Source organism: Vicugna pacos, chromosome 17 (genome assembly GCF_048564905.1).
Source record: "Vicugna pacos chromosome 17, VicPac4, whole genome shotgun sequence".
Lineage (NCBI taxonomy): Eukaryota > Metazoa > Chordata > Mammalia > Artiodactyla > Camelidae > Vicugna > Vicugna pacos.
In genome coordinates, this window is record NC_133003.1 from 2,155,925 (window position 1) to 2,222,097 (window position 66,173).

Below are 66,173 nucleotides of genomic sequence, written 5' to 3' on the forward strand. Positions count from 1 at the left end.
TTGGTCTCTGGCATCTTCCCCTGCCCCCGCCTGCTCTGGATCTGTGACTGTTGGAAGTGGAGAGAGCTTTCAGTCTCGTGGAGGCGCTCGCTCGTGCTGTGAGAGAGGAAATCTTGAGCCTCGTGCCTCCCTTTCCGTGGGCCTCTTCAAGGCCAGACGTCTTCCCGGAGCTTTCCGGACAGCTCCCAACAGCAAGTGCCCACAGGATGTGTTTTGTGACTGAACTCGTGTAGACAGGTGGTCTGAGACCAATGTTGGCTCTGGTGCCAGCAGCAGCCTCTGGGGACGCCTCCCTGTGTGGCCCAGCCCTCGGCCCTCCCTCGCCTCCGCACGTTCACCGGCCCCGCCCTTCTCACCTTGGGGCTGTGCCTCGGTGGGCTCCTGGTCCTCCACCTGACTCCCAGGGAGCTGCTCCAGGTCAGAGCCGGGTCTGCTGAGCTGCCTGTCAGCCGCGGGCAGGACCCTGGCGTGACGCCTGGGCGGTTTCTGGGGAGGAGGCCGTCGCGGTGGCGGGGACCCCTCCGTGTGCAGACTCACCCGGAGCTGGTGCTGGCCCTGAGAAGCGTGCAGCGGCCCCTCGCTCGGGGAGGAGGCGTGGGTGTCCTGATCCAGCGGCTCCTGCAGTGTCCGGCTCTGCAATGACAGTGAGTGGCAGCGGGCCGGGCCCGGAGGTCTCAGAGCCCTGCCCGGCCAGGACCACTCCCGCTTCTGCCCGCTCGACCCTCTGCTGCCAGATCAGACTGGGACCTTGGTCAGCTGAGACGGCCACCCGGGAGGGAAGAGACACAGCCAGAGGGCACGGGCTTCGACTCGGGCGGCAGGGCCCTGCCCGGCTGGCCACAGCCCAGCCCGCCAGCTGGGACCCGGGGTGCGGACGTGACAGGCCCCCCCAGGCCTCTGACCTGCTCGTGCTTGAGGCAGGCCCCCCCACCCCAGCCCAACATGACTGCCCACCTCCACCAGCAAAGGGAAGGGGATGTGGGGCTCTACCCGGGTGGGGTCTGAGTGGTGGCCCGGCCTGGGCGGGCCTGCCCCGGGCCTCCCTGGGTTACCTTTGGGTCCCTGTGGCCAAAAGGCCAGAGGCGCCTGGGGTGAGAGCCGAGCCAGCGCCGGCACCGCTGGCCCAGGCCCTCGCTGCGGGCCTTCCGGGGGCCGCGGCCTCGGGGTGTTGGGACGCAGCAGAACATGTGTGACTGAGTTGAAGTGAGTTGACCAACCGGGTGAGCTGAGTAGGGGCTTCTCGACAGAGTGGGTGCCCGGTGACCTGGGTTCTAAGTTGTGTTGGGTTCGGTTGCCAGGGAAGTGAGGTCACTTCCTGGGGTCCCCTTCCCCAAGCTTCCTCATTCCGCAGAGCTCCCCAAGGGCCTCTCTGGGCTGCTGACTGCTCAGCTCCCAGCCCGTGCCGTGTCCGCACACAGTGACACCCACTCGGCCCCCCTGCCCAGGACCCTGCGGAGGCCTGGATGCAGCCAGGGCGCCAGCTCTGAGGAGGCAGCTGGGTTCGGACCCGGCCCGCCGTCGCCCGCAGTGCTGTCACCCTGGACGAGCCGCCTGCCTCTCAGGGTCTCCCCAGTCCCCCGTCGGCACAGTGGGGATCATCCTGGCCCCTCCTTCCCGGGGAAGCCATCGTGTCTCCAGAGGCACAAACACCTACCGCACCTGTCAGCCCCGCGGGCTGGCATCCCAGGGAGCTCGTGCGCAGACTCAGCAAAGGGAGGGCCCCACAGAGGGCTGGCGGAGCGCAGAGCACACCCCACACAGGCTGGGTAGGGTCTGCCCTGAGGTCCGGAGAAAGTCACTCCCCTTGCCACCTGCTTCCCAGCTCCCTGTCGGGGCGGGGGGGAGGGGAGAAACTGAACATAACTGTGATTTCGTTCTTGCTGACATACTACCCCCTGGGTCACTGTGTCATGTTTAGATTCAGGCCCAGTGTGTCATCTCGGCCCCTGGGGTTGGCTGCCCCACAATGCTCTCAGCTTAATGCCTTCTGGTCACGTGTCCTCGTGTGAGCCCCCACCACACCCTCCCCTGCAGGGTGGATGGACATTGGGACCTGCTTGTGACATGCAGAGTGACGTGTGAAAATGGGCGTGACTTCCGCTCGTTCCCAGCTCCGGTGTTCCTTCTCCCCCTGTGTGTCTCTCAGCGCCTGTCTTGTCTCTCTCTCTCTCTCTCTCTCTGTTTCTCTCTCCCTCTGCCTGTCTGTGTTTCAGTCTCTCTGTCTCTTTTCCTGGATGCATGTGCGTGTCCATTTACCTGCGTATCTGTGTATTTATGTGTTTGTATCGTTAGGGCCCAGGGCAGGTCACTTGTGAAAATGCCTTGATGACATAGTGATTCTTTTCATGGTGCTGAAGTACAAACCTCTTTGCAAGTTGTGCGAACACTTTGGTGGGGTCAGCTCTAAGGATCGGCACTGCCGGGGAAGTGCTGCTGCGCCTGTGGCCCTTTGATGCGTCCTGCTCACTGTTTCCCTGAAGAGGAGTGTGTGTTGTCTCGTCCCTCCGGGGGATCTGCTGAGGCCTCTGCCTCCTCACGTTGTGACCAGGGCTGGCTGTCACCAGGCTAAAGACCTGCCAGCGTCATGGTGACCAGTGCTGTCTCCACAGTGTGTCCGTCTGCCTGTGTCCTCCCCCGAGAGTTCGAGCACGTGTAACGCACACTGGCCACCTGCTGTGCCTCTCGTTGGAACTGCCCGTGTGTGTTGTGTTTGTTTAGAGCACTGGGTTTCGAGGGGTTTTTGGACCCCGGGGATGTGTAGCCTTTCTCCAACCTTGGGACCTTGCGGGTCGTGGAGTGTCTTTCCGGGTATATTTCTGGGCTTTTGCTGGTTTCTTGATTTGCGTGCTTTTGTTTCTGCCCCAGGAAGAGCTAAGCATCTCCCTTGTGTCTTGTGTCTGTGGTGTCACAGGGGGAAGAGCAGTGCCTCCCCCGAGGTTATGCACAGAGGTACCGAAAGGGCTTCGTTATGCACATGACCTCTTCACCTGGATTTCCCTTTCAAATAATCAAAATGCGATTTCAAGTGGAAACAAAGGAAAACATCACCAGCCCCCGCTTAAGCCACGTGGCCAGGCACGCAAAGCCAGCTTTCCTGTGGCTTCATTGACAGGGAACACCCAGGAGAGGTAAAGACACCCAGAGGGGAAGAGGACTCGGGGCTGTCAGGGGCTGGGGGGTGAGGGGGTGGGGGGCAGTGCGTGCTGTGGATTCAAGTTTTTACTTTGAAGAAAGGAATGGTGTGAGCCTGCATGGTAGTGATGGTCGCACGGCATCGTGAAGGCACCCAGTGCTCCTGAATTGCACAATTTCAGAGGGACCAAGTCTATATTTTATTAAAAGAAACTTAAAACGGCAAAATAAAGGATGCCATAACCGATATGAAAGAAACAGAGGAAAGTGAAGACAAAGCAAGCACAAATCACTTCAGGGGAATGGAAGTCAAGGTCGGGTGCGGGAGGGGATTCATGGTGGGATTGTGAAGAAGAAGGTGTGGGTGGGCGCAGAGGGGCTCAGCCCCAGGGGCTGGTGACGCCTGAACTGGCTCTCCGTGGCCCAGCGTTCCAGCTGCAGGTGCAGCATCTTCAGGACCTTTGGAAGCAGCAGGAGCTGCGGGAGCTTCAGGAGCAGCAGGAGCTGCGGGATCGTCAGGAGCAGCAGGAGCGGCAGGATCTTCAGGAGCAGCGTTAGCTGCTGGAGCTGCAGAAGCTGCAGGAGCAGCAGGAGGGAGCTCGGGGTCTCCCGCTGGATCCTGATGGTCCTGGTTTTGGTCTCTGGCATCTTCCCCTGCCCCCGCCTGCTCTGGATCTGTGACTGTTGGAAGTGGAGAGAGCTTTCAGTCTCGTGGAGGCGCTCGCTCGTGCTGTGAGAGAGGAAATCTTGAGCCTCGTGCCTCCCTTTCCGTGGGCCTCTTCAAGGCCAGACGTCTTCCCGGAGCTTTCCGGACAGCTCCCAACAGCAAGTGCCCACAGGATGTGTTTTGTGACTGAACTCGTGTAGACAGGTGGTCTGAGACCAATGTTGGCTCTGGTGCCAGCAGCAGCCTCTGGGGACGCCTCCCTGTGTGGCCCAGCCCTCGGCCCTCCCTCGCCTCCGCACGTTCACCGGCCCCGCCCTTCTCACCTTGGGGCTGTGCCTCGGTGGGCTCCTGGTCCTCCACCTGACTCCCAGGGAGCTGCTCCAGGTCAGAGCCGGGTCTGCTGAGCTGCCTGTCAGCCGCGGGCAGGACCCTGGCGTGACGCCTGGGCGGTTTCTGGGGAGGAGGCCGTCGCGGTGGCGGGGACCCCTCCGTGTGCAGACTCACCCGGAGCTGGTGCTGGCCCTGAGAAGCGTGCAGCGGCCCCTCGCTCGGGGAGGAGGCGTGGGTGTCCTGATCCAGCGGCTCCTGCAGTGTCCGGCTCTGCAATGACAGTGAGTGGCAGCGGGCCGGGCCCGGAGGTCTCAGAGCCCTGCCCGGCCAGGACCACTCCCGCTTCTGCCCGCTCGACCCTCTGCTGCCAGATCAGACTGGGACCTTGGTCAGCTGAGACGGCCACCCGGGAGGGAAGAGACACAGCCAGAGGGCACGGGCTTCGACTCGGGCGGCAGGGCCCTGCCCGGCTGGCCACAGCCCAGCCCGCCAGCTGGGACCCGGGGTGCGGACGTGACAGGCCCCCCCAGGCCTCTGACCTGCTCGTGCTTGAGGCAGGCCCCCCCACCCCAGCCCAACATGACTGCCCACCTCCACCAGCAAAGGGAAGGGGATGTGGGGCTCTACCCGGGTGGGGTCTGAGTGGTGGCCCGGCCTGGGCGGGCCTGCCCCGGGCCTCCCTGGGTTACCTTTGGGTCCCTGTGGCCAAAAGGCCAGAGGCGCCTGGGGTGAGAGCCGAGCCAGCGCCGGCACCGCTGGCCCAGGCCCTCGCTGCGGGCCTTCCGGGGGCCGCGGCCTCGGGGTGTTGGGACGCAGCAGAACATGTGTGACTGAGTTGAAGTGAGTTGACCAACCGGGTGAGCTGAGTAGGGGCTTCTCGACAGAGTGGGTGCCCGGTGACCTGGGTTCTAAGTTGTGTTGGGTTCGGTTGCCAGGGAAGTGAGGTCACTTCCTGGGGTCCCCTTCCCCAAGCTTCCTCATTCCGCAGAGCTCCCCAAGGGCCTCTCTGGGCTGCTGACTGCTCAGCTCCCAGCCCGTGCCGTGTCCGCACACAGTGACACCCACTCGGCCCCCCTGCCCAGGACCCTGCGGAGGCCTGGATGCAGCCAGGGCGCCAGCTCTGAGGAGGCAGCTGGGTTCGGACCCGGCCCGCCGTCGCCCGCAGTGCTGTCACCCTGGACGAGCCGCCTGCCTCTCAGGGTCTCCCCAGTCCCCCGTCGGCACAGTGGGGATCATCCTGGCCCCTCCTTCCCGGGGAAGCCATCGTGTCTCCAGAGGCACAAACACCTACCGCACCTGTCAGCCCCGCGGGCTGGCATCCCAGGGAGCTCGTGCGCAGACTCAGCAAAGGGAGGGCCCCACAGAGGGCTGGCGGAGCGCAGAGCACACCCCACACAGGCTGGGTAGGGTCTGCCCTGAGGTCCGGAGAAAGTCACTCCCCTTGCCACCTGCTTCCCAGCTCCCTGTCGGGGTGGGGGGGAGGGGAGAAACTGAACATAACTGTGATTTCGTTTTTGCTGACATACTACCCCCTGGGTCACTGTGTCATGTTTAGATTCAGGCCCAGTGTGTCATCTCGGTCCCTGGGGTTGGCTGCCCCACAAGGCTGTCAGCTTTTATGCCTTCTGGTCACGTGTCCTCGTGTGAGCCCCCACCACACCCTCCCCTGCAGGGTGGATGGACATTGGGACCTGGTTGTGACATGCAGAGTGACGTGTGAAAATGGGCGTGACTTCCGCTCGTTCCCAGCTCCGGTGTTCCTTCTCCCCCTGTGTGTCTCTCAGCGCCTGTCTTGTCTCTCTCTCTCTCTCTCTCTGTTTCTCTCTCCCTCTGCCTGTCTGTGTTTCAGTCTCTCTGTCTCTTTTCCTGGATGTATGTGCGTGTCCATTTACCTGTGTATCTGTGTATTTATGTGTTTGTATCGTTAGGGCCCAGGGCAGGTCACTTGTGAAAATGCCTTGATGACATAGTGATTCTTTTCATGGTGCTGAAGTACAAACCTCTTTGCAAGTTGTGCGAGCACTTTGGTGGGGTCAGCTGTAAGGATCGGCACTGCCGGGGAAGGGCTGCTGCGCCTGTGGCCCTTTGATGCGTCCTGCTCACTGTTTCCCTGAAGAGGAGTGTGTGTTGTCTCGTCCCTCCGGGGAATCTACTGAGGCCTCTGCCTCCTCACGTTGTCACCAGGGCTGGCTGTCACCAGGCTAAAGACCTGCCAGCGTCATGGTGACCAGTGCTGTCTCCACAGTGTGTCCGTCTGCCTGTGTCCTCCACCGAGAGGTCGAGCACATGTAACGCACACTGGCCACCTGCTGTGCCTCTCGTTGGAACTGCCCGTGTGTGTTGTGTTTGTTTAGAGCACTGGGTTTCGAGGGGTTTTTGGACCCCGGGGATGTGTAGCCTTTCTCCAACCTTGGGACCTCGCGGGTCGTGGAGTGTCTTTTCGGGTATATTTCTGGGCTTTTGCTGGTTTCTTGATTTGCGTGCTTTTGTTTCTGCCCCAGGAAGAGCTAAGCATCTCCCTTGTGTCTTGTGTCTGTGGTGTCACAGGGGGAAGAGCAGTGCCTCCCCCGAGGTTATGCACAGAGGTACCGAAAGGGCTTCGTTATGCACATGACCTCTTTAGCCCACCTGGATTTCCCTTTCAAATAATCAAAATGCGATTTCAAGTGGAAACAAAGGAAAACATCACCAGCCCCCGCTTAAGCCACGTGGGCAGGCACGCAAAGCCAGCTTTCCTGTGGCTTCATTGACAGGGAACACCCAGGAGAGGTAAAGACACCCAGAGGGGAAGAGGACTCGGGGCTGTCAGGGGCTGGGGGGTGAGGGGGTGGGGGGCAGTGCGTGCTGTGGATCCAAGTTTTTACTTTGAAGAAAGGAATGGTGTGAGCCTGCATGGTAGTGATGGTCGCACGGCATCGTGAAGGCACCCAGTGCTCCTGAATTGCACAATTTCAGAGGGACCAAGTCTATATTGTATTAAAAGAAACTTAAAACGGCAAAATAAAGGATGCCATAACCGATATGAAAGAAACAGAGGAAAGTGAAGACAAAGCAAGCACAAATCACTTCAGGGGAATGGAAGTCAAGGTCGGGTGCGGGAGGGGATTCATGGTGGGAGTGTGAAGAAGAAGGTGTGGGTGGGCGCAGAGGGGCTCAGCCCCAGGGGCTGGTGACGCCTGAAGTGGCTCTCCGTGGCCCAGTGTTCCAGCTGCAGGTGCAGCATCTTCAGGACCTTTGGAAGCAGCAGGAGCTGCGGGAGCTTCAGGAGCAGCAGGAGCTGCGGGATCGTCAGGAGCAGCAGGAGCGGCAGGATCTTCAGGAGCAGCGTTAGCTGCTGGAGCTGCAGAAGCTGCAGGAGCAGCAGGAGGGAGCTCGGGGTCTCCCGCTGGATCCTGATGGTCCTGGTTTTGGTCTCTGGCATCTTCCCCTGCCCCCGCCTGCTCTGGATCTGTGACTGTTGGAAGTGGAGAGAGCTTTCAGTCTCGTGGAGGCGCTCGCTCGTGCTGTGAGAGAGGAAATCTTGAGCCTCGTGCCTCCCTTTCCGTGGGCCTCTTCAAGGCCAGACGTCTTCCCGGAGCTTTCCGGACAGCTCCCAACAGCAAGTGCCCACAGGATGTGTTTTGTGACTGAACTCGTGTAGACAGGTGGTCTGAGACCAATGTTGGCTCTGGTGCCAGCAGCAGCCTCTGGGGACGCCTCCCTGTGTGGCCCAGCCCTCGGCCCTCCCTCGCCTCCGCACGTTCACCGGCCCCGCCCTTCTCACCTTGGGGCTGTGCCTCGGTGGGCTCCTGGTCCTCCACCTGACTCCCAGGGAGCTGCTCCAGGTCAGAGCCGGGTCTGCTGAGCTGCCTGTCAGCCGCGGGCAGGACCCTGGCGTGACGCCTGGGCGGTTTCTGGGGAGGAGGCCGTCGCGGTGGCGGGGACCCCTCCGTGTGCAGACTCACCCGGAGCTGGTGCTGGCCCTGAGAAGCGTGCAGCGGCCCCTCGCTCGGGGAGGAGGCGTGGGTGTCCTGATCCAGCGGCTCCTGCAGTGTCCGGCTCTGCAATGACAGTGAGTGGCAGCGGGCCGGGCCCGGAGGTCTCAGAGCCCTGCCCGGCCAGGACCACTCCCGCTTCTGCCCGCTCGACCCTCTGCTGCCAGATCAGACTGGGACCTTGGTCAGCTGAGACGGGCACCCGGGAGGGAAGAGACACAGCCAGAGGGCACGGGCTTCGACTCGGGCGGCAGGGCCCTGCCCGGCTGGCCACAGCCCAGCCCGCCAGCTGGGACCCGGGGTGCGGACGTGACAGGCCCCCCCAGGCCTCTGACCTGCTCGTGCTTGAGGCAGGCCCCCCCACCCCAGCCCAACATGACTGCCCACCTCCACCAGCAAAGGGAAGGGGATGTGGGGCTCTACCCGGGTGGGGTCTGAGTGGTGGCCCGGCCTGGGCGGGCCTGCCCCGGGCCTCCCTGGGTTACCTTTGGGTCCCTGTGGCCAAAAGGCCAGAGGCGCCTGGGGTGAGAGCCGAGCCAGCGCCGGCACCGCTGGCCCAGGCCCTCGCTGCGGGCCTTCCGGGGGCCGCGGCCTCGGGGTGTTGGGACGCAGCAGAACATGTGTGACTGAGTTGAAGTGAGTTGACCAACCGGGTGAGCTGAGTAGGGGCTTCTCGACAGAGTGGGTGCCCGGTGACCTGGGTTCTAAGTTGTGTTGGGTTCGGTTGCCAGGGAAGTGAGGTCACTTCCTGGGGTCCCCTTCCCCAAGCTTCCTCATTCCGCAGAGCTCCCCAAGGGCCTCTCTGGGCTGCTGACTGCTCAGCTCCCAGCCCGTGCCGTGTCCGCACACAGTGACACCCACTCGGCCCCCCTGCCCAGGACCCTGCGGAGGCCTGGATGCAGCCAGGGCGCCAGCTCTGAGGAGGCAGCTGGGTTCGGACCCGGCCCGCCGTCGCCCGCAGTGCTGTCACCCTGGACGAGCCGCCTGCCTCTCAGGGTCTCCCCAGTCCCCCGTCGGCACAGTGGGGATCATCCTGGCCCCTCCTTCCCGGGGAAGCCATCGTGTCTCCAGAGGCACAAACACCTACCGCACCTGTCAGCCCCGCGGGCTGGCATCCCAGGGAGCTCGTGCGCAGACTCAGCAAAGGGAGGGCCCCACAGAGGGCTGGCGGAGCGCAGAGCACACCCCACACAGGCTGGGTAGGGTCTGCCCTGAGGTCCGGAGAAAGTCACTCCCCTTGCCACCTGCTTCCCAGCTCCCTGTCGGGGTGGGGGGGAGGGGAGAAACTGAACATAACTGTGATTTCGTTCTTGCTGACATACTACCCCCTGGGTCACTGTGTCATGTTTAGATTCAGGCCCAGTGTGTCATCTCGGCCCCTGGGGTTGGCTGCCCCACAATGCTCTCAGCTTAATGCCTTCTGGTCACGTGTCCTCGTGTGAGCCCCCACCACACCCTCCCCTGCAGGGTGGATGGACATTGGGACCTGCTTGTGACATGCAGAGTGACGTGTGAAAATGGGCGTGACTTCCGCTCGTTCCCAGCTCCGGTGTTCCTTCTCCCCCTGTGTGTCTCTCAGCGCCTGTCTTGTCTCTCTCTCTCTCTCTCTCTCTGTTTCTCTCTCCCTCTGCCTGTCTGTGTTTCAGTCTCTCTGTCTCTTTTCCTGGATGCATGTGCGTGTCCATTTACCTGCGTATCTGTGTATTTATGTGTTTGTATCGTTAGGGCCCAGGGCAGGTCACTTGTGAAAATGCCTTGATGACATAGTGATTCTTTTCATGGTGCTGAAGTACAAACCTCTTTGCAAGTTGTGCGAGCACTTTGGTGGGGTCAGCTGTAAGGATCGGCACTGCCGGGGAAGGGCTGCTGCGCCTGTGGCCCTTTGATGCGTCCTGCTCACTGTTTCCCTGAAGAGGAGTGTGTGTTGTCTCGTCCCTCCGGGGGATCTGCTGAGGCCTCTGCCTCCTCACGTTGTCACCAGGGCTGGCTGTCACCAGGCTAAAGACCTGCCAGCGTCATGGTGACCAGTGCTGTCTCCACAGTGTGTCCGTCTGCCTGTGTCCTCCCCCGAGAGTTCGAGCACGTGTAACGCACACTGGCCACCTGCTGTGCCTCTCGTTGGAACTGCCCGTGTGTGTTGTGTTTGTTTAGAGCACTGGGTTTCGAGGGGTTTTTGGACCCCGGGGATGTGTAGCCTTTCTCCAACCTTGGGACCTTGCGGGTCGTGGAGTGTCTTTCCGGGTATATTTCTGGGCTTTTGCTGGTTTCTTGATTTGCGTGCTTTTGTTTCTGCCCCAGGAAGAGCTAAGCATCTCCCTTGTGTCTTGTGTCTGTGGTGTCACAGGGGGAAGAGCAGTGCCTCCCCCGAGGTTATGCACAGAGGTACCGAAAGGGCTTCGTTATGCACATGACCTCTTCACCTGGATTTCCCTTTCAAATAATCAAAATGCGATTTCAAGTGGAAACAAAGGAAAACATCACCAGCCCCCGCTTAAGCCACGTGGGCAGGCACGCAAAGCCAGCTTTCCTGTGGCTTCATTGACAGGGAACACCCAGGAGAGGTAAAGACACCCAGAGGGGAAGAGGACTCGGGGCTGTCAGGGGCTGGGGGGTGAGGGGGTGGGGGGCAGTGCGTGCTGTGGATCCAAGTTTTTACTTTGAAGAAAGGAATGGTGTGAGCCTGCATGGTAGTGATGGTCGCACGGCATCGTGAAGGCACCCAGTGCTCCTGAATTGCACAATTTCAGAGGGACCAAGTCTATATTTTATTAAAAGAAACTTAAAACGGCAAAATAAAGGATGCCATAACCGATATGAAAGAAACAGAGGAAAGTGAAGACAAAGCAAGCACAAATCACTTCAGGGGAATGGAAGTCAAGGTCGGGTGCGGGAGGGGATTCATGGTGGGATTGTGAAGAAGAAGGTGTGGGTGGGCGCAGAGGGGCTCAGCCCCAGGGGCTGGTGACGCCTGAAGTGGCTCTCCGTGGCCCAGTGTTCCAGCTGCAGGTGCAGCATCTTCAGGACCTTTGGAAGCAGCAGGAGCTGCGGGAGCTTCAGGAGCAGCAGGAGCTGCGGGATCGTCAGGAGCAGCAGGAGCGGCAGGATCTTCAGGAGCAGCGTTAGCTGCTGGAGCTGCAGAAGCTGCAGGAGCAGCAGGAGGGAGCTCGGGGTCTCCCGCTGGATCCTGATGGTCCTGGTTTTGGTCTCTGGCATCTTCCCCTGCCCCCGCCTGCTCTGGATCTGTGACTGTTGGAAGTGGAGAGAGCTTTCAGTCTCGTGGAGGCGCTCGCTCGTGCTGTGAGAGAGGAAATCTTGAGCCTCGTGCCTCCCTTTCCGTGGGCCTCTTCAAGGCCAGACGTCTTCCCGGAGCTTTCCGGACAGCTCCCAACAGCAAGTGCCCACAGGATGTGTTTTGTGACTGAACTCGTGTAGACAGGTGGTCTGAGACCAATGTTGGCTCTGGTGCCAGCAGCAGCCTCTGGGGACGCCTCCCTGTGTGGCCCAGCCCTCGGCCCTCCCTCGCCTCCGCACGTTCACCGGCCCCGCCCTTCTCACCTTGGGGCTGTGCCTCGGTGGGCTCCTGGTCCTCCACCTGACTCCCAGGGAGCTGCTCCAGGTCAGAGCCGGGTCTGCTGAGCTGCCTGTCAGCCGCGGGCAGGACCCTGGCGTGACGCCTGGGCGGTTTCTGGGGAGGAGGCCGTCGCGGTGGCGGGGACCCCTCCGTGTGCAGACTCACCCGGAGCTGGTGCTGGCCCTGAGAAGCGTGCAGCGGCCCCTCGCTCGGGGAGGAGGCGTGGGTGTCCTGATCCAGCGGCTCCTGCAGTGTCCGGCTCTGCAATGACAGTGAGTGGCAGCGGGCCGGGCCCGGAGGTCTCAGAGCCCTGCCCGGCCAGGACCACTCCCGCTTCTGCCCGCTCGACCCTCTGCTGCCAGATCAGACTGGGACCTTGGTCAGCTGAGACGGCCACCCGGGAGGGAAGAGACACAGCCAGAGGGCACGGGCTTCGACTCGGGCGGCAGGGCCCTGCCCGGCTGGCCACAGCCCAGCCCGCCAGCTGGGACCCGGGGTGCGGACGTGACAGGCCCCCCCAGGCCTCTGACCTGCTCGTGCTTGAGGCAGGCCCCCCCACCCCAGCCCAACATGACTGCCCACCTCCACCAGCAAAGGGAAGGGGATGTGGGGCTCTACCCGGGTGGGGTCTGAGTGGTGGCCCGGCCTGGGCGGGCCTGCCCCGGGCCTCCCTGGGTTACCTTTGGGTCCCTGTGGCCAAAAGGCCAGAGGCGCCTGGGGTGAGAGCCGAGCCAGCGCCGGCACCGCTGGCCCAGGCCCTCGCTGCGGGCCTTCCGGGGGCCGCGGCCTCGGGGTGTTGGGACGCAGCAGAACATGTGTGACTGAGTTGAAGTGAGTTGACCAACCGGGTGAGCTGAGTAGGGGCTTCTCGACAGAGTGGGTGCCCGGTGACCTGGGTTCTAAGTTGTGTTGGGTTCGGTTGCCAGGGAAGTGAGGTCACTTCCTGGGGTCCCCTTCCCCAAGCTTCCTCATTCCGCAGAGCTCCCCAAGGGCCTCTCTGGGCTGCTGACTGCTCAGCTCCCAGCCCGTGCCGTGTCCGCACACAGTGACACCCACTCGGCCCCCCTGCCCAGGACCCTGCGGAGGCCTGGATGCAGCCAGGGCGCCAGCTCTGAGGAGGCAGCTGGGTTCGGACCCGGCCCGCCGTCGCCCGCAGTGCTGTCACCCTGGACGAGCCGCCTGCCTCTCAGGGTCTCCCCAGTCCCCCGTCGGCACAGTGGGGATCATCCTGGCCCCTCCTTCCCGGGGAAGCCATCGTGTCTCCAGAGGCACAAACACCTACCGCACCTGTCAGCCCCGCGGGCTGGCATCCCAGGGAGCTCGTGCGCAGACTCAGCAAAGGGAGGGCCCCACAGAGGGCTGGCGGAGCGCAGAGCACACCCCACACAGGCTGGGTAGGGTCTGCCCTGAGGTCCGGAGAAAGTCACTCCCCTTGCCACCTGCTTCCCAGCTCCCTGTCGGGGCGGGGGGGAGGGGAGAAACTGAACATAACTGTGATTTCGTTCTTGCTGACATACTACCCCCTGGGTCACTGTGTCATGTTTAGATTCAGGCCCAGTGTGTCATCTCGGCCCCTGGGGTTGGCTGCCCCACAATGCTCTCAGCTTAATGCCTTCTGGTCACGTGTCCTCGTGTGAGCCCCCACCACACCCTCCCCTGCAGGGTGGATGGACATTGGGACCTGCTTGTGACATGCAGAGTGACGTGTGAAAATGGGCGTGACTTCCGCTCGTTCCCAGCTCCGGTGTTCCTTCTCCCCCTGTGTGTCTCTCAGCGCCTGTCTTGTCTCTCTCTCTCTCTCTCTCTCTGTTTCTCTCTCCCTCTGCCTGTCTGTGTTTCAGTCTCTCTGTCTCTTTTCCTGGATGCATGTGCGTGTCCATTTACCTGCGTATCTGTGTATTTATGTGTTTGTATCGTTAGGGCCCAGGGCAGGTCACTTGTGAAAATGCCTTGATGACATAGTGATTCTTTTCATGGTGCTGAAGTACAAACCTCTTTGCAAGTTGTGCGAACACTTTGGTGGGGTCAGCTCTAAGGATCGGCACTGCCGGGGAAGTGCTGCTGCGCCTGTGGCCCTTTGATGCGTCCTGCTCACTGTTTCCCTGAAGAGGAGTGTGTGTTGTCTCGTCCCTCCGGGGGATCTGCTGAGGCCTCTGCCTCCTCACGTTGTGACCAGGGCTGGCTGTCACCAGGCTAAAGACCTGCCAGCGTCATGGTGACCAGTGCTGTCTCCACAGTGTGTCCGTCTGCCTGTGTCCTCCCCCGAGAGTTCGAGCACGTGTAACGCACACTGGCCACCTGCTGTGCCTCTCGTTGGAACTGCCCGTGTGTGTTGTGTTTGTTTAGAGCACTGGGTTTCGAGGGGTTTTTGGACCCCGGGGATGTGTAGCCTTTCTCCAACCTTGGGACCTTGCGGGTCGTGGAGTGTCTTTCCGGGTATATTTCTGGGCTTTTGCTGGTTTCTTGATTTGCGTGCTTTTGTTTCTGCCCCAGGAAGAGCTAAGCATCTCCCTTGTGTCTTGTGTCTGTGGTGTCACAGGGGGAAGAGCAGTGCCTCCCCCGAGGTTATGCACAGAGGTACCGAAAGGGCTTCGTTATGCACATGACCTCTTCACCTGGATTTCCCTTTCAAATAATCAAAATGCGATTTCAAGTGGAAACAAAGGAAAACATCACCAGCCCCCGCTTAAGCCACGTGGCCAGGCACGCAAAGCCAGCTTTCCTGTGGCTTCATTGACAGGGAACACCCAGGAGAGGTAAAGACACCCAGAGGGGAAGAGGACTCGGGGCTGTCAGGGGCTGGGGGGTGAGGGGGTGGGGGGCAGTGCGTGCTGTGGATTCAAGTTTTTACTTTGAAGAAAGGAATGGTGTGAGCCTGCATGGTAGTGATGGTCGCACGGCATCGTGAAGGCACCCAGTGCTCCTGAATTGCACAATTTCAGAGGGACCAAGTCTATATTTTATTAAAAGAAACTTAAAACGGCAAAATAAAGGATGCCATAACCGATATGAAAGAAACAGAGGAAAGTGAAGACAAAGCAAGCACAAATCACTTCAGGGGAATGGAAGTCAAGGTCGGGTGCGGGAGGGGATTCATGGTGGGATTGTGAAGAAGAAGGTGTGGGTGGGCGCAGAGGGGCTCAGCCCCAGGGGCTGGTGACGCCTGAACTGGCTCTCCGTGGCCCAGCGTTCCAGCTGCAGGTGCAGCATCTTCAGGACCTTTGGAAGCAGCAGGAGCTGCGGGAGCTTCAGGAGCAGCAGGAGCTGCGGGATCGTCAGGAGCAGCAGGAGCGGCAGGATCTTCAGGAGCAGCGTTAGCTGCTGGAGCTGCAGAAGCTGCAGGAGCAGCAGGAGGGAGCTCGGGGTCTCCCGCTGGATCCTGATGGTCCTGGTTTTGGTCTCTGGCATCTTCCCCTGCCCCCGCCTGCTCTGGATCTGTGACTGTTGGAAGTGGAGAGAGCTTTCAGTCTCGTGGAGGCGCTCGCTCGTGCTGTGAGAGAGGAAATCTTGAGCCTCGTGCCTCCCTTTCCGTGGGCCTCTTCAAGGCCAGACGTCTTCCCGGAGCTTTCCGGACAGCTCCCAACAGCAAGTGCCCACAGGATGTGTTTTGTGACTGAACTCGTGTAGACAGGTGGTCTGAGACCAATGTTGGCTCTGGTGCCAGCAGCAGCCTCTGGGGACGCCTCCCTGTGTGGCCCAGCCCTCGGCCCTCCCTCGCCTCCGCACGTTCACCGGCCCCGCCCTTCTCACCTTGGGGCTGTGCCTCGGTGGGCTCCTGGTCCTCCACCTGACTCCCAGGGAGCTGCTCCAGGTCAGAGCCGGGTCTGCTGAGCTGCCTGTCAGCCGCGGGCAGGACCCTGGCGTGACGCCTGGGCGGTTTCTGGGGAGGAGGCCGTCGCGGTGGCGGGGACCCCTCCGTGTGCAGACTCACCCGGAGCTGGTGCTGGCCCTGAGAAGCGTGCAGCGGCCCCTCGCTCGGGGAGGAGGCGTGGGTGTCCTGATCCAGCGGCTCCTGCAGTGTCCGGCTCTGCAATGACAGTGAGTGGCAGCGGGCCGGGCCCGGAGGTCTCAGAGCCCTGCCCGGCCAGGACCACTCCCGCTTCTGCCCGCTCGACCCTCTGCTGCCAGATCAGACTGGGACCTTGGTCAGCTGAGACGGGCACCCGGGAGGGAAGAGACACAGCCAGAGGGCACGGGCTTCGACTCGGGCGGCAGGGCCCTGCCCGGCTGGCCACAGCCCAGCCCGCCAGCTGGGACCCGGGGTGCGGACGTGACAGGCCCCCCCAGGCCTCTGACCTGCTCGTGCTTGAGGCAGGCCCCCCCACCCCAGCCCAACATGACTGCCCACCTCCACCAGCAAAGGGAAGGGGATGTGGGGCTCTACCCGGGTGGGGTCTGAGTGGTGGCCCGGCCTGGGCGGGCCTGCCCCGGGCCTCCCTGGGTTACCTTTGGGTCCCTGTGGCCAAAAGGCCAGAGGCGCCTGGGGTGAGAGCCGAGCCAGCGCCGGCACCGCTGGCCCAGGCCCTCGCTGCGGGCCTTCCGGGGGCCGCGGCCTCGGGGTGTTGGGACGCAGCAGAACATGTGTGACTGAGTTGAAGTGAGTTGACCAACCGGGTGAGCTGAGTAGGGGCTTCTCGACAGAGTGGGTGCCCGGTGACCTGGGTTCTAAGTTGTGTTGGGTTCGGTTGCCAGGGAAGTGAGGTCACTTCCTGGGGTCCCCTTCCCCAAGCTTCCTCATTCCGCAGAGCTCCCCAAGGGCCTCTCTGGGCTGCTGACTGCTCAGCTCCCAGCCCGTGCCGTGTCCGCACACAGTGACACCCACTCGGCCCCCCTGCCCAGGACCCTGCGGAGGCCTGGATGCAGCCAGGGCGCCAGCTCTGAGGAGGCAGCTGGGTTCGGACCCGGCCCGCCGTCGCCCGCAGTGCTGTCACCCTGGACGAGCCGCCTGCCTCTCAGGGTCTCCCCAGTCCCCCGTCGGCACAGTGGGGATCATCCTGGCCCCTCCTTCCCGGGGAAGCCATCGTGTCTCCAGAGGCACAAACACCTACCGCACCTGTCAGCCCCGCGGGCTGGCATCCCAGGGAGCTCGTGCGCAGACTCAGCAAAGGGAGGGCCCCACAGAGGGCTGGCGGAGCGCAGAGCACACCCCACACAGGCTGGGTAGGGTCTGCCCTGAGGTCCGGAGAAAGTCACTCCCCTTGCCACCTGCTTCCCAGCTCCCTGTCGGGGTGGGGGGGAGGGGAGAAACTGAACATAACTGTGATTTCGTTCTTGCTGACATACTACCCCCTGGGTCACTGTGTCATGTTTAGATTCAGGCCCAGTGTGTCATCTCGGCCCCTGGGGTTGGCTGCCCCACAATGCTCTCAGCTTAATGCCTTCTGGTCACGTGTCCTCGTGTGAGCCCCCACCACACCCTCCCCTGCAGGGTGGATGGACATTGGGACCTGCTTGTGACATGCAGAGTGACGTGTGAAAATGGGCGTGACTTCCGCTCGTTCCCAGCTCCGGTGTTCCTTCTCCCCCTGTGTGTCTCTCAGCGCCTGTCTTGTCTCTCTCTCTCTCTCTCTCTCTGTTTCTCTCTCCCTCTGCCTGTCTGTGTTTCAGTCTCTCTGTCTCTTTTCCTGGATGCATGTGCGTGTCCATTTACCTGCGTATCTGTGTATTTATGTGTTTGTATCGTTAGGGCCCAGGGCAGGTCACTTGTGAAAATGCCTTGATGACATAGTGATTCTTTTCATGGTGCTGAAGTACAAACCTCTTTGCAAGTTGTGCGAGCACTTTGGTGGGGTCAGCTGTAAGGATCGGCACTGCCGGGGAAGGGCTGCTGCGCCTGTGGCCCTTTGATGCGTCCTGCTCACTGTTTCCCTGAAGAGGAGTGTGTGTTGTCTCGTCCCTCCGGGGGATCTGCTGAGGCCTCTGCCTCCTCACGTTGTCACCAGGGCTGGCTGTCACCAGGCTAAAGACCTGCCAGCGTCATGGTGACCAGTGCTGTCTCCACAGTGTGTCCGTCTGCCTGTGTCCTCCCCCGAGAGTTCGAGCACGTGTAACGCACACTGGCCACCTGCTGTGCCTCTCGTTGGAACTGCCCGTGTGTGTTGTGTTTGTTTAGAGCACTGGGTTTCGAGGGGTTTTTGGACCCCGGGGATGTGTAGCCTTTCTCCAACCTTGGGACCTTGCGGGTCGTGGAGTGTCTTTCCGGGTATATTTCTGGGCTTTTGCTGGTTTCTTGATTTGCGTGCTTTTGTTTCTGCCCCAGGAAGAGCTAAGCATCTCCCTTGTGTCTTGTGTCTGTGGTGTCACAGGGGGAAGAGCAGTGCCTCCCCCGAGGTTATGCACAGAGGTACCGAAAGGGCTTCGTTATGCACATGACCTCTTCACCTGGATTTCCCTTTCAAATAATCAAAATGCGATTTCAAGTGGAAACAAAGGAAAACATCACCAGCCCCCGCTTAAGCCACGTGGGCAGGCACGCAAAGGCAGCTTTCCTGTGGCTTCATTGACAGGGAACACCCAGGAGAGGTAAAGACACCCAGAGGGGAAGAGGACTCGGGGCTGTCAGGGGCTGGGGGGTGAGGGGGTGGGGGGCAGTGCGTGCTGTGGATTCAAGTTTTTACTTTGAAGAAAGGAATGGTGTGAGCCTGCATGGTAGTGATGGTCGCACGGCATCGTGAAGGCACCCAGTGCTCCTGAATTGCACAATTTCAGAGGGACCAAGTCTATATTTTATTAAAAGAAACTTAAAACGGCAAAATAAAGGATGCCATAACCGATATGAAAGAAACAGAGGAAAGTGAAGACAAAGCAAGCACAAATCACTTCAGGGGAATGGAAGTCAAGGTCGGGTGCGGGAGGGGATTCATGGTGGGATTGTGAAGAAGAAGGTGTGGGTGGGCGCAGAGGGGCTCAGCCCCAGGGGCTGGTGACGCCTGAAGTGGCTCTCCGTGGCCCAGTGTTCCAGCTGCAGGTGCAGCATCTTCAGGACCTTTGGAAGCAGCAGGAGCTGCGGGAGCTTCAGGAGCAGCAGGAGCTGCGGGATCGTCAGGAGCAGCAGGAGCGGCAGGATCTTCAGGAGCAGCGTTAGCTGCTGGAGCTGCAGAAGCTGCAGGAGCAGCAGGAGGGAGCTCGGGGTCTCCCGCTGGATCCTGATGGTCCTGGTTTTGGTCTCTGGCATCTTCCCCTGCCCCCGCCTGCTCTGGATCTGTGACTGTTGGAAGTGGAGAGAGCTTTCAGTCTCGTGGAGGCGCTCGCTCGTGCTGTGAGAGAGGAAATCTTGAGCCTCGTGCCTCCCTTTCCGTGGGCCTCTTCAAGGCCAGACGTCTTCCCGGAGCTTTCCGGACAGCTCCCAACAGCAAGTGCCCACAGGATGTGTTTTGTGACTGAACTCGTGTAGACAGGTGGTCTGAGACCAATGTTGGCTCTGGTGCCAGCAGCAGCCTCTGGGGACGCCTCCCTGTGTGGCCCAGCCCTCGGCCCTCCCTCGCCTCCGCACGTTCACCGGCCCCGCCCTTCTCACCTTGGGGCTGTGCCTCGGTGGGCTCCTGGTCCTCCACCTGACTCCCAGGGAGCTGCTCCAGGTCAGAGCCGGGTCTGCTGAGCTGCCTGTCAGCCGCGGGCAGGACCCTGGCGTGACGCCTGGGCGGTTTCTGGGGAGGAGGCCGTCGCGGTGGCGGGGACCCCTCCGTGTGCAGACTCACCCGGAGCTGGTGCTGGCCCTGAGAAGCGTGCAGCGGCCCCTCGCTCGGGGAGGAGGCGTGGGTGTCCTGATCCAGCGGCTCCTGCAGTGTCCGGCTCTGCAATGACAGTGAGTGGCAGCGGGCCGGGCCCGGAGGTCTCAGAGCCCTGCCCGGCCAGGACCACTCCCGCTTCTGCCCGCTCGACCCTCTGCTGCCAGATCAGACTGGGACCTTGGTCAGCTGAGACGGCCACCCGGGAGGGAAGAGACACAGCCAGAGGGCACGGGCTTCGACTCGGGCGGCAGGGCCCTGCCCGGCTGGCCACAGCCCAGCCCGCCAGCTGGGACCCGGGGTGCGGACGTGACAGGCCCCCCCAGGCCTCTGACCTGCTCGTGCTTGAGGCAGGCCCCCCCACCCCAGCCCAACATGACTGCCCACCTCCACCAGCAAAGGGAAGGGGATGTGGGGCTCTACCCGGGTGGGGTCTGAGTGGTGGCCCGGCCTGGGCGGGCCTGCCCCGGGCCTCCCTGGGTTACCTTTGGGTCCCTGTGGCCAAAAGGCCAGAGGCGCCTGGGGTGAGAGCCGAGCCAGCGCCGGCACCGCTGGCCCAGGCCCTCGCTGCGGGCCTTCCGGGGGCCGCGGCCTCGGGGTGTTGGGACGCAGCAGAACATGTGTGACTGAGTTGAAGTGAGTTGACCAACCGGGTGAGCTGAGTAGGGGCTTCTCGACAGAGTGGGTGCCCGGTGACCTGGGTTCTAAGTTGTGTTGGGTTCGGTTGCCAGGGAAGTGAGGTCACTTCCTGGGGTCCCCTTCCCCAAGCTTCCTCATTCCGCAGAGCTCCCCAAGGGCCTCTCTGGGCTGCTGACTGCTCAGCTCCCAGCCCGTGCCGTGTCCGCACACAGTGACACCCACTCGGCCCCCCTGCCCAGGACCCTGCGGAGGCCTGGATGCAGCCAGGGCGCCAGCTCTGAGGAGGCAGCTGGGTTCGGACCCGGCCCGCCGTCGCCCGCAGTGCTGTCACCCTGGACGAGCCGCCTGCCTCTCAGGGTCTCCCCAGTCCCCCGTCGGCACAGTGGGGATCATCCTGGCCCCTCCTTCCCGGGGAAGCCATCGTGTCTCCAGAGGCACAAACACCTACCGCACCTGTCAGCCCCGCGGGCTGGCATCCCAGGGAGCTCGTGCGCAGACTCAGCAAAGGGAGGGCCCCACAGAGGGCTGGCGGAGCGCAGAGCACACCCCACACAGGCTGGGTAGGGTCTGCCCTGAGGTCCGGAGAAAGTCACTCCCCTTGCCACCTGCTTCCCAGCTCCCTGTCGGGGCGGGGGGGAGGGGAGAAACTGAACATAACTGTGATTTCGTTCTTGCTGACATACTACCCCCTGGGTCACTGTGTCATGTTTAGATTCAGGCCCAGTGTGTCATCTCGGCCCCTGGGGTTGGCTGCCCCACAATGCTCTCAGCTTAATGCCTTCTGGTCACGTGTCCTCGTGTGAGCCCCCACCACACCCTCCCCTGCAGGGTGGATGGACATTGGGACCTGCTTGTGACATGCAGAGTGACGTGTGAAAATGGGCGTGACTTCCGCTCGTTCCCAGCTCCGGTGTTCCTTCTCCCCCTGTGTGTCTCTCAGCGCCTGTCTTGTCTCTCTCTCTCTCTCTCTCTCTGTTTCTCTCTCCCTCTGCCTGTCTGTGTTTCAGTCTCTCTGTCTCTTTTCCTGGATGCATGTGCGTGTCCATTTACCTGCGTATCTGTGTATTTATGTGTTTGTATCGTTAGGGCCCAGGGCAGGTCACTTGTGAAAATGCCTTGATGACATAGTGATTCTTTTCATGGTGCTGAAGTACAAACCTCTTTGCAAGTTGTGCGAACACTTTGGTGGGGTCAGCTCTAAGGATCGGCACTGCCGGGGAAGTGCTGCTGCGCCTGTGGCCCTTTGATGCGTCCTGCTCACTGTTTCCCTGAAGAGGAGTGTGTGTTGTCTCGTCCCTCCGGGGGATCTGCTGAGGCCTCTGCCTCCTCACGTTGTGACCAGGGCTGGCTGTCACCAGGCTAAAGACCTGCCAGCGTCATGGTGACCAGTGCTGTCTCCACAGTGTGTCCGTCTGCCTGTGTCCTCCCCCGAGAGTTCGAGCACGTGTAACGCACACTGGCCACCTGCTGTGCCTCTCGTTGGAACTGCCCGTGTGTGTTGTGTTTGTTTAGAGCACTGGGTTTCGAGGGGTTTTTGGACCCCGGGGATGTGTAGCCTTTCTCCAACCTTGGGACCTTGCGGGTCGTGGAGTGTCTTTCCGGGTATATTTCTGGGCTTTTGCTGGTTTCTTGATTTGCGTGCTTTTGTTTCTGCCCCAGGAAGAGCTAAGCATCTCCCTTGTGTCTTGTGTCTGTGGTGTCACAGGGGGAAGAGCAGTGCCTCCCCCGAGGTTATGCACAGAGGTACCGAAAGGGCTTCGTTATGCACATGACCTCTTCACCTGGATTTCCCTTTCAAATAATCAAAATGCGATTTCAAGTGGAAACAAAGGAAAACATCACCAGCCCCCGCTTAAGCCACGTGGCCAGGCACGCAAAGCCAGCTTTCCTGTGGCTTCATTGACAGGGAACACCCAGGAGAGGTAAAGACACCCAGAGGGGAAGAGGACTCGGGGCTGTCAGGGGCTGGGGGGTGAGGGGGTGGGGGGCAGTGCGTGCTGTGGATTCAAGTTTTTACTTTGAAGAAAGGAATGGTGTGAGCCTGCATGGTAGTGATGGTCGCACGGCATCGTGAAGGCACCCAGTGCTCCTGAATTGCACAATTTCAGAGGGACCAAGTCTATATTTTATTAAAAGAAACTTAAAACGGCAAAATAAAGGATGCCATAACCGATATGAAAGAAACAGAGGAAAGTGAAGACAAAGCAAGCACAAATCACTTCAGGGGAATGGAAGTCAAGGTCGGGTGCGGGAGGGGATTCATGGTGGGATTGTGAAGAAGAAGGTGTGGGTGGGCGCAGAGGGGCTCAGCCCCAGGGGCTGGTGACGCCTGAACTGGCTCTCCGTGGCCCAGCGTTCCAGCTGCAGGTGCAGCATCTTCAGGACCTTTGGAAGCAGCAGGAGCTGCGGGAGCTTCAGGAGCAGCAGGAGCTGCGGGATCGTCAGGAGCAGCAGGAGCGGCAGGATCTTCAGGAGCAGCGTTAGCTGCTGGAGCTGCAGAAGCTGCAGGAGCAGCAGGAGGGAGCTCGGGGTCTCCCGCTGGATCCTGATGGTCCTGGTTTTGGTCTCTGGCATCTTCCCCTGCCCCCGCCTGCTCTGGATCTGTGACTGTTGGAAGTGGAGAGAGCTTTCAGTCTCGTGGAGGCGCTCGCTCGTGCTGTGAGAGAGGAAATCTTGAGCCTCGTGCCTCCCTTTCCGTGGGCCTCTTCAAGGCCAGACGTCTTCCCGGAGCTTTCCGGACAGCTCCCAACAGCAAGTGCCCACAGGATGTGTTTTGTGACTGAACTCGTGTAGACAGGTGGTCTGAGACCAATGTTGGCTCTGGTGCCAGCAGCAGCCTCTGGGGACGCCTCCCTGTGTGGCCCAGCCCTCGGCCCTCCCTCGCCTCCGCACGTTCACCGGCCCCGCCCTTCTCACCTTGGGGCTGTGCCTCGGTGGGCTCCTGGTCCTCCACCTGACTCCCAGGGAGCTGCTCCAGGTCAGAGCCGGGTCTGCTGAGCTGCCTGTCAGCCGCGGGCAGGACCCTGGCGTGACGCCTGGGCGGTTTCTGGGGAGGAGGCCGTCGCGGTGGCGGGGACCCCTCCGTGTGCAGACTCACCCGGAGCTGGTGCTGGCCCTGAGAAGCGTGCAGCGGCCCCTCGCTCGGGGAGGAGGCGTGGGTGTCCTGATCCAGCGGCTCCTGCAGTGTCCGGCTCTGCAATGACAGTGAGTGGCAGCGGGCCGGGCCCGGAGGTCTCAGAGCCCTGCCCGGCCAGGACCACTCCCGCTTCTGCCCGCTCGACCCTCTGCTGCCAGATCAGACTGGGACCTTGGTCAGCTGAGACGGCCACCCGGGAGGGAAGAGACACAGCCAGAGGGCACGGGCTTCGACTCGGGCGGCAGGGCCCTGCCCGGCTGGCCACAGCCCAGCCCGCCAGCTGGGACCCGGGGTGCGGACGTGACAGGCCCCCCCAGGCCTCTGACCTGCTCGTGCTTGAGGCAGGCCCCCCCACCCCAGCCCAACATGACTGCCCACCTCCACCAGCAAAGGGAAGGGGATGTGGGGCTCTACCCGGGTGGGGTCTGAGTGGTGGCCCGGCCTGGGCGGGCCTGCCCCGGGCCTCCCTGGGTTACCTTTGGGTCCCTGTGGCCAAAAGGCCAGAGGCGCCTGGGGTGAGAGCCGAGCCAGCGCCGGCACCGCTGGCCCAGGCCCTCGCTGCGGGCCTTCCGGGGGCCGCGGCCTCGGGGTGTTGGGACGCAGCAGAACATGTGTGACTGAGTTGAAGTGAGTTGACCAACCGGGTGAGCTGAGTAGGGGCTTCTCGACAGAGTGGGTGCCCGGTGACCTGGGTTCTAAGTTGTGTTGGGTTCGGTTGCCAGGGAAGTGAGGTCACTTCCTGGGGTCCCCTTCCCCAAGCTTCCTCATTCCGCAGAGCTCCCCAAGGGCCTCTCTGGGCTGCTGACTGCTCAGCTCCCAGCCCGTGCCGTGTCCGCACACAGTGACACCCACTCGGCCCCCCTGCCCAGGACCCTGCGGAGGCCTGGATGCAGCCAGGGCGCCAGCTCTGAGGAGGCAGCTGGGTTCGGACCCGGCCCGCCGTCGCCCGCAGTGCTGTCACCCTGGACGAGCCGCCTGCCTCTCAGGGTCTCCCCAGTCCCCCGTCGGCACAGTGGGGATCATCCTGGCCCCTCCTTCCCGGGGAAGCCATCGTGTCTCCAGAGGCACAAACACCTACCGCACCTGTCAGCCCCGCGGGCTGGCATCCCAGGGAGCTCGTGCGCAGACTCAGCACAGGGAGGGCCCCACAGAGGGCTGGCGGAGCGCAGAGCACACCCCACACAGGCTGGGTGGGGTCTGCCCTGAGGTCCGGAGAAAGCCACTCCCCTTGCCACCTGCTTCCCAGCTCCCTGTCGGGGTGGGGGGGAGGGGAGAAACTGAACATAACTGTGATTTCGTTCTTGCTGACATACTACCCCCTGGGTCACTGTGTGATGTTTAGATTCAGGCCCAGTGTGTCATCTCGGCCCCTGGGGTTGGCTGTCCCACAAGGCTCTCAGCTTTTATGCCTTCTGGTCACGTGTCCTCGTGTGAGCCCCCACCACACCCTCCCCCACAGGGTGGATGGACATTGGGACCTGGTTGTGACATGCAGAGTGACGTGTGAAAATGGGCGTGACTTCCGCTCGTTCCCAGCTCCGGTGTTCCTTCTCCCCCTGTGTGTCTCTCAGCGCCTGTCTTGTCTCTCTCTCTCTCTCTCTCTCTGTTTCTCTCTCCCTCTGCCTGTCTGTGTTTCAGTCTCTCTGTCTCTTTTCCTGGATGCATGTGCGTGTCCATTTACCTGCGTATCTGTGTATTTATGTGTTTGTATCGTTAGGGCCCAGGGCAGGTCACTTGTGAAAATGCCTTGATGACATAGTGATTCTTTTCATGGTGCTGAAGTACAAACCTCTTTGCAAGTTGTGCGAGCACTTTGGTGGGGTCAGCTGTAAGGATCGGCACTGCCGGGGAAGGGCTGCTGCGCCTGTGGCCCTTTGATGTGTCCTGCTCACTGTTTCCCTGAAGAGGAGTGTGTGTTGTCTCGTCCCTCCGGGGGATCTGCTGAGGCCTCTGCCTCCTCACGTTGTCACCAGGGCTGGCTGTCACCAGGCTAAAGACCTGCCAGCGTCATGGTGACCAGTGCTGTCTCCACAGTGTGTCCGTCTGCCTGTGTCCTCCCCCGAGAGTTCGAGCACGTGTAACGCACACTGGCCACCTGCTGTGCCTCTCGTTGGAACTGCCCGTGTGTGTTGTGTTTGTTTAGAGCACTGGGTTTCGAGGGGTTTTTGGACCCCGGGGATGTGTAGCCTTTCTCCAACCTTGGGACCTTGCGGGTCGTGGAGTGTCTTTCCGGGTATATTTCTGGGCTTTTGCTGGTTTCTTGATTTGCGTGCTTTTGTTTCTGCCCCAGGAAGAGCTAAGCATCTCCCTTGTGTCTTGTGTCTGTGGTGTCACAGGGGGAAGAGCAGTGCCTCCCCCGAGGTTATGCACAGAGGTACCGAAAGGGCTTCGTTATGCACATGACCTCTTCACCTGGATTTCCCTTTCAAATAATCAAAATGCGATTTCAAGTGGAAACAAAGGAAAACATCACCAGCCCCCGCTTAAGCCACGTGGGCAGGCACGCAAAGCCAGCTTTCCTGTGGCTTCATTGACAGGGAACACCCAGGAGAGGTAAAGACACCCAGAGGGGAAGAGGACTCGGGGCTGTCAGGGGCTGGGGGGTGAGGGGGTGGGGGGCAGTGCGTGCTGTGGATTCAAGTTTTTACTTTGAAGAAAGGAATGGTGTGAGCCTGCATGGTAGTGATGGTCGCACGGCATCGTGAAGGCACCCAGTGCTCCTGAATTGCACAATTTCAGAGGGACCAAGTCTATATTTTATTAAAAGAAACTTAAAACGGCAAAATAAAGGATGCCATAACCGATATGAAAGAAACAGAGGAAAGTGAAGACAAAGCAAGCACAAATCACTTCAGGGGAATGGAAGTCAAGGTCGGGTGCGGGAGGGGATTCATGGTGGGATTGTGAAGAAGAAGGTGTGGGTGGGCGCAGAGGGGCTCAGCCCCAGGGGCTGGTGACGCCTGAAGTGGCTCTCCGTGGCCCAGTGTTCCAGCTGCAGGTGCAGCATCTTCAGGACCTTTGGAAGCAGCAGGAGCTGCGGGAGCTTCAGGAGCAGCAGGAGCTGCGGGATCGTCAGGAGCAGCAGGAGCGGCAGGATCTTCAGGAGCAGCGTTAGCTGCTGGAGCTGCAGAAGCTGCAGGAGCAGCAGGAGGGAGCTCGGGGTCTCCCGCTGGATCCTGATGGTCCTGGTTTTGGTCTCTGGCATCTTCCCCTGCCCCCGCCTGCTCTGGATCTGTGACTGTTGGAAGTGGAGAGAGCTTTCAGTCTCGTGGAGGCGCTCGCTCGTGCTGTGAGAGAGGAAATCTTGAGCCTCGTGCCTCCCTTTCCGTGGGCCTCTTCAAGGCCAGACGTCTTCCCGGAGCTTTCCGGACAGCTCCCAACAGCAAGTGCCCACAGGATGTGTTTTGTGACTGAACTCGTGTAGACAGGTGGTCTGAGACCAATGTTGGCTCTGGTGCCAGCAGCAGCCTCTGGGGACGCCTCCCTGTGTGGCCCAGCCCTCGGCCCTCCCTCGCCTCCGCACGTTCACCGGCCCCGCCCTTCTCACCTTGGGGCTGTGCCTCGGTGGGCTCCTGGTCCTCCACCTGACTCCCAGGGAGCTGCTCCAGGTCAGAGCCGGGTCTGCTGAGCTGCCTGTCAGCCGCGGGCAGGACCCTGGCGTGACGCCTGGGCGGTTTCTGGGGAGGAGGCCGTCGCGGTGGCGGGGACCCCTCCGTGTGCAGACTCACCCGGAGCTGGTGCTGGCCCTGAGAAGCGTGCAGCGGCCCCTCGCTCGGGGAGGAGGCGTGGGTGTCCTGATCCAGCGGCTCCTGCAGTGTCCGGCTCTGCAATGACAGTGAGTGGCAGCGGGCCGGGCCCGGAGGTCTCAGAGCCCTGCCCGGCCAGGACCACTCCCGCTTCTGCCCGCTCGACCCTCTGCTGCCAGATCAGACTGGGACCTTGGTCAGCTGAGACGGCCACCCGGGAGGGAAGAGACACAGCCAGAGGGCACGGGCTTCGACTCGGGCGGCAGGGCCCTGCCCGGCTGGCCACAGCCCAGCCCGCCAGCTGGGACCCGGGGTGCGGACGTGACAGGCCCCCCCAGGCCTCTGACCTGCTCGTGCTTGAGGCAGGCCCCCCCACCCCAGCCCAACATGACTGCCCACCTCCACCAGCAAAGGGAAGGGGATGTGGGGCTCTACCCGGGTGGGGTCTGAGTGGTGGCCCGGCCTGGGCGGGCCTGCCCCGGGCCTCCCTGGGTTACCTTTGGGTCCCTGTGGCCAAAAGGCCAGAGGCGCCTGGGGTGAGAGCCGAGCCAGCGCCGGCACCGCTGGCCCAGGCCCTCGCTGCGGGCCTTCCGGGGGCCGCGGCCTCGGGGTGTTGGGACGCAGCAGAACATGTGTGACTGAGTTGAAGTGAGTTGACCAACCGGGTGAGCTGAGTAGGGGCTTCTCGACAGAGTGGGTGCCCGGTGACCTGGGTTCTAAGTTGTGTTGGGTTCGGTTGCCAGGGAAGTGAGGTCACTTCCTGGGGTCCCCTTCCCCAAGCTTCCTCATTCCGCAGAGCTCCCCAAGGGCCTCTCTGGGCTGCTGACTGCTCAGCTCCCAGCCCGTGCCGTGTCCGCACACAGTGACACCCACTCGGCCCCCCTGCCCAGGACCCTGCGGAGGCCTGGATGCAGCCAGGGCGCCAGCTCTGAGGAGGCAGCTGGGTTCGGACCCGGCCCGCCGTCGCCCGCAGTGCTGTCACCCTGGACGAGCCGCCTGCCTCTCAGGGTCTCCCCAGTCCCCCGTCGGCACAGTGGGGATCATCCTGGCCCCTCCTTCCCGGGGAAGCCATCGTGTCTCCAGAGGCACAAACACCTACCGCACCTGTCAGCCCCGCGGGCTGGCATCCCAGGGAGCTCGTGCGCAGACTCAGCAAAGGGAGGGCCCCACAGAGGGCTGGCGGAGCGCAGAGCACACCCCACACAGGCTGGGTAGGGTCTGCCCTGAGGTCCGGAGAAAGTCACTCCCCTTGCCACCTGCTTCCCAGCTCCCTGTCGGGGCGGGGGGGAGGGGAGAAACTGAACATAACTGTGATTTCGTTCTTGCTGACATACTACCCCCTGGGTCACTGTGTCATGTTTAGATTCAGGCCCAGTGTGTCATCTCGGCCCCTGGGGTTGGCTGCCCCACAATGCTCTCAGCTTAATGCCTTCTGGTCACGTGTCCTCGTGTGAGCCCCCACCACACCCTCCCCCGCAGGGTGGATGGACATTGGGACCTGCTTGTGACATGCAGAGTGACGTGTGAAAATGGGCGTGACTTCCGCTCGTTCCCAGCTCCGGTGTTCCTTCTCCCCCTGTGTGTCTCTCAGCGCCTGTCTTGTCTCTCTCTCTCTCTCTCTCTCTGTTTCTCTCTCCCTCTGCCTGTCTGTGTTTCAGTCTCTCTGTCTCTTTTCCTGGATGCATGTGCGTGTCCATTTACCTGCGTATCTGTGTATTTATGTGTTTGTATCGTTAGGGCCCAGGGCAGGTCACTTGTGAAAATGCCTTGATGACATAGTGATTCTTTTCATGGTGCTGAAGTACAAACCTCTTTGCAAGTTGTGCGAACACTTTGGTGGGGTCAGCTCTAAGGATCGGCACTGCCGGGGAAGTGCTGCTGCGCCTGTGGCCCTTTGATGCGTCCTGCTCACTGTTTCCCTGAAGAGGAGTGTGTGTTGTCTCGTCCCTCCGGGGGATCTGCTGAGGCCTCTGCCTCCTCACGTTGTGACCAGGGCTGGCTGTCACCAGGCTAAAGACCTGCCAGCGTCATGGTGACCAGTGCTGTCTCCACAGTGTGTCCGTCTGCCTGTGTCCTCCCCCGAGAGTTCGAGCACGTGTAACGCACACTGGCCACCTGCTGTGCCTCTCGTTGGAACTGCCCGTGTGTGTTGTGTTTGTTTAGAGCACTGGGTTTCGAGGGGTTTTTGGACCCCGGGGATGTGTAGCCTTTCTCCAACCTTGGGACCTTGCGGGTCGTGGAGTGTCTTTCCGGGTATATTTCTGGGCTTTTGCTGGTTTCTTGATTTGCGTGCTTTTGTTTCTGCCCCAGGAAGAGCTAAGCATCTCCCTTGTGTCTTGTGTCTGTGGTGTCACAGGGGGAAGAGCAGTGCCTCCCCCGAGGTTATGCACAGAGGTACCGAAAGGGCTTCGTTATGCACATGACCTCTTCACCTGGATTTCCCTTTCAAATAATCAAAATGCGATTTCAAGTGGAAACAAAGGAAAACATCACCAGCCCCCGCTTAAGCCACGTGGCCAGGCACGCAAAGCCAGCTTTCCTGTGGCTTCATTGACAGGGAACACCCAGGAGAGGTAAAGACACCCAGAGGGGAAGAGGACTCGGGGCTGTCAGGGGCTGGGGGGTGAGGGGGTGGGGGGCAGTGCGTGCTGTGGATTCAAGTTTTTACTTTGAAGAAAGGAATGGTGTGAGCCTGCATGGTAGTGATGGTCGCACGGCATCGTGAAGGCACCCAGTGCTCCTGAATTGCACAATTTCAGAGGGACCAAGTCTATATTTTATTAAAAGAAACTTAAAACGGCAAAATAAAGGATGCCATAACCGATATGAAAGAAACAGAGGAAAGTGAAGACAAAGCAAGCACAAATCACTTCAGGGGAATGGAAGTCAAGGTCGGGTGCGGGAGGGGATTCATGGTGGGATTGTGAAGAAGAAGGTGTGGGTGGGCGCAGAGGGGCTCAGCCCCAGGGGCTGGTGACGCCTGAACTGGCTCTCCGTGGCCCAGCGTTCCAGCTGCAGGTGCAGCATCTTCAGGACCTTTGGAAGCAGCAGGAGCTGCGGGAGCTTCAGGAGCAGCAGGAGCTGCGGGATCGTCAGGAGCAGCAGGAGCGGCAGGATCTTCAGGAGCAGCGTTAGCTGCTGGAGCTGCAGAAGCTGCAGGAGCAGCAGGAGGGAGCTCGGGGTCTCCCGCTGGATCCTGATGGTCCTGGTTTTGGTCTCTGGCATCTTCCCCTGCCCCCGCCTGCTCTGGATCTGTGACTGTTGGAAGTGGAGAGAGCTTTCAGTCTCGTGGAGGCGCTCGCTCGTGCTGTGAGAGAGGAAATCTTGAGCCTCGTGCCTCCCTTTCCGTGGGCCTCTTCAAGGCCAGACGTCTTCCCGGAGCTTTCCGGACAGCTCCCAACAGCAAGTGCCCACAGGATGTGTTTTGTGACTGAACTCGTGTAGACAGGTGGTCTGAGACCAATGTTGGCTCTGGTGCCAGCAGCAGCCTCTGGGGACGCCTCCCTGTGTGGCCCAGCCCTCGGCCCTCCCTCGCCTCCGCACGTTCACCGGCCCCGCCCTTCTCACCTTGGGGCTGTGCCTCGGTGGGCTCCTGGTCCTCCACCTGACTCCCAGGGAGCTGCTCCAGGTCAGAGCCGGGTCTGCTGAGCTGCCTGTCAGCCGCGGGCAGGACCCTGGCGTGACGCCTGGGCGGTTTCTGGGGAGGAGGCCGTCGCGGTGGCGGGGACCCCTCCGTGTGCAGACTCACCCGGAGCTGGTGCTGGCCCTGAGAAGCGTGCAGCGGCCCCTCGCTCGGGGAGGAGGCGTGGGTGTCCTGATCCAGCGGCTCCTGCAGTGTCCGGCTCTGCAATGACAGTGAGTGGCAGCGGGCCGGGCCCGGAGGTCTCAGAGCCCTGCCCGGCCAGGACCACTCCCGCTTCTGCCCGCTCGACCCTCTGCTGCCAGATCAGACTGGGACCTTGGTCAGCTGAGACGGCCACCCGGGAGGGAAGAGACACAGCCAGAGGGCACGGGCTTCGACTCGGGCGGCAGGGCCCTGCCCGGCTGGCCACAGCCCAGCCCGCCAGCTGGGACCCGGGGTGCGGACGTGACAGGCCCCCCCAGGCCTCTGACCTGCTCGTGCTTGAGGCAGGCCCCCCCACCCCAGCCCAACATGACTGCCCACCTCCACCAGCAAAGGGAAGGGGATGTGGGGCTCTACCCGGGTGGGGTCTGAGTGGTGGCCCGGCCTGGGCGGGCCTGCCCCGGGCCTCCCTGGGTTACCTTTGGGTCCCTGTGGCCAAAAGGCCAGAGGCGCCTGGGGTGAGAGCCGAGCCAGCGCCGGCACCGCTGGCCCAGGCCCTCGCTGCGGGCCTTCCGGGGGCCGCGGCCTCGGGGTGTTGGGACGCAGCAGAACATGTGTGACTGAGTTGAAGTGAGTTGACCAACCGGGTGAGCTGAGTAGGGGCTTCTCGACAGAGTGGGTGCCCGGTGACCTGGGTTCTAAGTTGTGTTGGGTTCGGTTGCCAGGGAAGTGAGGTCACTTCCTGGGGTCCCCTTCCCCAAGCTTCCTCATTCCGCAGAGCTCCCCAAGGGCCTCTCTGGGCTGCTGACTGCTCAGCTCCCAGCCCGTGCCGTGTCCGCACACAGTGACACCCACTCGGCCCCCCTGCCCAGGACCCTGCGGAGGCCTGGATGCAGCCAGGGCGCCAGCTCTGAGGAGGCAGCTGGGTTCGGACCCGGCCCGCCGTCGCCCGCAGTGCTGTCACCCTGGACGAGCCGCCTGCCTCTCAGGGTCTCCCCAGTCCCCCGTCGGCACAGTGGGGATCATCCTGGCCCCTCCTTCCCGGGGAAGCCATCGTGTCTCCAGAGGCACAAACACCTACCGCACCTGTCAGCCCCGCGGGCTGGCATCCCAGGGAGCTCGTGCGCAGACTCAGCACAGGGAGGGCCCCACAGAGGGCTGGCGGAGCGCAGAGCACACCCCACACAGGCTGGGTGGGGTCTGCCCTGAGGTCCGGAGAAAGCCACTCCCCTTGCCACCTGCTTCCCAGCTCCCTGTCGGGGTGGGGGGGAGGGGAGAAACTGAACATAACTGTGATTTCGTTCTTGCTGACATACTACCCCCTGGGTCACTGTGTGATGTTTAGATTCAGGCCCAGTGTGTCATCTCGGCCCCTGGGGTTGGCTGTCCCACAAGGCTCTCAGCTTTTATGCCTTCTGGTCACGTGTCCTCGTGTGAGCCCCCACCACACCCTCCCCCACAGGGTGGATGGACATTGGGACCTGGTTGTGACATGCAGAGTGACGTGTGAAAATGGGCGTGACTTCCGCTCGTTCCCAGCTCCGGTGTTCCTTCTCCCCCTGTGTGTCTCTCAGCGCCTGTCTTGTCTCTCTCTCTCTCTCTCTCTCTGTTTCTCTCTCCCTCTGCCTGTCTGTGTTTCAGTCTCTCTGTCTCTTTTCCTGGATGCATGTGCGTGTCCATTTACCTGCGTATCTGTGTATTTATGTGTTTGTATCGTTAGGGCCCAGGGCAGGTCACTTGTGAAAATGCCTTGATGACATAGTGATTCTTTTCATGGTGCTGAAGTACAAACCTCTTTGCAAGTTGTGCGAGCACTTTGGTGGGGTCAGCTGTAAGGATCGGCACTGCCGGGGAAGGGCTGCTGCGCCTGTGGCCCTTTGATGTGTCCTGCTCACTGTTTCCCTGAAGAGGAGTGTGTGTTGTCTCGTCCCTCCGGGGGATCTGCTGAGGCCTCTGCCTCCTCACGTTGTCACCAGGGCTGGCTGTCACCAGGCTAAAGACCTGCCAGCGTCATGGTGACCAGTGCTGTCTCCACAGTGTGTCCGTCTGCCTGTGTCCTCCCCCGAGAGTTCGAGCACGTGTAACGCACACTGGCCACCTGCTGTGCCTCTCGTTGGAACTGCCCGTGTGTGTTGTGTTTGTTTAGAGCACTGGGTTTCGAGGGGTTTTTGGACCCCGGGGATGTGTAGCCTTTCTCCAACCTTGGGACCTTGCGGGTCGTGGAGTGTCTTTCCGGGTATATTTCTGGGCTTTTGCTGGTTTCTTGATTTGCGTGCTTTTGTTTCTGCCCCAGGAAGAGCTAAGCATCTCCCTTGTGTCTTGTGTCTGTGGTGTCACAGGGGGAAGAGCAGTGCCTCCCCCGAGGTTATGCACAGAGGTACCGAAAGGGCTTCGTTATGCACATGACCTCTTCACCTGGATTTCCCTTTCAAATAATCAAAATGCGATTTCAAGTGGAAACAAAGGAAAACATCACCAGCCCCCGCTTAAGCCACGTGGGCAGGCACGCAAAGCCAGCTTTCCTGTGGCTTCATTGACAGGGAACACCCAGGAGAGGTAAAGACACCCAGAGGGGAAGAGGACTCGGGGCTGTCAGGGGCTGGGGGGTGAGGGGGTGGGGGGCAGTGCGTGCTGTGGATTCAAGTTTTTACTTTGAAGAAAGGAATGGTGTGAGCCTGCATGGTAGTGATGGTCGCACGGCATCGTGAAGGCACCCAGTGCTCCTGAATTGCACAATTTCAGAGGGACCAAGTCTATATTTTATTAAAAGAAACTTAAAACGGCAAAATAAAGGATGCCATAACCGATATGAAAGAAACAGAGGAAAGTGAAGACAAAGCAAGCACAAATCACTTCAGGGGAATGGAAGTCAAGGTCGGGTGCGGGAGGGGATTCATGGTGGGATTGTGAAGAAGAAGGTGTGGGTGGGCGCAGAGGGGCTCAGCCCCAGGGGCTGGTGACGCCTGAAGTGGCTCTCCGTGGCCCAGTGTTCCAGCTGCAGGTGCAGCATCTTCAGGACCTTTGGAAGCAGCAGGAGCTGCGGGAGCTTCAGGAGCAGCAGGAGCTGCGGGATCGTCAGGAGCAGCAGGAGCGGCAGGATCTTCAGGAGCAGCGTTAGCTGCTGGAGCTGCAGAAGCTGCAGGAGCAGCAGGAGGGAGCTCGGGGTCTCCCGCTGGATCCTGATGGTCCTGGTTTTGGTCTCTGGCATCTTCCCCTGCCCCCGCCTGCTCTGGATCTGTGACTGTTGGAAGTGGAGAGAGCTTTCAGTCTCGTGGAGGCGCTCGCTCGTGCTGTGAGAGAGGAAATCTTGAGCCTCGTGCCTCCCTTTCCGTGGGCCTCTTCAAGGCCAGACGTCTTCCCGGAGCTTTCCGGACAGCTCCCAACAGCAAGTGCCCACAGGATGTGTTTTGTGACTGAACTCGTGTAGACAGGTGGTCTGAGACCAATGTTGGCTCTGGTGCCAGCAGCAGCCTCTGGGGACGCCTCCCTGTGTGGCCCAGCCCTCGGCCCTCCCTCGCCTCCGCACGTTCACCGGCCCCGCCCTTCTCACCTTGGGGCTGTGCCTCGGTGGGCTCCTGGTCCTCCACCTGACTCCCAGGGAGCTGCTCCAGGTCAGAGCCGGGTCTGCTGAGCTGCCTGTCAGCCGCGGGCAGGACCCTGGCGTGACGCCTGGGCGGTTTCTGGGGAGGAGGCCGTCGCGGTGGCGGGGACCCCTCCGTGTGCAGACTCACCCGGAGCTGGTGCTGGCCCTGAGAAGCGTGCAGCGGCCCCTCGCTCGGGGAGGAGGCGTGGGTGTCCTGATCCAGCGGCTCCTGCAGTGTCCGGCTCTGCAATGACAGTGAGTGGCAGCGGGCCGGGCCCGGAGGTCTCAGAGCCCTGCCCGGCCAGGACCACTCCCGCTTCTGCCCGCTCGACCCTCTGCTGCCAGATCAGACTGGGACCTTGGTCAGCTGAGACGGCCACCCGGGAGGGAAGAGACACAGCCAGAGGGCACGGGCTTCGACTCGGGCGGCAGGGCCCTGCCCGGCTGGCCACAGCCCAGCCCGCCAGCTGGGACCCGGGGTGCGGACGTGACAGGCCCCCCCAGGCCTCTGACCTGCTCGTGCTTGAGGCAGGCCCCCCCACCCCAGCCCAACATGACTGCCCACCTCCACCAGCAAAGGGAAGGGGATGTGGGGCTCTACCCGGGTGGGGTCTGAGTGGTGGCCCGGCCTGGGCGGGCCTGCCCCGGGCCTCCCTGGGTTACCTTTGGGTCCCTGTGGCCAAAAGGCCAGAGGCGCCTGGGGTGAGAGCCGAGCCAGCGCCGGCACCGCTGGCCCAGGCCCTCGCTGCGGGCCTTCCGGGGGCCGCGGCCTCGGGGTGTTGGGACGCAGCAGAACATGTGTGACTGAGTTGAAGTGAGTTGACCAACCGGGTGAGCTGAGTAGGGGCTTCTCGACAGAGTGGGTGCCCGGTGACCTGGGTTCTAAGTTGTGTTGGGTTCGGTTGCCAGGGAAGTGAGGTCACTTCCTGGGGTCCCCTTCCCCAAGCTTCCTCATTCCGCAGAGCTCCCCAAGGGCCTCTCTGGGCTGCTGACTGCTCAGCTCCCAGCCCGTGCCGTGTCCGCACACAGTGACACCCACTCGGCCCCCCTGCCCAGGACCCTGCGGAGGCCTGGATGCAGCCAGGGCGCCAGCTCTGAGGAGGCAGCTGGGTTCGGACCCGGCCCGCCGTCGCCCGCAGTGCTGTCACCCTGGACGAGCCGCCTGCCTCTCAGGGTCTCCCCAGTCCCCCGTCGGCACAGTGGGGATCATCCTGGCCCCTCCTTCCCGGGGAAGCCATCGTGTCTCCAGAGGCACAAACACCTACCGCACCTGTCAGCCCCGCGGGCTGGCATCCCAGGGAGCTCGTGCGCAGACTCAGCACAGGGAGGGCCCCACAGAGGGCTGGCGGAGCGCAGAGCACACCCCACACAGGCTGGGTGGGGTCTGCCCTGAGGTCCGGAGAAAGCCACTCCCCTTGCCACCTGCTTCCCAGCTCCCTGTCGGGGTGGGGGGGAGGGGAGAAACTGAACATAACTGTGATTTCGTTCTTGCTGACATACTACCCCCTGGGTCACTGTGTGATGTTTAGATTCAGGCCCAGTGTGTCATCTCGGCCCCTGGGGTTGGCTGTCCCACAAGGCTCTCAGCTTTTATGCCTTCTGGTCACGTGTCCTCGTGTGAGCCCCCACCACACCCTCCCCCACAGGGTGGATGGACATTGGGACCTGGTTGTGACATGCAGAGTGACGTGTGAAAATGGGCGTGACTTCCGCTCGTTCCCAGCTCCGGTGTTCCTTCTCCCCCTGTGTGTCTCTCAGCGCCTGTCTTGTCTCTCTCTCTCTCTCTCTCTCTGTTTCTCTCTCCCTCTGCCTGTCTGTGTTTCAGTCTCTCTGTCTCTTTTCCTGGATGCATGTGCGTGTCCATTTACCTGCGTATCTGTGTATTTATGTGTTTGTATCGTTAGGGCCCAGGGCAGGTCACTTGTGAAAATGCCTTGATGACATAGTGATTCTTTTCATGGTGCTGAAGTACAAACCTCTTTGCAAGTTGTGCGAGCACTTTGGTGGGGTCAGCTGTAAGGATCGGCACTGCCGGGGAAGGGCTGCTGCGCCTGTGGCCCTTTGATGTGTCCTGCTCACTATTTCCCTGAAGAGGAGTGTGTGTTGTCTCGTCCCTCCGGGGGATCTGCTGAGGCCTCTGCCTCCTCACGTTGTGACCAGGGCTGGCTGTCACCAGGCTAAAGACCTGCCAGCGTCATGGTGACCAGTGCTGTCTCCACAGTGTGTCCGTCTGCCTGTGTCCTCCCCCGAGAGTTCGAGCACGTGTAACGCACACTGGCCACCTGCTGTGCCTCTCGTTGGAACTGCCCGTGTGTGTTGTGTTTGTTTAGAGCACTGGGTTTCGAGGGGTTTTTGGACCCCGGGGATGTGTAGCCTTTCTCCAACCTTGGGACCTTGCGGGTCGTGGAGTGTCTTTCCGGGTATATTTCTGGGCTTTTGCTGGTTTCTTGATTTGCGTGCTTTTGTTTCTGCCCCAGGAAGAGCTAAGCATCTCCCTTGTGTCTTGTGTCTGTGGTGTCACAGGGGGAAGAGCAGTGCCTCCCCCGAGGTTATGCACAGAGGTACCGAAAGGGCTTCGTTATGCACATGACCTCTTCACCTGGATTTCCCTTTCAAATAATCAAAATGCGATTTCAAGTGGAAACAAAGGAAAACATCACCAGCCCCCGCTTAAGCCACGTGGGCAGGCACGCAAAGGCAGCTTTCCTGTGGCTTCATTGACAGGGAACACCCAGGAGAGGTAAAGACACCCAGAGGGGAAGAGGACTCGGGGCTGTCAGGGGCTGGGGGGTGAGGGGGTGGGGGGCAGTGCGTGCTGTGGATTCAAGTTTTTACTTTGAAGAAAGGAATGGTGTGAGCCTGCATGGTAGTGATGGTCGCACGGCATCGTGAAGGCACCCAGTGCTCCTGAATTGCACAATTTCAGAGGGACCAAGTCTATATTTTATTAAAAGAAACTTAAAACGGCAAAATAAAGGATGCCATAACCGATATGAAAGAAACAGAGGAAAGTGAAGACAAAGCAAGCACAAATCACTTCAGGGGAATGGAAGTCAAGGTCGGGTGCGGGAGGGGATTCATGGTGGGATTGTGAAGAAGAAGGTGTGGGTGGGCGCAGAGGGGCTCAGCCCCAGGGGCTGGTGACGCCTGAAGTGGCTCTCCGTGGCCCAGTGTTCCAGCTGCAGGTGCAGCATCTTCAGGACCTTTGGAAGCAGCAGGAGCTGCGGGAGCTTCAGGAGCAGCAGGAGCTGCGGGATCGTCAGGAGCAGCAGGAGCGGCAGGATCTTCAGGAGCAGCGTTAGCTGCTGGAGCTGCAGAAGCTGCAGGAGCAGCAGGAGGGAGCTCGGGGTCTCCCGCTGGATCCTGATGGTCCTGGTTTTGGTCTCTGGCATCTTCCCCTGCCCCCGCCTGCTCTGGATCTGTGACTGTTGGAAGTGGAGAGAGCTTTCAGTCTCGTGGAGGCGCTCGCTCGTGCTGTGAGAGAGGAAATCTTGAGCCTCGTGCCTCCCTTTCCGTGGGCCTCTTCAAGGCCAGACGTCTTCCCGGAGCTTTCCGGACAGCTCCCAACAGCAAGTGCCCACAGGATGTGTTTTGTGACTGAACTCGTGTAGACAGGTGGTCTGAGACCAATGTTGGCTCTGGTGCCAGCAGCAGCCTCTGGGGACGCCTCCCTGTGTGGCCCAGCCCTCGGCCCTCCCTCGCCTCCGCACGTTCACCGGCCCCGCCCTTCTCACCTTGGGGCTGTGCCTCGGTGGGCTCCTGGTCCTCCACCTGACTCCCAGGGAGCTGCTCCAGGTCAGAGCCGGGTCTGCTGAGCTGCCTGTCAGCCGCGGGCAGGACCCTGGCGTGACGCCTGGGCGGTTTCTGGGGAGGAGGCCGTCGCGGTGGCGGGGACCCCTCCGTGTGCAGACTCACCCGGAGCTGGTGCTGGCCCTGAGAAGCGTGCAGCGGCCCCTCGCTCGGGGAGGAGGCGTGGGTGTCCTGATCCAGCGGCTCCTGCAGTGTCCGGCTCTGCAATGACAGTGAGTGGCAGCGGGCCGGGCCCGGAGGTCTCAGAGCCCTGCCCGGCCAGGACCACTCCCGCTTCTGCCCGCTCGACCCTCTGCTGCCAGATCAGACTGGGACCTTGGTCAGCTGAGACGGCCACCCGGGAGGGAAGAGACACAGCCAGAGGGCACGGGCTTCGACTCGGGCGGCAGGGCCCTGCCCGGCTGGCCACAGCCCAGCCCGCCAGCTGGGACCCGGGGTGCGGACGTGACAGGCCCCCCCAGGCCTCTGACCTGCTCGTGCTTGAGGCAGGCCCCCCCACCCCAGCCCAACATGACTGCCCACCTCCACCAGCAAAGGGAAGGGGATGTGGGGCTCTACCCGGGTGGGGTCTGAGTGGTGGCCCGGCCTGGGCGGGCCTGCCCCGGGCCTCCCTGGGTTACCTTTGGGTCCCTGTGGCCAAAAGGCCAGAGGCGCCTGGGGTGAGAGCCGAGCCAGCGCCGGCACCGCTGGCCCAGGCCCTCGCTGCGGGCCTTCCGGGGGCCGCGGCCTCGGGGTGTTGGGACGCAGCAGAACATGTGTGACTGAGTTGAAGTGAGTTGACCAACCGGGTGAGCTGAGTAGGGGCTTCTCGACAGAGTGGGTGCCCGGTGACCTGGGTTCTAAGTTGTGTTGGGTTCGGTTGCCAGGGAAGTGAGGTCACTTCCTGGGGTCCCCTTCCCCAAGCTTCCTCGTTCCGCAGAGCTCCCCAAGGGCCTCTCTGGGCTGCTGACTGCTCATCTCCCAGCCCGTGACGTGTCCGCACACAGTGACACCAACTCGGCCCCCCTGCCCAGGACCCTGCGGAGGCCTGGATGCAGCCAGGGCGCCAGCTCTGAGGAGGCAGCTGGGTTCGGACCCGGCCCGCCGTCGCCCGCAGTGCTGTCACCCTGGACGAGCCGCCTGCCTCTCAGGGTCTCCCCAGTCCCCCATCGGCACAGTGGGGATCATCCTGGCCCCTCCTTCCCGGGGAAGCCATCGTGTCTCCAGAGGCACAAACACCTACCGCACCTGTCAGCCCCGCTGGCTGGCATCCCATGGAGCTCGTGCGCAGACTCAGCAGAGGGAGGGCCCCACAGAGGGCTGGCGGAGCGCAGAGCACACCCCACACAGGCTGGGTGGAGTCTGCCCTGGGGTCCGGAGAAAGTCACTCCCCTTGCCACCTGCTTCCCAGTTCCCTGTCGGGGCGGGGGGGAGGGGAGAAACTGAACATAACTGTGATTTCGTTCTTGCTGACATACTACCCCCTGGGTCACTGTGTCATGTTTAGATTCAGGCCCAGTGTGTCATCTCGGCGCCTGGGGTTGGCTGCCCCACAGGCTCTCAGCTTTTATGCCTTCTGGTCACGTGTCCTCGTGTGAGCCCCCACCACATCCTCCCCCGCAGGGTGGATGGACATTGGGACCTGGTTGTGACATGCAGAGTGACGTGTGAAAATGGGCGTGACTTCCGCTCGTTCCCAGCTCCGGTGTTCCTTCTCCCCCTGTGTGTCTCTCAGCGCCTGTCTTGTCTCTCTCTCTCTCTCTCTCTCTCTCTCTGTTTCTCTCTCCCTCTGCCTGTCTGTGTTTCAGTCTCTCTGTCTCTTTTCCTGGATGCATGTGCGTGTCCATTTACCTGCGTATCTGTGTATTTATGTGTTTGTATCGTTAGGGCCCAGGGCAGGTCACTTGTGAAAATGCCTTGATGACATAGTGATTCTTTTCATGGTGCTGAAGTACAAACCTCTTTGCAAGTTGTGCGAGCACTTTGGTGGGGTCAGCTCTAAGGATCGGCACTGCCGGGGAAGGGCTGCTGCGCCTGTGGCCCTTTGATGCGTCCTGCTCACTGTTTCCCTGAAGAGGAGTGTGTGTTGTCTCGTCCCTCCGGGGGATCTGCTGAGGCCTCTGCCTCCTCACGTTGTGACCAGGGCTGGCTGTCACCAGGCTAAAGACCTGCCAGCGTCATGGTGACCAGTGCTGTCTCCACAGTGTGTCCGTCTGCCTGTGTCCTCCCCCGAGAGGTCGAGCACGTGTAACGCACACTGGCCACCTGCTGTGCCTCTCGTTGGAACTGCCCGTGTGTGTTGTGTTTGTTTAGAGCACTGGGTTTCGAGGGGTTTTTGGACCCCGGGGATGTGTAGCCTTTCTCCAACCTTGGGACCTTGCGGGTCGTGGAGTGTCTTTCCGGGTATATTTCTGGGCTTTTGCTGGTTTCTTGATTTGCGTGCTTTTGTTTCTGCCCCAGGAAGAGCTAAGCATCTCCCTTGTGTCTTGTGTCTGTGGTGTCACAGGGGGAAGAGCAGTGCCTCCCCCGAGGTTATGCACAGAGGTACCGAAAGGGCTTCGTTATGCACATGACCTCTTTAGCCCACCTGGATTTCCCTTTCAAATAATCAAAATGCGATTTCAAGTGGAAACAAAGGAAAACATCACCAGCCCCCGCTTAAGCCACGTGGGCAGGCACGAAAAGCCAGCTTTCCTGTGGCTTCATTGACAGGGGACACCCAGGAGAGGTAAAGACACCCAGAGGGGAAGAGGACTTGGGGCTGTCAGGGGCTGGGGGGTGAGGGGGTGGGGGGCAGTGCGTGCTGTCGATCCAAGTTTTTACTTTGAAGAAAGGAATGGTGTGAGTCTGCATGGTAGTGATGGTCGCACGGCATCGTGAAGGCACCCAGTGCTCCTGAATTGCACAATTTCAGAGGGACCAAGTCTATAGTTTATTAAAAGAAACTTAAAACGGCAAAATAAAGGATGCCATAACCGATATGAGAGAAACAGAAGAAAGTGAAGAAAAAGCAAGCACAAATCACTTCAGGGGAATGGAAGTCAAGGTCGGGTGCGGGAGGGGATTCATGGTGGGATTGTGAAGAAGAAGGTGCGGGTGGGCGCAGAGGGGCTCAGCCCCAGGGGCTGGTGACGCCTGAACTGGCTCTGCGTGGCCCAGCGTTCCAGCTGCAGGTGCAGCATCTTCAGGACCTTTGGAAGCAGCAGGAGCTGCGGGAGCTTCAGGAGCAGCAGGAGCTGCGGGATCGTCAGGAGCAGCAGGAGCGGCAGGATCTTCAGGAGCAGCGTTAGCTGCTGGAGCTGCAGAAGCTGCAGGAGCAGCAGGAGGGAGCTCGGGGTCTCCCGCTGGATCCTGATGGTCCTGGTTTTGGTCTCTGGCATCTTCCCCTGCCCCCGCCTGCTCTGGATCTGTGACTGTTGGAAGTGGAGAGAGCTTTCAGTCTCGTGGAGGCGCTCGCTCGTGCTGTGAGAGAGGAAATCTTGAGCCTCGTGCCTCCCTTTCCGTGGGCCTCTTCAAGGCCAGACATCTTCCCAGAGCTTTCCGGACAGCTCCCAACAGCAAGTGCCCACAGGATGTGTTTTGTGACTGAACTCGTGTAGACAGGTGGTCTGAGGCCAATGTTGGCTCTGGTGCCAGCAGCAGCCTCTGGGGACGCCTCCCTGTGTGGCCCAGCCCTCGGCCCTCCCTCGCCTCCGCACGTTCACCGGCCCCGCCCTTCTCACCTTGGGGCTGTGCCTCGGTGGGCTCCTGGTCCTCCACCTGACTCCCAGGGAGCTGCTCCAGGTCAGAGCCGGGTCTGCTGAGCTGCCTGTCAGCCGCGGGCAGGACCCTGGCGTGACGCCTGGGCGGTTTCTGGGGAGGAGGCCGTCGCGGTGGCGGGGACCCCTCCGTGTGCAGACTCACCCGGAGCTGGTGCTGGCCCTGAGAAGCGTGCAGCGGCCCCTCGCTCGGGGAGGAGGCGTGGGTGTCCTGATCCAGCGGCTCCTGCAGTGTCCGGCTCTGCAATGACAGTGAGTGGCAGCGGGCCGGGCCCGGAGGTCTCAGAGCCCTGCCCGGCCAGGACCACTCCCGCTTCTGCCCGCTCGACCCTCTGCTGCAAGATCAGACTGGGACCTCGGTCAGCTGAGACGGCCACCCGGGAGGGAAGAGACACAGCCAGAGGGCACGGGCTTCGACTCGGGCGGCAGGGCCCTGCCCGGCTGGCCACAGCCCAGCCCGCCAGATGGGACCCGGGGTGCGGACGTGACAGGCCCCCCCAGGCCTCTGACCTGCTCGTGCTTGAGGCAGGCCCCCCCACCCCAGCCCAACATGACTGCCCACCTCCACCAGCAAAGGGAAGGGGATGTGGGGCTCTACCCGGGTGGGGTCTGAGTGGTGGCCCGGCCTGGGCGGGCCTGCCCCGGGCCTCCCTGGGTTACCTTTGGGTCCCTGTGGCCAAAAGGCCAGAGGCGCCTGGGGTGAGAGCCGAGCCAGCGCCGGCACCGCTGGCCCAGGCCCTCGCTGCGGGCCTTCCGGGGGCCGCGGCCTCGGGGTGTTGGGACGCAGCAGAACATGTGTGACTGAGTTGAAGTGAGTTGACCAACCGGGTGAGCTGAGTAGGGGCTTCTCGACAGAGTGGGTGCCCGGTGACCTGGGTTCTAAGTTGTGTTGGGTTCGGTTGCCAGGGAAGTGAGGTCACTTCCTGGGGTCCCCTTCCCCAAGCTTCCTCATTCCGCAGAGCTCCCCAAGGGCCTCTCTGGGCTGCTGACTGCTCAGCTCCCAGCCCGTGCCGTGTCCGCACACAGTGACACCCACTCGGCGCCCCTACCCAGGACCCTGCGGAGGCCTGGATGCAGCCAGGGCGCCAGCTCTGAGGAGGCAGCTGGGTTCGGACCCGGCCCGCCGCCGTCCGCAGTGCTGTCACCCTGGACGAGCCGCCTGCCTCTCAGGGTCTCCCCAGTCCCCCGTCGGCACAGTGGGGATCATCCTGGCCCCTCTTTCCCGGGGAAGCCATCGTGTCTCCAGAGGCACAAACACCTACCGCACCTGTCAGCCCCGCGGGCTGGCATCCCAGGGAGCTCGTGCGCAGACTCAGCACAGGGAGGGCCCCACAGAGGGCTGGCGGAGCGCAGAGCACACCCCACACAGGCTGGGTGGGGTCTGCCCTGAGGTCCGGAGAAAGTCACTCCCCTTGCCACCTGCTTCCCAGCTCCCTGTCGGGGTGGGGGGGAGGGGAGAAACTGAACATAACTGTGATTTCGTTCTTGCTGACATACTACCCCCTGGGTCACTGTGTCATGTTTAGATTCAGGCCCAGTGTGTCATCTCGGCCCCTGGGGTTGGCTGTCCCACAAGGCTCTCAGCTTTTATGCCTTCTGGTCACGTGTCCTCGTGTGAGCCCCCACCACACCCTCCCCCGCAGGGTGGATGGACATTGGGACCTGGTTGTGACATGCAGAGTGACGTGTGAAAATGGGCGTGACTTCCGCTCGTTCCCAGCTCCGGTGTTCCTTCTCCCCCTGTGTGTCTCTCAGCGCCTGTCTTGTCTCTCTCTCTCTCTCTCTCTCTCTCTCTGTTTCTCTCTCCCTCTGCCTGTCTGTGTTTCAGTCTCTCTGTCTCTTTTCCTGGATGCATGTGCGTGTCCATTTACCTGCGTATCTGTGTATTTATGTGTTTGTATCGTTAGGGCCCAGGGCAGGTCACTTGTGAAAATGCCTTGATGACATAGTGATTCTTTTCATGGTGCTGAAGTACAAACCTCTTTGCAAGTTGTGCGAGCACTTTGGTGGGGTCAGCTCTAAGGATCGGCACTGCCGGGGAAGGGCTGCTGCGCCTGTGGCCCTTTGATGCGTCCTGCTCACTGTTTCCCTGAAGAGGAGTGTGTGTTGTCTCGTCCCTCCGGGGGATCTGCTGAGGCCTCTGCCTCCTCACGTTGTGACCAGGGCTGGCTGTCACCAGGCTAAAGACCTGCCAGCGTCATGGTGACCAGTGCTGTCTCCACAGTGTGTCCGTCTGCCTGTGTCCTCCCCCGAGAGTTCGAGCACGTGTAACGCACACTGGCCACCTGCTGTGCCTCTCGTTGGAACTGCCCGTGTGTGTTGTGTTTGTTTAGAGCACTGGGTTTCGAGGGGTTTTTGGACCCCGGGGATGTGTAGCCTTTCTCCAACCTTGGGACCTTGCGGGTCGTGGAGTGTCTTTCCGGGTATATTTCTGGGCTTTTGCTGGTTTCTTGATTTGCGTGCTTTTGTTTCTGCCCCAGGAAGAGCTAAGCATCTCCCTTGTGTCTTGTGTCTGTGGTGTCACAGGGGGAAGAGCAGTGCCTCCCCCGAGGTTATGCACAGAGGTACCGAAAGGGCTTCGTTATGCACATGAGCTCTTTAGCCCACCTGGATTTCCCTTTCAAATAATCAAAATGCGATTTCAAGTGGAAACAAAGGAAAACATCACCAGCCCCCGCTTAAGCCACGTGGGCAGGCACGCAAAGCCAGCTTTCCTGTGGCTTCATTGACAGGGAACACCCAGGAGAGGTAAAGACACCCAGAGGGGAAGAGGACTCGGGGCTGTCAGGGGCTGGGGGGTGAGGGGGTGGGGGGCAGTGCGTGCTGTGGATCCAAGTTTTTACTTTGAAGAAAGGAATGGTGTGAGCCTGCATGGTAGTGATGGTCGCACGGCATCGTGAAGGCACCCAGTGCTCCTGAATTGCACAATTTCAGAGGGACCAAGTCTATAGTTTATTAAAAGAAACTTAAAACGGCAAAATAAAGGATGCCATAACCGATATGAGAGAAACAGAAGAAAGTGAAGAAAAAGCAAGCACAAATCACTTCAGGGGAATGGAAGTCAAGGTCGGGTGCGGGAGGGGATTCATGGTGGGATTGTGAAGAAGAAGGTGCGGGTGGGCGCAGAGGGGCTCAGCCCCAGGGGCTGGTGACGCCTGAACTGGCTCTGCGTGGCCCAGCGTTCCAGCTGCAGGTGCAGCATCTTCAGGACCTTTGGAAGCAGCAGGAGCTGCGGGAGCTTCAGGAGCAGCAGGAGCTGCGGGATCGTCAGGAGCAGCAGGAGCGGCAGGATCTTCAGGAGCAGCGTTAGCTGCTGGAGCTGCAGAAGCTGCAGGAGCAGCAGGAGGGAGCTCGGGGTCTCCCGCTGGATCCTGATGGTCCTGGTTTTGGTCTCTGGCATCTTCCCCTGCCCCCGCCTGCTCTGGATCTGTGACTGTTGGAAGTGGAGAGAGCTTTCAGTCTCGTGGAGGCGCTCGCTCGTGCTGTGAGAGAGGAAATCTTGAGCCTCGTGCCTCCCTTTCCGTGGGCCTCTTCAAGGCCAGACATCTTCCCAGAGCTTTCCGGACAGCTCCCAACAGCAAGTGCCCACAGGATGTGTTTTGTGACTGAACTCGTGTAGACAGGTGGTCTGAGGCCAATGTTGGCTCTGGTGCCAGCAGCAGCCTCTGGGGACGCCTCCCTGTGTGGCCCAGCCCTCGGCCCTCCCTCGCCTCCGCACGTTCACCGGCCCCGCCCTTCTCACCTTGGGGCTGTGCCTCGGTGGGCTCCTGGTCCTCCACCTGACTCCCAGGGAGCTGCTCCAGGTCAGAGCCGGGTCTGCTGAGCTGCCTGTCAGCCGCGGGCAGGACCCTGGCGTGACGCCTGGGCGGTTTCTGGGGAGGAGGCCGTCGCGGTGGCGGGGACCCCTCCGTGTGCAGACTCACCCGGAGCTGGTGCTGGCCCTGAGAAGCGTGCAGCGGCCCCTCGCTCGGGGAGGAGGCGTGGGTGTCCTGATCCAGCGGCTCCTGCAGTGTCCGGCTCTGCAATGACAGTGAGTGGCAGCGGGCCGGGCCCGGAGGTCTCAGAGCCCTGCCCGGCCAGGACCACTCCCGCTTCTGCCCGCTCGACCCTCTGCTGCCAGATCAGACTGGGACCTCGGTCAGCTGAGACGGCCACCCGGGAGGGAAGAGACACAGCCAGAGGGCACGGGCTTCGACTCGGGCGGCAGGGCCCTGCCCGGCTGGCCACAGCCCAGCCCGCCAGCTGGGACCCGGGGTGCGGACGTGACAGGCCCCCCCAGGCCTCTGACCTGCTCGTGCTTGAGGCAGGCCCCCCCACCCCAGCCCAACATGACTGCCCACCTCCACCAGCAAAGGGAAGGGGATGTGGGGCTCTACCCGGGTGGGGTCTGAGTGGTGGCCCGGCCTGGGCGGGCCTGCCCCGGGCCTCCCTGGGTTACCTTTGGGTCCCTGTGGCCAAAAGGCCAGAGGCGCCTGGGGTGAGAGCCGAGCCAGCGCCGGCACCGCTGGCCCAGGCCCTCGCTGCGGGCCTTCCGGGGGCCGCGGCCTCGGGGTGTTGGGACGCAGCAGAACATGTGTGACTGAGTTGAAGTGAGTTGACCAACCGGGTGAGCTGAGTAGGGGCTTCTCGACAGAGTGGGTGCCCGGTGACCTGGGTTCTAAGTTGTGTTGGGTTCGGTTGCCAGGGAAGTGAGGTCACTTCCTGGGGTCCCCTTCCCCAAGCTTCCTCATTCCGCAGAGCTCCCCAAGGGCCTCTCTGGGCTGCTGACTGCTCAGCTCCCAGCCCGTGCCGTGTCCGCACACAGTGACACCCACTCGGCCCCCCTGCCCAGGACCCTGCGGAGGCCTGGATGCAGCCAGGGCGCCAGCTCTGAGGAGGCAGCTGGGTTCGGACCCGGCCCGCCGTCGCCCGCAGTGCTGTCACCCTGGACGAGCCGCCTGCCTCTCAGGGTCTCCCCAGTCCCCCGTCGGCACAGTGGGGATCATCCTGGCCCCTCCTTCCCGGGGAAGCCATCGTGTCTCCAGAGGCACAAACACCTACCGCACCTGTCAGCCCCGCGGGCTGGCATCCCAGGGAGCTCGTGCGCAGACTCAGCACAGGGAGGGCCCCACAGAGGGCTGGCGGAGCGCAGAGCACACCCCACACAGGCTGGGTGGGGTCTGCCCTGAGGTCCGGAGAAAGTCACTCCCCTTGCCACCTGCTTCCCAGCTCCCTGTCGGGGTGGGGGGGAGGGGAGAAACTGAACATAACTGTGATTTCGTTCTTGCTGACATACTACCCCCTGGGTCACTGTGTCATGTTTAGATTCAGGCCCAGTGTGTCATCTCGGCCCCTGGGGTTGGCTGTCCCACAAGGCTCTCAGCTTTTATGCCTTCTGGTCACGTGTCCTCGTGTGAGCCCCCACCACACCCTCCCCCGCAGGGTGGATGGACATTGGGACCTGGTTGTGACATGCAGAGTGACGTGTGAAAATGGGCGTGACTTCCGCTCGTTCCCAGCTCCGGTGTTCCTTCTCCCCCTGTGTGTCTCTCAGCGCCTGTCTTGTCTCTCTCTCTCTCTCTCTCTCTCTCTCTGTTTCTCTCTCCCTCTGCCTGTCTGTGTTTCAGTCTCTCTGTCTCTTTTCCTGGATGCATGTGCGTGTCCATTTACCTGCGTATCTGTGTATTTATGTGTTTGTATCGTTAGGGCCCAGGGCAGGTCACTTGTGAAAATGCCTTGATGACATAGTGATTCTTTTCATGGTGCTGAAGTACAAACCTCTTTGCAAGTTGTGCGAGCACTTTGGTGGGGTCAGCTCTAAGGATCGGCACTGCCGGGGAAGGGCTGCTGCGCCTGTGGCCCTTTGATGCGTCCTGCTCACTGTTTCCCTGAAGAGGAGTGTGTGTTGTCTCGTCCCTCCGGGGGATCTGCTGAGGCCTCTGCCTCCTCACGTTGTGACCAGGGCTGGCTGTCACCAGGCTAAAGACCTGCCAGCGTCATGGTGACCAGTGCTGTCTCCACAGTGTGTCCGTCTGCCTGTGTCCTCCCCCGAGAGTTCGAGCACGTGTAACGCACACTGGCCACCTGCTGTGCCTCTCGTTGGAACTGCCCGTGTGTGTTGTGTTTGTTTAGAGCACTGGGTTTCGAGGGGTTTTTGGACCCCGGGGATGTGTAGCCTTTCTCCAACCTTGGGACCTTGCGGGTCGTGGAGTGTCTTTCCGGGTATATTTCTGGGCTTTTGCTGGTTTCTTGATTTGCGTGCTTTTGTTTCTGCCCCAGGAAGAGCTAAGCATCTCCCTTGTGTCTTGTGTCTGTGGTGTCACAGGGGGAAGAGCAGTGCCTCCCCCGAGGTTATGCACAGAGGTACCGAAAGGGCTTCGTTATGCACATGACCTCTTTAGCCCACCTGGATTTCCCTTTCAAATAATCAAAATGCGATTTCAAGTGGAAACAAAGGAAAACATCACCAGCCCCCGCTTAAGCCACGTGGGCAGGCACGCAAAGCCAGCTTTCCTGTGGCTTCATTGACAGGGAACACCCAGGAGAGGTAAAGACACCCAGAGGGGAAGAGGACTCGGGGCTGTCAGGGGCTGGGGGGTGAGGGGGTGGGGGGCAGTGCGTGCTGTGGATCCAAGTTTTTACTTTGAAGAAAGGAATGGTGTGAGCCTGCATGGTAGTGATGGTCGCACGGCATCGTGAAGGCACCCAGTGCTCCTGAATTGCACAATTTCAGAGGGACAAAGTCTATAGTTTATTAAAAGAAACTTAAAAAGGCAAAATAAAGGATGCCATAACCGATATGAAAGAAACAGAGGAAAGTGAAGAAAAAGCAAGCACAAATCACTTCAGGGGAATGGAAGTCAAGGTCGGGTGTGGGAGGGGATTCATGGTGGGATTGTGAAGAAGAAGGTGCGGGTGTGCGCAGAGGTGGCTCAGCCCCAGGGGCTGGTGACTCCTGAACTGGCTGTCCGTGGCCCAGCGTTCCAGCTGCAGGTGCAGCATCTTCAGGACCTTTGGAAGCAGCAGGAGCTACGGGACCTTCAGGAGCCGCAGGAGGTGCGGGAGTTTAGTGATAGGTTTGGGGTTAGGGTAGGTGTTCGGGTCAGGGTTAGGCGTTTGGGTTAGAGTTAGGTGAGAAGGAGGAGAAAGGTTAGGGTTTGAGGGGACGAGGAGCAGGTGTAGGATAAGGTTTGAGTTATTTGGGTGAAATTAAGGTTTTTTTTTAGGGTTAGGGTTTGTGTTCTCGTTCTGGTTTGAGGTTCTGGTTAAGGCTAGGGTTAGGGTTAGCGGCTGGGTTAGGGTTAGGACTTGGGGTAAGGTTTAGGGTTAGGGGTTAGTGTTAGGACTAGGGCTAGGGCTAGAGTTGGGCTGTACATGGGGAAGCGGGAGCCAGACTAGGATGAGATGTCAGTTGGAAGATCCCAGTCCCTCCAGATGACAGCAGCCATGGGGTTGGAGGGGAAGGACACTACCCACATGAAGGAAGGAAGACCCCAGTCCTAGAGGCTCCCTGGTGTGCGGTGGGTCCTACCATCTGTGGTCCCATCACCGGGAGGGAGAAAGAACCACTGGGAGTCATACATAGCTATCAAAGGAATAAAACCGAACACAAAATTAGAATCAGCAGAATGCGGTAATCCAATAATAAAGGACAGTCAAATGTGCTTAAACATATTCAAGAAGTAATTCATGTTAGTTATAAATAATAAGTAGTTCATTTGTGTCTTTATTATTATTATTATTATTATTTAGATTCCTCATATAAATGATGTTACATGGCATTTTCTTTCTCTTTCTGGTCCAATTCACTTTGAATGACATTCTTCAGGTCCATCCATATTGCTGCAAAGGCATTATTTTATTCTTTTTCATGGATGAGTAGTATTCCATTGTATATATGTAGCAGAGCTTCTTTATCCAGGCATCTGTTGATGGACATTTGGGTTGTTTGCATGTCTTGGCTATTGTAAATATTGTTGCTGTGAACATTGGGGTGCAGGTGTCTTTTGAGTTACATTTTTATATATATTTATATAATGAAAGATCATAATATATGAATATCACTCATAAATGAATATTTTCCTAGTATCAATGTAAACATATCAGAAAAAATTAATTTGCATAAATGTATAAAATGCTGCACAAGAATACTATAAGCTGATTGTCCCTATATAAAATCAATATAGACAAATGTATTAAAAATACCCAATAGACAGGTCAAGATAAATAACACTGTGTGAATTTCAAAACACTGTGATGTTAGTATGACTTTGTTATAGTGGCAAAGGCACTCTTTCATATGAGAGTATTTTGAGTGAAAAACAATGCAGTTTTAGAAGTGAAATAAGTATATGGTATGAACAAACTTTATAAAATTCAATATAGATAAATAACCCAAACCTTTAAAACTATTACATGGTCAGTACGCAACAGTACCTAGTGTATAGATAATGCAAAAACATAGTCTCTTAAACTGTAATACTTTATTTAGCTCTAAAATACCCTATGATCCTAACATGTATATTAATTATGAATATCGAAATGTATTTTTGAGAATTTCTTTTTGGTGACACTTTTACAGCCTATATATTCTGGCAAGTAAAGATCAAGATCATTTTCTAATTTATGTAAGATGAAACATTTATATCTCAAAATTAGTGAAATCCTTATTTGAATAAAAGTTGCATTTAAATGTGAATTGCTGGATCATGTTAATCAGTCAATCAACCAATCAGTCTAGAATTTATCGAGCAAATGACCCTCAGTAATGATGCTTCAGACTTATGTTCCATTAAGCAGGACCAGGTGAGGAAGGCAATGAAAATGTCTTATTTACTTATTTACTTATTTACTTATTTATGTATTTATTTATTTTTATTTAACATTTTTTATTGCTATATTCATTTTACAAGGTGGTGTCAATTTCCCATGCAGAGCACAATTTTTCAGCTATACATGAACATACATATATTCATTGTCACATTTTTTTCACTGTGAGCTGCCACAAGAGCTTGTCTACATTTCCCCGTGCTGTACAATATAATCTTGCTTATTTATTCTGCATATGCCTGTCAGTATCTACAAATTTTAAACTCCCAGACTGTCCCTTCCCATCCCCCTCCCCCTTGGCAACCACAAGTTTGTATTCTATGTCTATGAGTCTGTTTCTGTTTTGTATTTATGTTCTTTTTTTTTTAGTTCCACATAAGAGTGATCTCATATGGTATTTTTCTTTCTCTTTCTGGCTTACTTCACTTAGAATGACATTCTCCCAAAATGTCTTAATATTGCATCTAATTAGAAGAATGGTGGATGACCTGAGGTCCACCTTCAACAACATATTATGCTCCTGGGAAATAAATAAATCTTATGGGATTGTCAGCTAGAATCCAACTTAGATGTATGATTTGAAGCAGACCACTTAATTTATTGTTTTTATGTGTATAAAGTTAAGACTGTATCAATTGTAAACAATTATCCAAATCTAATATCTATGCTCACTTCATTCCATGAAGTCGAGGATATCACAGACAGCAATGCCTCTTTCAAAGAAAAGCGGTAAATCTAAAATGCTGAAAATTGTATTATGACTTTTAATAATGTATTAAATCTTTCAGTGTAAACATTGCCACACATAATACAAGAGAGAGTGTGTGTGTATCCTCCATGTATTTAAAAGAATGAATCACTATCAATGGAATCATTCTATCAGTTTGCCACATCCTCCTCTAATTGCTCACTTTCGGTGGTGATCAAAGCAGACCTGGGACCAGGTGACGCAATGGACTGCAGCAGTAGCAAAGGAAGGGAGCTCCTTTAGTAACGACAGTCCTAGAAGACAGTTCTGAGGTGATAGTTGTGTTGACATGTAAGTAACTGATGAGCAAGAAAAGTCATGGAAATGGTCATGTGAAAAGCCCTGTAGGTCAAAAGGACAGGAAAGCAAAAAGTCTTCACGTCTAAGGGAGAGAAGGGTAGACATAGAAACAGACCTGAACTGGAAAGAGAAGCCAAGGAGAGAATACAGAGTCTTCTGGGCTGTGATAGGTCATCTAGAAGCCTCACTAAGGATGCTGAGATACCACTAGGTTAATAACATTATCTGATTTAAATACATACCCGACACACTCTGACTGCTATGTGGAGGATGGAGAGTAGGGGAAAGACTGAAGGCATGGAGATCAACTGTGAGATATTTTTCAGTGTCTCGGTTGAGAGATGTTAGTAACCTCAGCAGTGGAAGAGACAGCTAAATTGGAGACTAAAGAAGAGCATGAGAATAAATTTTAAAGTAAGCTGGGTTTGCTGGGGGTGTGTGTGTGTGGGAGCCGAGTGAGAGGACATTTGACTGTCCTTTATGATTGGATTACCGCATTCTGCTGATTCTTATTTTGTGTTTGGTTTTATTCCTTTGATAGCTATGTATAATAAAACTCCCAGTGGTTCTTTCTCCCTCCCGGTGATGGGACCACGGATGGCAGGACCCCCCGCACACCAGGGAGCCTCCAGGACTGGGGTCTTCCTTCCTTCATGTGGGTAGTGTCCTTCCCCTCCAACCCCATGGCTGCTATCATCTGCAGGGACTGGGATCTTCCAACTGACATCTCATCCTAGTCTGGCTCCCCCTCCCCCACGTACAGCCCAGCCCTAGCCCTAGCCCTAGTCCTAACACTAACCCCTAACCCTAACCCTTACCCCAAGTCCTAACCCTAACCCAGCCGCTAACCCTAACCCTAGCCTTAACCAGAACCTCAAACCCGAACGAGAACACAAACCCTAACCCTAAACCAAACCTTAGCTTGACCCAACTACTAACTCTAACCTTATCCTACTCCTGCTCCTCCTCCCCTCTAACCCTCTAACCGTTCTCCTCCTTCTCCCCTAACTCTAACCCCAACCCCTAACCCTAACCCCAAACCTATCCCTAAACTCTGGCTCTGGTCCTAACCCCAAACCTCTAAACCTAACCCTATCCCTACCCCTAGCCTTAATCCTAACTCCTCCTCCTCCCAAATCCTAACCTTAGCAATAAGCCTAACCCTAAAACCCTAACCCTAAAGCTACCCCTACCCCTACCCCTAACCCCTCAGCCCTCACCTGAAATCCTAACCCTAACCCCAAATCCCTTAACCTGATCCCGACCCCAACCCCAACACTAACATTAACCTTGAACACCAACCCCAACCCCAACCCTAACCCAGAGCCTGCTCCTGCAGGAGGTCCAGGACTGGGTCCAGTTCCACCAGCCCTGCAGGGAGACCCTGTGCTTGCTTCTTGGTGTGAAGAGAGGGAGCCCCATCTTGGAGGTCCAGTTGGAAACTGGGCCTGGCCCGGGTCTGGGAGGCAGTAACGGGGAGAGGGAGGAGAGCAGGAGAAGTGGGGCCGAGGGAAGTGGGGCCGAGGGCTGTGTCCCCGGCCCGGGCCAGTGGTAGTCCTGGTTGAGTGCGGACCCGATTGCTGGTGGGGTGGTGGGGTGGGGGCATTGGGGATGGAGACCTGGCAGGGCGGGCAGGGCGGGCCGGGCTGGCCGGGCGGGCCGTGGGGGCGTGCCCCTGCTCGGCCCCGCCCCCCCAGCCCGGTCCCGCCCTGCCCCACTGTGCAAGGGCGATACAGCAAGAGACCCCGCCCCAGCGTCCGCCTTGCGGGCGGGAGGAGGAGGGGCGCGCACGCGCAGACGCGCAGACACCGGAAACCGCCCAGAACGTGTAGAAGCTGGGCGAGAGCCAGGTGCTCCGGGACCAACTCCCGGAGGAGGAACGCGGCCTGGGGTCTGGGCCGCCGCGGGTCGTCGTCTCCGCTGCCGCCGCCAGGCAGGTGTGGGGGCGTGCAGGTCGGGGAGTCGGCGGTGAGGCCTGGGCTGTGCCGTTGGGGAGGCGCACAGGGAGGGGTGCGTGGTGAGGTCCCGGCCGCGCGTCCCTTTAGGGCCCTGAGGCGGATCCGGGCTCACCGCCCTGGTTCGTAGTGTACCCCGCCTCCCCACATTAGTAGCCCCTGAACGCCGCGTCTCCGCTGCCACTTATGCCGGGGTTTGGAGAAGCAGGTGCAGCTCCGGGAGGTGGGAGGGCGTCTGACGGCCCCGGAGCACCTGCGACCAGTTCTCAGACCGTGGCCTACTCCCAGGGGGCGGGTGCGGTGCGGTCTCGGGGCCGTGGCGGCTGCGGCCGCGGGTGGATGGGGGCTGCCTGGTGCGAGCCCCTGGATGTGTACCCTAGTCCCGTGCGGCCTGGACCCCGCCGGTCTTGCTTCCCGATGTTCATGGGGTTCACGTGTCGCAGGCAGCCTTCTCCTGGGAGGCGGGCGCGGTGCTGTCAGGTGGCGGGGGGTGGGGGGGCGGGGCCACTGAGACTCCCCCCACCCCAGGGGCGCGAGGTAACCGTTACCTGAAGTCACTATTGTTTTACTTTCCCAGAGACTCCGGGAAAAGGATTAGGGGCGAGTTCCCATCCAGATCTCGGAAAAGCTCCCAAAACGGCAGCAGCGTGGTCACCCTGCCGCTGCCTCAGGCGGTCCACGAACCATTCAAACCGCCCGCTCCAAGAGGTGCCCGGCGATCGCCATTGGCTGAGCCGGACCAGCGCCCCTGGGCGGGGCCGGCCCCCACGCGGCGGCCACGGGTCCCGCCCCCTCGCAGCGGCCCCTCGTCCCGCCCCGCTGGTGCGCATGCGCGCAGTCCCCACAAGAAAGAGTCTGCGCACACACCTTGCCGGCCTTCCTCTGGCGCCGCCGCTCCATCCCGTGTCCTCGGAGGCTTGTCGGCTCGGCGAGACAGCACGAGCTGCGGCCGGCAGGGGGCTGTGCGGACCCAAGGCGGCTGCGGTGGCGCCGGCCTGTGGAAAATGCCAGCAGGCGGCGCTTCGGTTGGTTGCTCCCCGCCCCCCCCACCCTTGAAGGCCCTGCAACCGCCGGGGAACAACCCGCCCACGCAGGGAGTACCGCAGCGAGACGCTTCGGCGGGAACGAGGCCGACGGCCGGCTGTGCCGGTTGCGCCCCTGAGGTGAGTACGGCGGCGGCGGCGGGGCTTGGGGCGCGGGGCGCCGGAAGAAGGGGGATGCGGTGGCTGCCGCCCGGGGTCCCCGCGGGGGGAGGGAAGCCCCGCGGGCCTCCGCGGGGCGGGGAGTGCGGGCGCCGGCACTCTGGGCGCCAGGGTCCATGGCTGTGGGCGCAGTTGAGCACCTCGGAGCCTTGGTCGCTCCCCACCCTGAGCACCCTGGAGCCCTTGACGCTCCTCACCCTGGACACCACGGGAGCCCTTGTCGCTCCTCACCCTGCAACCACGGGAGCCCTTGTCGCTCCTCACCCTGGAACCACGGGAGCCCTTGTCGCTCCGCACCCTGAGCACCCCGGAGCCCTTGTCGCTCCCCACCCTGGGCACCCCTGAGCCCTTGTCGCTTCCCACCTGGGCACCCCGGAGCCCTTGTCGCTCCCCACCCTGGGCACACCTGAGCCCTTATCGCTCCCCACCCTGGGCACCCCGGAGCCTGTGACGCTCCCCAACATGGGCACCCCGGAGGCCTTGCCGCTCCCACCCTGGGAACCCTGGAGGCCTTGCCGCTCCCTGTCTTGGGCACCCCAGAGCCCATGACGCTCCCCACCCTGGGCACCCCTGAGCCCTTGTTGCTCCTCACCCTGGAACCACGGGAGCCCTTGTCGCTCCGCACTGTGAGCACCCCAGAGCCCTTGTGGCTCCCCAACTCGGCACCCCAGAGCCCTTATCGCTCCCCACCCTGAGCACCCAGGAGCCCTTGTTGCTCCTCACCCTGGAACCACGGGAGCCCTTGTCGCTCCGCACCTTGAGCACCCCGGAGCCCTTGTCGCACCCCACCCTGGGCACCCCTGAGCCCTTGTCGCTTCCCACCTGGGCACCCCGGAGCCCTTGTCGCTCCCCAGCCTGGGCACAGCTGAGCCCTTATCGCTCCCCACCCTGGTCACCCGGATTCCCTTTTCGCTTCTCACCCTGGGCACCCCGGAGCCCGTGACGCTCCCCAACATGGGCACCCCGGAGCCCTTGTCGCTCCCCACCCTGAGCACCCAGGAGCCCTTGTCGCTCCTCACCCTGGAACCACGGGAGCCCTTGTCGCTCCTCACCCTGGAACCACGGGAGCCCTTGTCGCTCCTCACCCTGGGCACCCGGATTCCCTTTTCGCTCCCCACCCTGGGCACCCCGGAGCCCTTGTCGCTCCCCACCCTGGGCACCCCAGAGCCCGTGACGCTCCCCACCCTCAGCACCCAGGAGCCCGTGACGCTCCCCAACATGGGCACCCCGGAGGCCTTGCCGCTCCCACCCTGGGTACCCAGGAGGCCTTGCCGCTCCCTATCTTGGGCACCCCAGAGCCCATGACGCTCCCCACCCTGGGCACCCTGGAGCCCTTGTCGCTCCCCACCCTTCCCTCGGCCCCAAAGTTGTGCCCCCCGCTGCTTGGGCGCTCCGGGGATGGGCGCGGAAGCCTCAGTGGGGCTTGGCCCGCCACGGAGCCTGCCCAGCACCTGGACTCTTGGAGTCGCCCGCGCCCTATGGGGCCAGAAGGGGGTGGTGCCCGTGCCTCCCGCCGCCCCCCCCCACTGATCTGACTCCTGTATGATTTGGAGAAACTCCCATTGTGAAAAGGTAGGTTCTATATCCATTTTAGGAAATTATAACTCTCCTTTGACAATTTTGTTTTCTAGTAGTTTCTTTGATGTGACATAGGCATGATTTGATTGCTTGGAAAGGCTAAGCCAACCAAATGTATAGTGACATTTAGGTCCAAGGCTGAAAAAATCAGTTTCTTCCTAGCACCGATTATGCTGTGCACAAGAAAAGCATGAAAGTAGCAAAGAGAGGCACCCGTCATTACAGATCTTTAGGCTGCTTAGTGGCTCATTTGGCTAGCATTGGAGTTACACAGAAATAGGAAAGACACCGCCTAATGTGTTTTGAAAGGTGGCTTTTTGTACAAGTGTATACTCTGCCCTTCAAATTCTTTCAGGATCCTTTTATGGAACATAAGATTGAGTGTGTAAATATATATATATTTGTGTATAATATATATTATGTAGCATATACCCATGTATACGTCGAATGGAACATATATATATTCCATTCAACGTATCATGGTAGTAAATAACGATGGAGAGAATTAGTTTTCTCAAATAAAGATAGACTATGAGTAGTTTTGTTTCTGGAATAAGTGAAATAAGCCTTTGATGCTCACTATCTTTGCTTTGAAAATGGGTGTGACTTCTGCTCGTTCCTAGCTCCGGTGTTCCTTCTCCCCCTCTCTGTCTCTCAGCACCTGTCTTGTCTCTCTCTCTCTCTCTGTTGCTCTCTCCCTCTGCCTGTCTGTGTTTCAGTCTCTCTGTCTCTTTTCCTGGATGCATGTGCGTGTCCATTTACCTGCGTATCTGTGTATTTATGTGTTTGTATCGTTAGGGCCCAGGGCAGGTCACTTGTGAAAATGCCTTGATGACATAGTGATTCTTTTCATGGTGCTGAAGTACAAACCTCTTTGCAAGTTGTGCGAGCACTTTGGTGGGGTCAGCTGTAAGGATCGGCACTGCCGGGGAAGGGCTGCTGCGCCTGTGGCCCTTTGATGCGTCCTGCTCACTGTTTCCCTAAAGAGGAGTGTGTGTTGTCTCGTCCCTCCGGGGGATCTGCTGAGGCCTCTGCCTCCTCACGTTGTCACCAGGGCTGGCTGTCACCAGGCTAAAGACCTGCCAGCGTCATGGTGACCAGTGCTGTCTCCACAGTGTGTCCGTCTGCCTGTGTCCTCCCCCGAGAGGTCGAGCACGTCTAACGCACACTGGCCACCTGCTGTGCCTCTCGTTGGAACTGCCCGTGTGTGTTGTGTTTGTTTAGAGCACTGGGTTTCGAGGGGTTTTTGGACCCCGGGGATGTGTAGCCTTTCTCAACCTTTGGGACCTTGCGGGTCGTGGAGTGTCTTTCCGGGTATATTTCTGGGCTTTTGCTGGTTTCTTGATTTGCGTGCTTTTGTTTCTGCCCCAGGAAGAGCTAAGCATCTCCCTTGTGTCTTGTGTCTGTGGTGTCACAGGGGGAAGAGCAGTGCCTCCCCCGAGGTTATGCACAGAGGTACCGAAAGGGCTTCGTTATGCACATGACCTCTTTAGCCCACCTGGATTTCCCTTTCAAATAATCAAAATGCGATTTCAAGTGGAAACAAAGGAAAACATCACCAGCCCCCGCTTAAGCCACGTGGGCAGGCACGCAAAGCCAGCTTTCCTGTGGCTTCATTGACAGGGAACACCCAGGAGAGGTAAAGACACCCAGAGGGGAAGAGGACTCGGGGCTGTCAGGGGCTGGGGGGTGAGGGGGTGGGGGGCAGTGCGTGCTGTGGATTCAAGTTTTTACTTTGAAGAAAGGAATGGTGTGAGCCTGCATGGTAGTGATGGTCGCACGGCATCGTGAAGGCACCCAGTGCTCCTGAATTGCACAATTTCAGAGGGACCAAGTCTATATTTTATTAAAAGAAACTTAAAACGGCAAAATAAAGGATGCCATAACCGATATGAAAGAAACAGAGGAAAGTGAAGACAAAGCAAGCAGAAATCACTTCAGGGGAATGGAAGTCAAGGTCGGGTGCGGGAGGGGATTCATGGTGGGATTGTGAAGAAGAAGGTGTGGGTGGGCGCAGAGGGGCTCAGCCCCAGGGGCTGGTGACGCCTGAACTGGCTCTCCGTGGCCCAGTGTTCCAGCTGCAGGTGCAGCATCTTCAGGACCTTTGGAAGCAGCAGGAGCTGCGGGAGCTTCAGGAGCAGCAGGAGCTGCGGGATCGTCAGGAGCAGCAGGAGCGGCAGGATCTTCAGGAGCAGCGTTAGCTGCTGGAGCTGCAGAAGCTGCAGGAGCAGCAGGAGGGAGCTCGGGGTCTCCCGCTGGATCCTGATGGTCCTGGTTTTTGTCTGTGGCATCTTCCCTGCCCCCGCCTGCTCTGGATCTGTGACTGTTGGAAGTGGAGAGAGCTTTCAGTCTCGTGGAGGCGCTCGCTCGTGCTGTGAGAGAGGAAATCTTGAGCCTCGTGCCTCCCTTTCCGTGGGCCTCTTCAAGGCCAGACGTCTTCCCGGAGCTTTCCGGACAGCTCCCAACAGCAAGTGCCCACAGGATGTGTTTTGTGACTGAACTCGTGTAGACAGGTGGTCTGAGACCAATGTTGGCTCTGGTGCCAGCAGCAGCCTCTGGGGACGCCTCCCTGTGTGGCCCAGCCCTCGGCCCTCCCTCGCCTCCGCACGTTCACCGGCCCCGCCCTTCTCACCTTGGGGCTGTGCCTCGGTGGGCTCCTGGTCCTCCACCTGACTCCCAGGGAGCTGCTCCAGGTCAGAGCCGGGTCTGCTGAGCTGCCTGTCAGCCGCGGGCAGGACCCTGGCGTGACGCCTGGGCGGTTTCTGGGGAGGAGGCCGTCGCGGTGGCGGGGACCCCTCCGTGTGCAGACTCACCCGGAGCTGGTGCTGGCCCTGAGAAGCGTGCAGCGGCCCCTCGCTCGGGGAGGAGGCGTGGGTGTCCTGATCCAGCGGCTCCTGCAGTGTCCGGCTCTGCAATGACAGTGAGTGGCAGCGGGCCGGGCCCGGAGGTCTCAGAGCCCTGCCCGGCCAGGACCACTCCCGCTTCTGCCCGCTCGACCCTCTGCTGCCAGATCAGACTGGGACCTTGGTCAGCTGAGACGGCCACCCGGGAGGGAAGAGACACAGCCAGAGGGCACGGGCTTCGACTCGGGCGGCAGGGCCCTGCCCGGCTGGCCACAGCCCAGCCCGCCAGCTGGGACCCGGGGTGCGGACGTGACAGGCCCCCCCAGGCCTCTGACCTGCTCGTGCTTGAGGCAGGCCCCCCCACCCCAGCCCAACATGACTGCCCACCTCCACCAGCAAAGGGAAGGGGATGTGGGGCTCTACCCGGGTGGGGTCTGAGTGGTGGCCCGGCCTGGGCGGGCCTGCCCCGGGCCTCCCTGGGTTACCTTTGGGTCCCTGTGGCCAAAAGGCCAGAGGCGCCTGGGGTGAGAGCCGAGCCAGCGCCGGCACCGCTGGCCCAGGCCCTCGCTGCGGGCCTTCCGGGGGCCGCGGCCTCGGGGTGTTGGGACGCAGCAGAACATGTGTGACTGAGTTGAAGTGAGTTGACCAACCGGGTGAGCTGAGTAGGGGCTTCTCGACAGAGTGGGTGCCCGGTGACCTGGGTTCTAAGTTGTGTTGGGTTCGGTTGCCAGGGAAGTGAGGTCACTTCCTGGGGTCCCCTTCCCCAAGCTTCCTCATTCCGCAGAGCTCCCCAAGGGCCTCTCTGGGCTGCTGACTGCTCAGCTCCCAGCCCGTGCCGTGTCCGCACACAGTGACACCCACTCGGCCCCCCTGCCCAGGACCCTGCGGAGGCCTGGATGCAGCCAGGGCGCCAGCTCTGAGGAGGCAGCTGTGTTCGGACCCGGCCCGCCGTCGCCCGCAGTGCTGTCACCCTGGACGAGCCGCCTGCCTCTCAGGGTCTCCCCAGTCCCCCGTCGGCACAGTGGGGATCATCCTGGCCCCTCCTTCCCGGGGAAGCCATCGTGTCTCCAGAGGCACAAACACCTACCGCACCTGTCAGCCCCGCGGGCTGGCATCCCATGGAGCTCGTGCGCAGACTCAGCAAAGGGAGGGCCCCACAGAGGGCTGGCGGAGCGCAGAGCACACCCCACACAGGCTGGGTAGGGTCTGCCCTGAGGTCCGGAGAAAGTCACTCCCCTTGCCACCTGCTTCCCAGCTCCCTGTCGGGGTGGGGGGGAGGGGAGAAACTGAACATAACTGTGATTTCGTTCTTGCTGACATACTACCCCCTGGGTCACTGTGTCATGTTTAGATTCAGGCCCAGTGTGTCATCTCGGCCCCTGGGGTTGGCTGCCCCACAATGCTCTCAGCTTAATGCCTTCTGGTCACGTGTCCTCGTGTGAGCCCCCACCACACCCTCCCCTGCAGGGTGGATGGACATTGGGACCTGCTTGTGACATGCAGAGTGACGTGTGAAAATGGGCGTGACTTCCGCTCGTTCCCAGCTCCGGTGTTCCTTCTCCCCCTGTGTGTCTCTCAGCGCCTGTCTTGTCTCTCTCTCTCTCTCTCTCTGTTTCTCTCTCCCTCTGCCTGTCTGTGTTTCAGTCTCTCTGTCTCTTTTCCTGGATGCACGTGCGTGTCCATTTACCTGCGTATCTGTGTATTTATGTGTTTGTATCGTTAGGGCCCAGGGCAGGTCACTTGTGAAAATGCCTTGATGACATAGTGATTCTTTTCATGGTGCTGAAGTACAAACCTCTTTGCAAGTTGTGCGAGCACTTTGGTGGGGTCAGCTCTAAGGATCGGCACTGCCGGGGAAGGGCTGCTGCTCCTGTGGCCCTTTGATGCGTCCTGCTCACTGTTTCCCTGAAGAGGAATGTGTGTTGTCTCGTCCCTCCGGGGGATCTGCTGAGGCCTCTGCCTCCTCACGTTGTGACCAGGGCTGGCTGTCACCAGGCTAAAGACCTGCCAGCGTCATGGTGACCAGTGCTGTCTCCACAGTGTGTCCGTCTGCCTGTGTCCTCCCCCGAGAGGTCGAGCACGTGTAACGCACACTGGCCACCTGCTGTGCCTCTCGTTGGAACTGCCCGTGTGTGTTGTGTTTGTTTAGAGCACTGGGTTTCGAGGGGTTTTTGGACCCCGGGGATGTGTAGCCTTTCTCCAACCTTGGGACCTTGCGGGTCGTGGAGGGTCTTTCCGGGTATATTTCTGGGCTTTTGCTGGTTTCTTGATTTGCGTGCTTTTGTTTCTGCCCCAGGAAGAGCTAAGCATCTCCCTTGTGTCTTGTGTCTGTGGTGTCACAGGGGGAAGAGCAGTGCCTCCCCCGAGGTTATGCACAGAGGTACCGAAAGGGCTTCGTTATGCACATGACCTCTTTAGCCCACCTGGATTTCCCTTTCAAATAATCAAAATGCGATTTCAAGTGGAAACAAAGGAAAACATCACCAGCCCCCGCTTAAGCCACGTGGGCAGGCACGCAAAGCCAGCTTTCCTGTGGCTTCATTGACAGGGAACACCCAGGAGAGGTAAAGACACCCAGAGGGGAAGAGGACTCGGGGCTGTCAGGGGCTGGGGGGTGAGGGGGTGGGGGGCAGTGCGTGCTGTGGATCCAAGTTTTTACTTTGAAGAAAGGAATGGTGTGAGCCTGCATGGTAGTGATGGTCGCACGGCATCGTGAAGGCACCCAGTGCTCCTGAATTGCACAATTTCAGAGGGACAAAGTCTATATTTTATTAAAAGAAACTTAAAACGGCAAAATAAAGGATGCCATAACCGATATGAAAGAAACTGAGGAAAGTGAAGACAAAGCAAGCAGAAATCACTTCAGGGGAATGGAAGTCAAGGTCGGGTGCGGGAGGGGATTCATGATGGGATTGTGAAGAAGAAGGTGCGGGTGGGCGCAGAGGGGCTCAGCCCCAGGGGCTGGTGACGCCTGAACTGGCTCTCCGTGGCCCAGCGTTCCAGCTGCAGGTGCAGCATCTTCAGGACCTTTGGAAGCAGCAGGAGCTGCGGGAGCTTCAGGAGCAGCAGGAGCTGCGGGATCGTCAGGAGCAGCAGGAGCGGCAGGATCTTCAGGAGCAGCGTTAGCTGCTGGAGCTGCAGAAGCTGCAGGAGCAGCAGGAGGGAGCTCGGGGTCTCCCGCTGGATCCTGATGGTCCTGGTTTTGGTCTCTGGCATCTTCCCCTGCCCCCGCCTGCTCTGGATCTGTGACTGTTGGAAGTGGAGAGAGCTTTCAGTCTCGTGGAGGCGCTCGCTCGTGCTGTGAGAGAGGAAATCTTGAGCCTCGTGCCTCCCTTTCCGTGGGCCTCTTCAAGGCCAGACGTCTTCCCGGAGCTTTCCGGACAGCTCCCAACAGCAAGTGCCCACAGGATGTGTTTTGTGACTGAACTCGTGTAGACAGGTGGTCTGAGACCAATGTTGGCTCTGGTGCCAGCAGCAGCCTCTGGGGACGCCTCCCTGTGTGGCCCAGCCCTCGGCCCTCCCTCGCCTCCGCACGTTCACCGGCCCCGCCCTTCTCACCTTGGGGCTGTGCCTCGGTGGGCTCCTGGTCCTCCACCTGACTCCCAGGGAGCTGCTCCAGGTCAGAGCCGGGTCTGCTGAGCTGCCTGTCAGCCGCGGGCAGGACCCTGGCGTGACGCCTGGGCGGTTTCTGGGGAGGAGGCCGTCGCGGTGGCGGGGACCCCTCCGTGTGCAGACTCACCCGGAGCTGGTGCTGGCCCTGAGAAGCGTGCAGCGGCCCCTCGCTCGGGGAGGAGGCGTGGGTGTCCTGATCCAGCGGCTCCTGCAGTGTCCGGCTCTGCAATGACAGTGAGTGGCAGCGGGCCGGGCCCGGAGGTCTCAGAGCCCTGCCCGGCCAGGACCACTCCCGCTTCTGCCCGCTCGACCCTCTGCTGCCAGATCAGACTGGGACCTTGGTCAGCTGAGACGGCCACCCGGGAGGGAAGAGACACAGCCAGAGGGCACGGGCTTCGACTCGGGCGGCAGGGCCCTGCCCGGCTGGCCACAGCCCAGCCCGCCAGCTGGGACCCGGGGTGCGGACGTGACAGGCCCCCCCAGGCCTCTGACCTGCTCGTGCTTGAGGCAGGCCCCCCCACCCCAGCCCAACATGACTGCCCACCTCCACCAGCAAAGGGAAGGGGATGTGGGGCTCTACCCGGGTGGGGTCTGAGTGGTGGCCCGGCCTGGGCGGGCCTGCCCCGGGCCTCCCTGGGTTACCTTTGGGTCCCTGTGGCCAAAAGGCCAGAGGCGCCTGGGGTGAGAGCCAAGCCAGCGCCGGCACCGCTGGCCCAGGCCCTCGCTGCGGGCCTTCCGGGGGCCGCGGCCTCGGGGTGTTGGGACGCAGCAGAACATGTGTGACTGAGTCGAAGTGAGTTGACCAACCGGGTGAGCTGAGTAGGGGCTTCTCGACAGAGTGGGTGCCCGGTGACCTGGGTTCTAAGTTGTGTTGGGTTCGGTTGCCAGGGAAGTGAGGTCACTTCCTGGGGTCCCCTTCCCCAAGCTTCCTCATTCCGCAGAGCTCCCCAAGGGCCTCTCTCGGCTGCTGACTGCTCAGCTCCCAGCCCGTGCCGTGTCCGCACACAGTGACACCCACTCGGCCCCCCTGCCCAGGACCCTGCGGAGGCCTGGATGCAGCCAGGGCGCCAGCTCTGAGGAGGCAGCTGGGTTCGGACCCGACCCGCCGTCGCCCGCAGTGCTGTCACCCTGGACGAGCCGCCTGCCTCTCAGGGTCTCCCCAGTCCCCCGTCGGCACAGTGGGGATCATCCTGGCCCCTCCTTCCCGGGGAAGCCATCGTGTCTCCAGAGGCACAAACACCTACCGCACCTGTCACCCCCGCGGGCTGGCATCCCAGGGAGCTCGTGCGCAGACTCAGCAGAGGGAGGGCCCCACAGAGGGCTGGCGGAGCGCAGAGCACACCCCACACAGGCTGGGTAGGGTCTGCCCTGAGGTCCGGAGAAAGTCACTCCCCTTGCCACCTGCTTCCCAGCTCTCTGTCGGGGTGGGGGGGAGGGGAGAAACTGAACATAACTGTGATTTCGTTCTTGCTGACATACTACCCCCTGGGTCACTGTGTCATGTTTAGATTCAGGCCCAGTGTGTCATCTCGGCCCCTGGGGTTGGCTGCCCCACAATGCTCTCAGCTTAATGACTTCTGTTCACGTGTCCTCGTGTGAGCCCCCACCACACCCTCCCCTGCAGGGTGGATGGACATTGGGACCTGCTTGTGACATGCAGAGTGACGTGTGAAAATGGGCGTGACTTCCGCTCGTTCCCAGCTCCGGTGTTCCTTCTCCCCCTGTGTGTCTCTCAGCGCCTGTCTTGTCTCTCTCTCTCTCTCACTCTCTGTTTCTCTCTCCCTCTGCCTGTCTGTGTTTCAGTCTCTCTGTCTCTTTTCCTGGATGCATGTGCGTGTCCATTTACCTGCGTATCTGTGTATTTATGTGTTTGTATCGTTAGGGCCCAGGGCAGGTCACTTGTGAAAATGCCTTGATGACATAGTGATTCTTTTCATGGTGCTGAAGTACAAACCTCTTTGCAAGTTGTGCGAGCACTTTGGTGGGGTCAGCTGTAAGGATCGGCACTGCCGGGGAAGGGCTGCTGCGCCTGTGGCCCTTTGATGCGTCCTGCTCACTGTTTCCCTGAAGAGGAGTGTGTGTTGTCTCGTCCCTCCGGGGGATCTGCTGAGGCCTCTGCCTCCTCACGTTGTCACCAGGGCTGGCTGTCACCAGGCTAAAGACCTGCCAGCGTCATGGTGACCAGTGCTGTCTCCACAGTGTGTCCGTCTGCCTGTGTCCTCCCCCGAGAGGTCGAGCACGTGTAACGCACACTGGCCACCTGCTGTGCCTCTCGTTGGAACTGCCCGTGTGTGTTGTGTTTGTTTAGAGCACTGGGTTTCGAGGGGTTTTTGGACCTCGGGGATGTGTAGCCTTTCTCCAACCTTGGGACCTTGCGGGTCGTGGAGTGTCTTTCCGGGTATATTTCTGGGCTTTTGCTGGTTTCTTGATTTGCGTGCTTTTGTTTCTGCCCCAGGAAGAGCTAAGCATCTCCCTTGTGTCTTGTGTCTGTGGTGTCACAGGGGGAAGAGCAGTGCCTCCCCCGAGGTTATGCACAGAGGTACCGAAAGGGCTTCGTTATGCACATGACCTCTTCACCTGGATTTCCCTTTCAAATAATCAAAATGGGATTTCAAGTGGAAACAAAGGAAAACATCACCAGCCCCCGCTTAAGCCACGTGGGCAGGCACGCAAAGCCAGCTTTCCTGTGGCTTCATTGACAGGGAACACCCAGGAGAGGTAAAGACACCCAGAGGGGAAGAGGACTCGGGGCTGTCAGGGGCTGGGGGGTGAGGGGGTGGGGGGCAGTGCGTGCTGTGGATCCAAGTTTTTACTTTGAAGAAAGGAATGGTGTGAGCCTGCATGGTAGTGATGGTCGCACGGCATCGTGAAGGCACCCAGTGCTCCTGAATTGCACAATTTCAGAGGGACAAAGTCTATATTTTATTAAAAGAAACTTAAAACGGCAAAATAAAGGATGCCATAACCGATATGAAAGAAACTGAGGAAAGTGAAGACAAAGCAAGCAGAAATCACTTCAGGGGAATGGAAGTCAAGGTCGGGTGCGGGAGGGGATTCATGATGGGATTGTGAAGAAGAAGGTGCGGGTGGGCGCAGAGGGGCTCAGCCCCAGGGGCTGGTGACGCCTGAACTGGCTCTCCGTGGCCCAGCGTTCCAGCTGCAGGTGCAGCATCTTCAGGACCTTTGGAAGCAGCAGGAGCTGCGGGAGCTTCAGGAGCAGCAGGAGCTGCGGGATCGTCAGGAGCAGCAGGAGCGGCAGGATCTTCAGGAGCAGCGTTAGCTGCTGGAGCT

General features: G+C 60.1%; 5 protein-coding genes across 5 annotated transcripts; all 5 read right to left on the bottom strand.

Annotated features, from left to right (window-relative positions):
• Window positions 1–3,421: 3,421 nt before the first annotated feature.
• LOC140686625 (uncharacterized) lies at window positions 3,422–5,223 on the bottom strand. Its single transcript, XM_072940831.1, has 3 exons — window positions 4,819–5,223; window positions 4,123–4,399; window positions 3,422–3,813 (listed from the first exon to the last, which is right to left on the bottom strand). Exons 1-3 carry the CDS (start codon window positions 4,951–4,953, stop codon window positions 3,422–3,424), a joined length of 804 nt encoding a protein of 267 aa, XP_072796932.1. The 5' UTR covers window positions 4,954–5,223.
• A 9,500-nt stretch (window positions 5,224–14,723) lies between these two features.
• LOC140686642 (uncharacterized) lies at window positions 14,724–16,525 on the bottom strand. The gene is made up of 3 exons (XM_072940846.1): window positions 16,121–16,525; window positions 15,425–15,701; window positions 14,724–15,115 (listed from the first exon to the last, which is right to left on the bottom strand). The coding sequence occupies exons 1-3, from the start codon at window positions 16,253–16,255 to the stop codon at window positions 14,724–14,726; spliced, it is 804 nt and encodes a 267-aa protein (XP_072796947.1). The 5' UTR covers window positions 16,256–16,525.
• A 5,730-nt stretch (window positions 16,526–22,255) lies between these two features.
• LOC140686626 (uncharacterized) lies at window positions 22,256–24,057 on the bottom strand. The gene is made up of 3 exons (XM_072940832.1): window positions 23,653–24,057; window positions 22,957–23,233; window positions 22,256–22,647 (listed from the first exon to the last, which is right to left on the bottom strand). The coding sequence occupies exons 1-3, from the start codon at window positions 23,785–23,787 to the stop codon at window positions 22,256–22,258; spliced, it is 804 nt and encodes a 267-aa protein (XP_072796933.1). The 5' UTR covers window positions 23,788–24,057.
• An 11,763-nt stretch (window positions 24,058–35,820) lies between these two features.
• On the bottom strand, window positions 35,821–39,055 carry LOC140686627 (uncharacterized). The gene is made up of 4 exons (XM_072940833.1): window positions 38,720–39,055; window positions 38,024–38,300; window positions 37,479–37,714; window positions 35,821–35,856 (listed from the first exon to the last, which is right to left on the bottom strand). The coding sequence occupies exons 1-4, from the start codon at window positions 38,852–38,854 to the stop codon at window positions 35,821–35,823; spliced, it is 684 nt and encodes a 227-aa protein (XP_072796934.1). The 5' UTR covers window positions 38,855–39,055.
• A 5,805-nt stretch (window positions 39,056–44,860) lies between these two features.
• Window positions 44,861–46,679, bottom strand: LOC140686668 (uncharacterized). The gene is made up of 3 exons (XM_072940876.1): window positions 46,275–46,679; window positions 45,579–45,855; window positions 44,861–45,269 (listed from the first exon to the last, which is right to left on the bottom strand). Exons 1-3 carry the CDS (start codon window positions 46,407–46,409, stop codon window positions 44,878–44,880), a joined length of 804 nt encoding a protein of 267 aa, XP_072796977.1. The 5' UTR covers window positions 46,410–46,679; the 3' UTR covers window positions 44,861–44,877.
• Window positions 46,680–66,173: the final 19,494 nt, after the last annotated feature.

Bases quoted from the DNA above. Each gene is read 5' to 3' on its own strand.
- LOC140686625 (XM_072940831.1), bottom strand. From the start codon at position 4,953: ATGTTCTGCTGCGTCCCAACACCCCGAGGCCGCGGCCCCCGGAAGGCC. The intron at 4,400-4,818 runs GTAACCCAGGGA...CTGTCATTGCAG, and splicing joins TTGGCCACAGGGACCCAAAG to AGCCGGACACTGCAGGAGCC. The intron at 3,814-4,122 runs GTGAGAAGGGCG...CACTTCCAACAG, and splicing joins CACCGAGGCACAGCCCCAAG to TCACAGATCCAGAGCAGGCG.
- LOC140686642 (XM_072940846.1), bottom strand. From the start codon at position 16,255: ATGTTCTGCTGCGTCCCAACACCCCGAGGCCGCGGCCCCCGGAAGGCC. The intron at 15,702-16,120 runs GTAACCCAGGGA...CTGTCATTGCAG, and splicing joins TTGGCCACAGGGACCCAAAG to AGCCGGACACTGCAGGAGCC. The intron at 15,116-15,424 runs GTGAGAAGGGCG...CACTTCCAACAG, and splicing joins CACCGAGGCACAGCCCCAAG to TCACAGATCCAGAGCAGGCG.
- LOC140686626 (XM_072940832.1), bottom strand. From the start codon at position 23,787: ATGTTCTGCTGCGTCCCAACACCCCGAGGCCGCGGCCCCCGGAAGGCC. The intron at 23,234-23,652 runs GTAACCCAGGGA...CTGTCATTGCAG, and splicing joins TTGGCCACAGGGACCCAAAG to AGCCGGACACTGCAGGAGCC. The intron at 22,648-22,956 runs GTGAGAAGGGCG...CACTTCCAACAG, and splicing joins CACCGAGGCACAGCCCCAAG to TCACAGATCCAGAGCAGGCG.
- LOC140686627 (XM_072940833.1), bottom strand. From the start codon at position 38,854: ATGTTCTGCTGCGTCCCAACACCCCGAGGCCGCGGCCCCCGGAAGGCC. The intron at 38,301-38,719 runs GTAACCCAGGGA...CTGTCATTGCAG, and splicing joins TTGGCCACAGGGACCCAAAG to AGCCGGACACTGCAGGAGCC. The intron at 35,857-37,478 runs GCACCTGCAGCT...CTTGTGGGACAG, and splicing joins CCAAAGGTCCTGAAGATGCT to CCAACCCCAGGGGCCGAGAT.
- LOC140686668 (XM_072940876.1), bottom strand. From the start codon at position 46,409: ATGTTCTGCTGCGTCCCAACACCCCGAGGCCGCGGCCCCCGGAAGGCC. The intron at 45,856-46,274 runs GTAACCCAGGGA...CTGTCATTGCAG, and splicing joins TTGGCCACAGGGACCCAAAG to AGCCGGACACTGCAGGAGCC. The intron at 45,270-45,578 runs GTGAGAAGGGCG...CACTTCCAACAG, and splicing joins CACCGAGGCACAGCCCCAAG to TCACAGATCCAGAGCAGGCG.